The following is a 60,948-nucleotide window of genomic DNA, read 5'->3' as shown; positions in this document are numbered from 1 at the left end:
CAATTTGGGGGAAGGGGACGGAGAGAACAGTGCTTGGCCTGGGAGTGAGGGAAGATGATAGCCAATTGAATGAACCATCCATTCAGGGGCGGGGTCAAAGAGAGGCCAGCCCACTTCGCCCCGCCCCTCGACCCAAACTACACTTCCCGTTATGCCCCTTCCACTCCCAGCCGCGCTGCACGGCGGGAGTGTTGGACCTCGTGACCTCAGGGTATTTCGGAACTCGTAGTCTCGAATCCAGCCGAATAGGTCCTGAAAGTTATAAGGTATCACTAGTCTCTCTGTTTCCCAAGATAAACGTTTTATGTTCTCAGTTCTCTTATATTTATTCAAATACTAATTAATTATGGTTTAAAGATGTCGTAAATGAACTCGTAGCAAAGAAAGTAAGTAGTGTGTGTCATGGTAATCGGTCAGGACCTAGAAGCCGCTTCTTCCGCCAGGGCCTGGTCTCCGCAGAGGATCGGTTGCAGTCATGTCGGCTGCGATTGCATCTCTAGCTGCGTCCTATGGTTCGGGTTCAGGGTCCGAATCGGACTCGGACAGTGAGGGCGGAAGGTGTTCGCTGCCAGCTGCCGACTCCCTCATGCACTTGACTAAGTCAGCTTCGGCCAAGCGGTCTCTGGCAGTGGCGGTGGACTCGGCTCCGGAGGTGGCAGTTAAGGTAAGCTCTTCGGCCACTGATGCAGTGCGGGACTTGTCTGCTTCTGCTCCAAAATCCGACAGTCGCTTGTTAGGCTCTGGGTTACCTCTCCCTCAGTGCTGAGATATAAGTTGCTAATGCTCGGATCTCTTCTCCTTCCTACATGCATCTTCCTTGGGAGAAGCCGGGACTTGAAAATTCAGGACAGCGCTCTACTGCTCCCCGCTCTCTCCTCCCGCAATCAAGCAAGTGGGAAGGGCGAGGGGAGGTGGTGAAACTTTATTATGATTAAAATGTGGTTGGGGCGCCTGGGTGGCTTAGTTAGGCGTCCGACTTTCGCTTAGGTCATGATCTCACGGTTCGTGGGTTCCAGCCCCGCGTCGGGCTCTGTGCTGACTGCCAGCTCAGAGCCTGGAGCCTGTTTCAGAGTCTATGACTCCTTCTCTCTCTGACCCTCTCCTGCTCACGCTGTTTCTCTCTCTCTCTCCTAGAAATAAATAAAAAACATTGAAAAAAAAAAAAAAAGATGTGGCCTGGGTAGAGCAGAGGTAAATCAGAACTTCCCAAACCAGACTACGTACCCTTACTGGAAGAGAGAAGTGGCCTGGCCTTGTTTGGTTTTGAGGTCAGAACTAGATTCTGATCCCGACTCCACCCCTTCGTGAACTTGGGCAAGTTATACAACCTCCTGTGTTTCATCACCTGTGCAGTGGAGATCATTTCCAAAGTATATATCTATATGAGAGGGTTATGTAAAAATTAAGTGAAATGATACAAATGTAGCTTGTAGCACAGACCCTGGTATCTAATGAAAGTGCAAAGTTAGTTTAGCCCTTGTGATTATATATGTCAAGTCAGCGAGAAAAGATCTTGGTAAACAGTATGCTTGGTCCCAGTTGACTAAGGTGACAGAGGGAGAAAATGGGTTGAATGGTTCATTCAACAAATATTTACTGAAGACATGTTGTTTGCCAGAAACAATTCTAGGGGCTGAAGACACAGAGGCCAAGGAGCCAGACGTCTTTGCCATCATGATGCATACATGGTAGTGGAAGAGACAGTCAATGAAATGTGAGCAAATAAAACGGTTACAGATTCGATTGAGTACTATGAAGGAAAAAAAAATAGGGGTTTCACGATAGAGAATTAAGTAGGAGTATCACTCCCTTAGATTGGCAGGGAAGTCTTTTCTGAAAAAGCAGCTTTGAAGGGGAAGAAACCAGCCATGTGCAAGATAGGGCAAGAGTTTCCAGACAAAGGAAACTTTGCAAGAAAGTTAACAAAGCAAAGAAAACAAAGTAAGTTTTGAGGTGACAAGGAGCTTAGTGTGTTTGAAGATCTGAGGAAAGGTTAGTGTGTCTGTAGCCAGAGAAAAGCAGCCGCCAGTTGGTAGTAATAGACCCAGTAGAGCCTGATGGGGGTGGCCAGAAGCTCGAGATGTGCTGGTGGAAGGCAGTGTACAAAAATTACTTTGTATTTAAGATGTTTCCCATACAATGTCAAATCAATTCGTTGTATGCCAGAAAGTAATTTAACATTATATGCTAATTATATTTCAATAAAAAACAAAAACAAAAAAAGATGTTCCCAAGTCTAGTGTTATGACTTTAAGTCTTTTGCAAGTTTTTATGAATTTTACTTTTTATTATAGAGTGGTATGAAAGAATGCTTGGAATCCTTTCTTTATACAAACTCCCCCAAACTTGTATCAATCATTCCAGCAACCTCCTGAGTCCTCATTCTTTTCACAGCTTAACTTTTTCTGAGTTGTCACTTCATCTCATTTTCTCCTCAACCCAGTGCAACCTAGCCTTAGCCTCTTGGGAAACTACGTGTGCTCCCTGAGAAATGTGAGACCCTGTCAAGTTCTGCTGTCTGACTTGAATATCTGTATCAAGTGACACTCTTCTTGTTTCCTGGAACTTGCTTTCCCTTTGGCTTCCATAAGGCCATCCTCAGTTTTCTGATGCCCTGTTCTTCTGCCCTCCCTTGTATATTGGGGTTTCCTGGGACCTGGCCCTTAGTCCCAATTATACTCTCACGTGCCTTCAACTTCAGTCTGTGCTTCTGATGACTCACAGGTGAACACTGCAGACCATCAGGATTCAAATCCTGCCTCCAGTACTTACTCAGTGACCTTGGATAAGTACCTTCAAGTGCTCTCTCTCTGCCCTAAGGTTTTTCTTATCTGTAAAGTCGGGATAATACTAATACCTATTTCGTGGATAGACTTCTCACAAAGCACATTAAGTACTGATAATAGTGCCAGACACACTGGCCTTATTTCCAATTCCAAACTCTGCTGGTAGCTCCAGAACTGTTAAACTTCTCACTCAGCATGGTACTCAGGCACCTCCAATCCAATGCGCTGAAAAATTAACACTTTTTTCCCCACCCTCAAGGTCCGCATCACCTGTTTTTCCCATTTTGGTTAAGGATTCCACAACCCCCGTATTGGTCCAAGCCAAAAACAGAAGGGTCTTCCTTTTCCTTCTTCCTCTAGCTTCAGGGTCTTTCAGCTTGTTCTAATATGTCTGCTCCATTAATTTCTCTCAAATTAATTTCTTCCTCTCCGCTGTCCCTGATACAGCTTTCCTTCATATCTTCTTTACTTATCCCAGGAGTCTTTACTCTTCCAACCCCTACTTTTGGGTAGCAGGTCCTGTCATTGTGACACAATGATATTTATCAAATATTTTATTTCAGATCCTTATCATTTCTACGCAAGACAATTATAATCACCTTCTAACTGGTCTTTCTACTTTTTCCTTCTTGTTTCCTAGTTCCATAACCCATTCTTTCCTTCACAGTGCGCCCAGAGTCATCCTTCTAAATTCCAGGGTTGTATCACTTCCCTGCCCAAAGACACCATGTTGCTACTGTATAATTTCTAAGTTCCTGTGTAACATGAGGCCTGCCATTCTCCCATGCTGAACTCTCTGTAAAGCCCCAAAAGTCTTATTTTCTTTTTTCCCTCTCCAGAGTTTTGGCCATACAGTCTCTCTGCCTGGAAATCCCTTTCCTCATGCCTCACGCTCCACCCGCTCCCAAATTCTCTCCTTCCATCTCAGTGCATGTTTCCTCCTCTGTCTGTCCGGGCAGCCCCCTTTGTATCTCAGTTGTAGCACTTGCTGCATTGCTGTGACTTGTTAATTTTTTTCTTTATCCTGGACTATTGTCAGACCCTGGGGACCAGACATGGTTGTGTCTATTTTCATGTCTCCTGGGCCTAGTATACAAGATTAAGGGAAATATATTTGGTGAGAGAATGAATGAAAGAGTAAGTGAAAAAGAAAATCTTGAAAAAGCATGCACATTTGAGAATCAATGTGCAGTGATTGGGTGGGGGTGAGGGAATGGCTTTAGAACTCGCTTAGTTCAGTCACCTCAAGTGTAAAATAAAATAATCCAGGAAGAGAAGTTGCATAAGGTACGAGAAGTCCATTAGAAGCAGAGCACACAGCTAGGGCTATACCCCTAGTTGATGAAGGTTCTATGATGAGAGAGTAACAGACGTTAATTATCATTAGTTTGTGAACCAATACTTAAAATACAATACCAACAAACCCTTACAGAGAGTAAATGTAATGATAGAGAAATGACCAAGGAAGGAGATGTGAAGCCTGCCGATATGTTCCTCTGGTTCTTCTGTATCTGACTAACTATTGTGACGAATAGCAAGCATTTTGAGAAGATCATAAACGTACTCAGTGTTTTTAATACATTTCTCTGAATACTAATGAGATTGAACATCTTTTCATATATGTTATTGGTGATTAGATATTTTTTTTCTTTTTGAAGCGACTTGGGTTGTCTTTTGATTTGTAGGAAAGCTTTGTATATCTGGATAATATCCTTTGTCAGTTACATGTACCGCAAATATCTTCCAGCTTGAGGCTTGTCTCCTCAGTTGCATCACTGTCGTGATAAATAGTTGTTCACTTGTCTTATCAAGTTAGTCTTTTATGAAGTGTAGCTCCTGTTTCTTGTTTGAGAAATCGTTTCTTCTCCCAACGTCATAAGAGTTTTCTCCTATTTTGTTTTTTGAAAGCACTAAATTTTTGCTTTTTACATTTAAGTCCTAAATCCACAGGGATTTAATTTTTGTGTATGGTGTGAACGTTTTTAATAATATGGCTTGATCTTTGGTGGGGCTGTTCCTCTCACCCTTTTTTGTTGTAGTTACTCAATGTTGTGGCTATTCTCGGCCTCTGTAATTCTAAATACAGTTTAGAATTGACTTGTAAAGTTTTACCAACATCCAGGTGGGGTTTTGTTTGGTTACATTGAAACAGATCAATTTGAGACAATACTCTATTCATTTGTTTAGGTTTTCTTTAGATTTATAATTTCTCCCAAAGTTAATAATTTTCTCTATCAGGTGTGTCTTATTTTTATGCTAATGTGTTAATAAATAGCATTTTTTAATTTACTTGTTTTAATGATCTCACTAACATAGTCCTATGGTCCTATCAACTGCAAATACAACGGTATTTTTTTCTTCTTTGATTCTCTCTCTCTCTCTTTTTTTTTTTTTTTTTTTTTCTTTTTTTTTTTTTTTTTTTGCCATGCTTGCTAAGATTTCCAGAAAGATCAAAAGTAAGATGGAAAAAGCATATATCTAGCAAAGGGTCATCTGCGTGGCTCATCCGAATCTTGATCTCAGCTCAGGTCTTGCTTGATCTCAAGGTTGTGAGTTCAAGCCCCTTATTGGGCTTCATGCTGGGTGTGAATCCTACTTAAAAAAATATATATATACACACACACACACACACACACACACACGTGTGTATATGTGACCATGGACCAAAATAAAATATAATAATAATAGAAAATATTTTGAACTGAATAATAAGGAAAATACCAGAACTTGTGAGGTGCAGCCATAGCAATAATTTTTTTAAGTTTATTTATTTATTTTGAGAGAGACAGAGACAGGCAAGTAGGGGAGGGGCAGAGAGAGTGGGAGACAGAATCCCAAGCAGGCTCTGCGATCACAGTGCAAGCCCCATGCAGGGACCCATGTGATCATGACCTGAGCTGAAATCAAGAGTCAGACACTTAACTAACTGAGCCACCTAGATGACCCAGCAATAACTTTTTTTTTTTTTTAAGTATAGTCTTAAATACAGGTAATGGAAAAGAAAATAGAAAGTTAATTTGCTAGGCATCCATTCTTTCGGATTTTTTTTTTTTTTATCATTCCATTCTTTTCCTGTACCCATTTGTAAATTATGCCCTCAGTTTCTGCTCTTTGATTGCCCCTCAAAATTAAACCATCTGATTTAATCAATACTTTTGCCTTTTACTAAACAGTGCAAGAACTTTAGAACACTTCAGTTTTATTAACATTCCACAACCCCTACTTTAGCTATTATTGTCCTGTATTTTTTATATATATTTAAATTTCAGAAGATGGCAGTTAGCTATGCTGATTCTTGCATCTCACAGGCAAAGAGATGGCCTTCTTCCTGCCTATTGTGCATACTGGATGTCCTTCAGTGAGGGTTAGGTGGAGGCAGCTGCTTGCAGTTTTAGTTTGTCTTTAAAAATATTTTTATTTGAGCATCTTTCTCGAAGGATCTTTTCACTAGGTTTCCTTTACTTAGCTGGCAATTCTTTTCTCTCCGCATATTTAAAATACTCTACTTTCTGATTTTCACTGTTAGCAATAACAAGTCAGCTGTCGTCGTAGCTGTTCTCTTTTCTTCGGACTCTGCTTTTACAACCCTTACCCTCTGCCCCCATTTATTTGAGGTGTAGTTTCCAGTCTTTATATTCCTTATGGGATACCAGGTGTGGATATCTTTTTGTTTGTCCTGCTCAGAATTTGTAGAGTTTCCTTAATTGGGAATTAAATGGTTTGGAATACAGATCTTTCAGTGTTTCTGGAAAGATCTCAGTTCTTAGCTCCACATATAATTTCGGTCCTGTTCTTCTCTTATTCTAGAACTTCAGTTGGCCATATTTGTGTTCTCCAGTGTATGACAACAATTATTTCCTGGTTAAAAATGTATTTTACTGCAGCACTATCAGACTTCGCACTTTGGAAATCATGTAATGAACCCTGTTGGGTTGCAAAGTTGCTTGTTAATTGACTTAAATTAAAAAAATAAAGCAGACCTGGCATTCTCTCATTTCAGTCTATGACTGTGTTACTTTTCCCCAATGTATTACTTGCTTTGGCGTAGCCAACTCGAGTAAAATGAAAATTCTGATTTTGAGCATATATTAAAATGGGTGATCTTACTCATACTTGTGAGCTTCAAATCGATCACCTTTTCCCTCTGCATTTGTTAAGGGCCAAACCCAAAGGATATCTTTATGTGAATTTATCTTCTTTTATGTCATCCACTTAAACTTCCATCTTACAAAGTTTACTCATTTCTACTTTCTGGGGAAAAAAACCTATACTATATATTGATAAATAATCCATGATAATGATTAGTATTTATTTTCTGCTTTATAGTTTATAAAGTGCTTTCATGTCTATATTATTTGTACAACAGTAAAAAATGTGAAAAACTCTCAGAAGTATTATTTCATTTTATTCTCAAATTCCTTTGAATCAACAGAAGATAACGTGTTCAACTTATTTAACCCATAGGGTGCCCTTCACTCACTGTACTTCAATTTTTATGGATAATTAAAACTGAATAGAAATCCTTTGTAATTCTGTGGTAATCTCAATTGCATGCTTAATTATTATTGAACTCCTCATGGGTATTAAAACAAGGTTGTGGTATTGTCCAAGTTTTTCTAATTAAATATGTAATTACTAACTCTTCACTTTCTGGAGGGTTGTCCAATTTGTTCTATAATTTTAGCAGGAACTAGAGACGGAGACCTATTTATATTTTTTATTAGTTGCCACTGTTGTATGTATAAAGAGTAATTATTTTTAAGTTATACTTTGAATTTAAAATTTGGCATCTCATGTTACTTTGTCCAAAATAATTCAAATTTAAAATACCCTTAATCGAAAATGTGATGAACTATATTATAAAGTCGTTCTGGAGTCACCTGGGCGGCTCAATCAGTTAAGTGGGCAACTTTGGCTTAGGTCATGATCTTACGGTTTGTGGGTTTGAGCCCTGTATCAGGCTCTGCGCCGACAGCTCAGAGTCTAGAGCCTGCTTTGGATTTTGTGTCTCCCTATCTCTCTCTCCTCCCCTCCCTCTTTGTGCTCTCTCTCTCTCTGTCTCTCAAAATTAAATAAATAGACTTAAAAAAATTTGTTCTAGCAACTGTATTCTATAAAATCCATTGGGGACTCATGAATGTGGCTAAGCCTTGTTATTTTAAGCAGTTTATACTAGAATTAAATATTGAGAGAGAAACACAATTTAGTTTTTATGCAGTCGAAGCAATTTGTATATGGCTTTTTAATTTTATGGTACTGAGTTTTGCTATTCAACACTAGGCAGATACTATGTCAAATCAATGAAGATGCTAGTGTGCATTCTAGGGTAATGTATAGTTGACCCTTGAGTAAGGAGGGTGTTAGGGATACCAACCCCTCCCCGACACTGTCCAGTTGAAATTTTACATATTACTTTTGACTACCCAGAAACTTTACTAATGGCCTGCTGGTGACAGAAGCCTTACTGATAATATAAATAGCCAATTAACACATACTTTGTATGTCATATGTATTATATACTATATTCTTACAATGAAGTAAACTAGGGAAGAGAAAATGTTATTAAGAAAATCGTAAGGAAGTACTGACAGCTCAGAGCCTGGAGCCTGTTTCGGATTCTGTGTCTCCCTCTCTCTCTGCCCCTACCCCTCTGTGTGCGTGTGTGTGCTCACTCCCTCTCAAACATTAAAAAATAAACCATAAGGAAAAGAAAATACGTTGATAGGACTATACTGTGTTTATTGAAAAAAATTTAAATAAGTTCAATCCTGTATTGTTCAAGGGTCAACTATATACGTATCATACTTTAGATGGTCCGGTATTTGAATCCCCTTCCTTAAGAGTCTTAATGTGAGGAACGGCACTTGCTGCCTCAACCTTCAGAGACTGAAAGCCCGGATAGTCAGTCTCCTAATTCCATTTTATTTAAGGCTCAGGACAGTAACTTGGGCCCAGCAGACAAATGCACTCACTTAAATTTTAATCTAAAGCTAATCCACAAAGAACCAAGGAAAGAGAATATGTGCAGTGACCGTGGGGGCTACCATTTCATTTCTCGGGCCAGGAGTCTCAACAGCAGTGTCCCGTGGCAGCCAAAGCCATTTAGTAATGATGTTCAGTAATGGTGAACTCTTGTCCTCAGTGGACTGGTTCTGTGGTATAATTGATTTTCAATTGTGATTCCATCTGTATACACGCCCTTATTTATGCCCATTTCCCTAAACTGATTCTCCACCCTTCTTGGCAGTTCTAAGAGAAAGGATTCGGTACTCAAAAGAATTCAATATTGTTTAATCAGTCTGTGAGGGTTCCAGCTGCTTGTGGCTAAGAACCCCGATTGATAGCCTGCCAGTGATTTTTTTTGTTTGTTGCTAATTGGGTCTCTTTAACATCGCTCATTGTGGTTACTTGAAATTTTTCCCCTTCTCATTTATTCTATTAGTATCTTGGGGTAAGTGACTTAATGTTGCTAATACTTCACAGAAGTGTTGTAGGAATTATATGAGATAATGTGAGTCAGCACTAACATTGTTAAGCACTTTTTCATTGCATTTACCCTCTTCCAGCAAACTATGGATTTCATTTCATATATTGCTTATTGTCTAGAATATCAGCTCTACAAGGGCAGGGAGCGTTATCTGTTTCTACAGGCCTAGAACAATGTTTGGCACTTAGTAGGCACCCAATCAATATCTGTTGAATGAATAAATGAATTTGAAGTTACCATACTTGGTTTGTGAAGAGGCCTGTGCCCCCAACTGCACAAATAAAATCAGTTGTGAGTCCCACATCTCCCACCGGCTCCAAACATCTCTCTGTCACCCATTACCCATCCTTGTCTTTGTCACCTCTGTTTCATCTCAGAGGGGCCTCTCTTTTCAGAGGCTAATCTTCCATTTGTGTCCTCGATTCTTTTCCTTCCCACTTCTTCCAGGATAACCATACCATTGATTATTCCCTCATTCTTTAGTTTATTTATTTTGAGAGAAAAAGAATGTAAGTGGAGGAGGGGCAAGGCGGAGGAGAGAGAGAGAGAGAAAGAGAGAGAGAGAATCCCAAGCAGCTCCACACTGTCAGTTCAGAGCCCAAGGTTGGGCTCAAAACCATGAAATCATGACCTGAGCCAAAATCAAGAGTCTGACAGTTAACTGACTGAGCCACCCAGGCTCCCCTCCCTTATTTTTTTCCATGTATTTCTCCCTACTCTCTCCTATCCTGTAGCTCATAACTGACTAAATCTCAGCTTAGTCTCTTTTTAAGGAGGGAACTAACAAACTTAATTTTACCTTGAAAACCCTTCAATCTGGCAACCCATCTCTTCTTTTCTTTATTGCCAGATGTCTTGAGAAAGTTAGAAGCTATTACTGTCCTCTTTTTTTAGATCTTTAGTTATACCTTTGCCTCTTACAACTGCTTTCCTCCCTACTCCAGTACCAGAATCACTCTGGCAAAAGTTTGTTTGTGATGTAATTGCCAAATTTGGTAATCTTTATTCACCCTCTTTAATTTCTCTATGGATTTGACTTTTCTTTCTTCAATTTAACAAATATTTATTGAACATACACTGAATTCCCTGCATTCTAGGCAGTGAGGATATAAAATCGTCATAAAAGTCATATGCAACAAATAATGTAATATCACAATTGCTATAAGAAATTATGTACAACAATCCTTAGGACTATGGAAAAGCAGTTTTCCTGAGCCAAGAGGAGGAAAGGTATAAGAGAAAGTTAAGATGACATATTATCTGATAATAAAGGAATACACTGTAAGGAACAAAGAGTGTAACATTGCCAACAGCACAGAATAGATGAAAGTACTTGATATTTTTAAAAAATCGGTAATTTGTCTAACATGGCAAAAGTAGGAGTGCATTAAAACAGATAAGGAGGTATTATAACAGACAAGATATGATGGAGTCTGTGCTGGAATAGTGGGGACAGGGCTGTGGAGTGGGACTGTAGAAGTAGGGTTGCTGGAGAAATATTTCAGAAATAGAATCAGTTAGATTCTGTGCCTTATTTATTAGTGAGTAAAGGTAGAGTCATGGTGGAATGAGATCTGTTTTGGACACAGCAAAGTGTTTGATGCTATGGAACATCCATGTAGTGCAGTTCAGTAAGCAGTTACATATACGGATCCAGAGGCCAAGAGTGTGGCCAGTGTTGCAAATAAAAATTTAAGGTAAAGATTGAAGTCATGAGAAAGACAGGAGAAGGAAAGATACAGTTTTGAAACTAGAGAATATGGAAGTTTAAGGAAGTCCTACTTTAAGAACTCTATGAGAAGTAGAAAAAATTAAGTTGTCTGCTTTGGGTGAGGGTTGCTTTAGAAGTGGTAAAATTTTGGGGGCACCTGGGTGGCTCAGTCGGTTGAGTATCCAACTTCGGCTCAGGTCATGATCTCATGGTTCGTGAGTTCGAGCCCCACGTCAGGCTTTGTGCTGACAGCTAGCTCAGAGCCTGGAGCATGCTTCGGATTCTGTGTCTCCCTCTCTCTCTGACCCTCCTCTGCTCACGCTGCCTCTCTCTCTCTCTCTCAGAAATAAATAAAAACATTAAAAAAAAAAAAAAAGTAAAATTTTGGAACGATAATTGTGTGCCCACAGTGTTATTTTCTTGGTCAATTTTCTAGTCTTTTGTCATTAGTTGTTCTAAGTCTCCCAGGTCTTCATCTGTCAGTAGTATTGCTTCTTCTCCAGTGTCACTGTCAACTTTATGATATCCCACCTTAAGAAAAAAATTTCAGGGGTGCCTGGGTGACTCAGTCAATTAAGCGTCCAACTCTTGATTTTGGCTGTCATGATCTCATTGGGAATTGAGCCCTGTGGCAGGCTATGTGCTGACAGCGCAGAGCCTCCTTAGGATTCTCTTTCCCTCTGTCTGCCCGTTCCCTGTGTTCCCATGCACGCACGTGCTCTCTCTCAAAATAAACATTAAAATTTTTTTGATTATTACTTTGAATTGTGTTGTGCATTGTGTTGACAGAGGTATGTCACATCAGTAAAAGGCCAACAGAATAAAGATGGTGATGTGATGGGGATAATTCTAGGGGTTGAAGATACATATGTGCATTCAAAATCCAACTTGTGTAGCTTATAGCTTAGTAAGGGGTGGTAGACAATAAATATACATGACAGATGATGAAAAGTATAATGGAGAAAAATAAAGCAAAGTAAGAGGAAAGTAAAAAAATTGAGCAGGGGCGCCTGGGTGGCTTAGTCGGTTCAGCGTCTGACTTTCGCTTAGGTCATGATCTCGCGGTTTGTGGGTTCGAGGCCCGCGTCGGGCTCTGTGCTGACTGCCAGCTCAGAGCCTGGAGCCTATTTCAGAGTCTGTATCTCCCTCTCTCTCTGACCCTCCCCTGCTCACGCTGTCTCTCTCTCTCTCCTAGAAATAAATAAAAATATTTTTAAAAAAAATTGAGCAGAGACCTGATAAAAGAGAGAGAACAATCATGTGAATATCCAGGGAAAGAACATTCCAGGAAAAAGGAAAAAGGAACAGTACATGCAGAGACCCTGAGGCAGGATTGTCCTCTGGTGAATTCTAGAAAAAGCAATTGAGGCATAAGACTGGAGTTAATGAGCATCAGCATAGAACTAGAGGAATACAGAAATGTTTGGAGGCAAGTGGGGGTATAGATCATTCTGGGATCTCAGGGGGAGAATAATTCTCCAGTTAGATTAATACATCCTCATTTTGTAATAGTAATTTTGTAATTCCACTTTACTGAAATATAGTTCACAGATGTTATGTAACTTTCTTAAAAATTTTAAAATATAACTTGAGTACCCTAAGTAAAGGAAGGGTATTTATAACCTGTTTAATGTGTAAATTAAACATGTACGAACAACATGTTTTTAATGTGTAAATACTCAGGCAGGATGATACAGGAAGATAAAAATGCTTTGTGATGCTACCCTGGGGAACCATACTTTCTGAGAACAACTGGTAGTGAGCCTTTACGCCTTTGTTAGGCTCCACTCCGAGTGGAGAAGTGACCTGAGGATTTAGAGCAGGAGTAACATAATGTAATATTTTTTTTTTAAATCTCACAGCTCCTGCCTGGAGTGAGGCTGTGAGCGGACAGGGGTAGAAGCAGGGAGCCCCGTTAAGAGGCTGTTGCAATAATCCAGGGGTGAGTGGCTAAATTGGGCAGTGAGATGTCCATGAAAGAGGACTTGAGAAGTGTTTGAACTCTAGATGTGTATAGAAGATGGAGGATCTGCTGATGAATTGGAGACACAACGTGAAAGAAAGAGGAATCAAGGATAACTCTAGGAGTTTTCACGTGAGCAAATGTAAGGCTGGAAGAAGTCACTGGGAAGGGGTGACCTTTTGGATATATCCCTTTTGGATATATCAAGTTTCAGATGTCTGTTAGGCATCCTAGGAGAAAAGATGGTGAGTTACAGGTCAGATACACAAGTCTTTAGAGTTCAGAGGAGAGGTTCCGGTTAGAGATGCCAGTTTGGGAATAAGTGTTGGGGTTACACGAATATAGAGATCACCGGTGATTCTCTAGTGGACATGAGATGTTCGTGTTTGTGAAACTAGGCGATGAATTTAAGAAGGTTGAAACTTTAGCACAGACTGTGAGATTCAGATTTAGAATGTTAGGGTCCTGTCACTTCTGCAGTCCTGAACCATGTGCCTCTGGGCGTAGCTAATAAGGTTTGCTGAATAAAAAGAAGGACTTGTCCTGAATTTGGAACTGGAGGTTAGTTCTTTTGAGTTCCTAAAGAAGGAGGAGCCGGACTCTCTTAATTTAAGAATTTGAGTAGTTTATTAGCTTTTTGAGAAATTTTTCAATATGTTCAGATGACATAAAATCAGTGTTTTGAAAGGAAAAAAATTTTGTTATGCACCCTCACCTCTATACCTACGTACTTCTATTAGTCTTTGATTATTAGAATTAATCATATGGCACTCATGTAATAATCATAAAATTGGTGTTAAAATGGCTATGTGATCTTAATGTAGTTTCTAAAATAAAATCATTTGTCAGATGTTTAACGTTCATTTGGTTTTCTTTTAGGAAGATTTGGAGACTGGAGTTCACCTTGACCCTGCGGTCAAAGAGGTTCAGTATAATCCTACCTATGAGACCATGTTTGCTCCTGAGGTAAGAAAACATTATATTTAAGATTCTGCCTTTAAAAAAAAAAAAAAAAAGATTCTGCCTCTTGCTAACATATTTGAATTATACATAGGTAGATACACAGTGAGTTTTTCAGAATTTTCTCACAAGAATATACTATTTAAACTTTCAGAAAATATATCTTGTTATATGTCAGTTATATCTCAGTTTTTTAAAAAACGAAAAGAAAATATACTTTTAAAAATCTGCTAATGCTTACCTACCAACATACAACTATCTGATAGAATGGAACTCTGTCTTTTGAAAAAAAAGCATCTTAAAATACCTGATTCTTAGATGTGAGCGTAGTTAACATCTTCCTCAGTATTGTTAAGGGAGCATTATAAATTAACCATAAGGGAAAAAGAACTTGTTTTATTAGCATCATCAGTGCAGAGTGTATTATGAAACATCTGGTTACGAATGCTCCCGTGCTGAATGCTAAAAAGAAGTGGGGCGCTCATGTGTTCCCTGCTCAGAAGAAGAAGTAGTCACGGTGCGCATTGCCCGCTCTGCATGAGACATCTTATGATGATGGTGATGGTGGGTGATGATGATTAATGCTGATGGAAGCACAAAGAATATGAGGGGGGGATGGCAAAAAAACAAACAAACAAAAAAATCCCCAAACAGTGAAAACTGTCCATTTAGGAAAGTCTTTGTAGAAAAAATGAAACTTCTAGCTATTTTGTTTTCAAAAAGGGAAAGAATCCTTGATTAGAAAATGGAGATGCCGGAAAATGGTCATTCTAAAACAAAAAAAATAAGCCTTCCGTAGCAGGATCTTTAAGAAGCACTTTAAAAATGGGGGTGAGGAGCCATATTTCCATTGCAGCTGAGTGAATGAAGAGGTGCTTTTTAATACTTTTTGGTTTTGAGCATCTGCTTTTTTTGATTAAGCAGTCATAAAGCTGTTTTATATAATTGCCTTCTCAGGTGTCTGTCATCACTTAAAATTCGGCAAGTTTGGGGCACCTGGGTGGCTTAGTTGGTTAAGCGTCCGACTTTTGCTTAGGTCATGATCTCGAGGTTCGTGGGTTCGAGCCCCGCGTCAGGCTCTGTGCTGACTGCCAGCTCGGAGCCTGGAGCCTATTTCAGAGTCTGTATCTCCCTCTCTCTCTGACCCTCCCCTGCTCACGCTGTCTCTCTCTCTCTCTCTCTCTCTCCTAGAAATAAAAAAAAAAAAAAAAAAAAATTCGGCAAGTGAAAAATGTAGCACGGTCAATGTTGTGGGTGCCAGCATTTAGACATCGCTTTAGCAGTTCTCCGGCTGTCTAGTTAGCAGAAGTCCCAGGCTCATACTCTGAGACTGCAGCACATTTTAAATTTTATTCTATTATTTCTTAAATCCTTCTAGCCTATTGTACCTCTAGATGGTTTCATATCCCTTGGCACCCCTTTAGCTGGCATGGTGAAGAAGGATTATGTGTTAAATATATGCTTCATGGTTTTTTAAATGAAAAGTACTTCAATTAAATAGGGCCACTAAATTCAGAAAATGAGAACGTTTGGAAGTAGTGTGGTATGTGTGTGACCTTCCTATGTCTGTGCATGTTATATGAAGTCTCTTTCTCTTAAATGTTTAGGTCTTGTGCATAACTAATACATTGCTGTGTGATTATAGTTTTGAAAATTTAAAAGATAAAGTTGGTTTTTTTGGTGATATCGATGAGGCATTAGGCCTATCATTCTCTTTGTAAGATTACCAATCCTTTAGTAATGTGTTCTCTTTTTCTTTTCTTAGGAAACCTCACATTCAATATATAAATTAGCTTACGTTAGGAACACTGATGCTTGTCACCAATTTAAGAAGAGTGAGGAGAGGGAGAAGTGAAGAAAAATTACAATTTTTCCTGGTTGCCAAATGAATTGTCTGTTACATAATAGATTATTAACTTAGAATTTTATGAGTAGGATCTGTATAATTTGACAAAGTATGGAAAGGTGTTACCAGGAACTTTGCTGGATGAATTTCAAGTTCCCTTGTTTTGAGAATCTATTGCTAGAAACAAGATATAACCCCTCTCCTAAAGCTACTGTTTACCAGAGAGGATATGCTTAGTGTTATTTTTAAAAAGATAAAGACCAGACTCTTTCCTAGAATGCATAAAGTACTATTCAAGTTAAAGGAGAGATTGTGTCTGGTTGTAAAGATAAGAAAAAGTTTCACGGAGGAAATAGTATTTAAAATAAACAATAAATGGCTGGGGCACCTGGGTGGCTCAGTTGGTTAAGCCTCTGACTTCAGCTCAGCTCATGATCTCACGGTTCTGTGAGTTCAAGCCCCGCGTCAGGCTCTGTGCTGGCAGCTCAGAGCCTGGAGCCTGGTTCAGATTCTGTGTCTGCCTCTCTATCTGCCCCTCCCCTCCTTCCACTCTGTCTCTCTCTCTCTAAAATAAAAAAATAAAAAAAATTTTTTTAAATAAAATAAACAATAAATGGCAAGATTTCATTCTTTTTGATCACCAACTAGTATTCCATTTTATATACCATATCTTCTTTATCCATTCATCAGCCGATGGACGTTTGAGTGTTTTCCATAATTTGGCTATTGTTTAGAGTGCTGCTATAAACATTGGGGTGCATGTTCCTCTTCAAATCAGCATTTGCAACAAAGTGGATAGAACTAAAGTGTATTATGCTAAGCAAATAAGTCAGAGAAAGACACATATATGAATTCACTCATGTAGAATTAAAGAAACACAGCAGATGAACGTAGGGGAGGAGAAGGAAAAATAAGAGAAGAGAGAGCTAGGCAAACCACAGGAGACCCTTAAATACAGAGAACAAACTGAGGGTTGATGAGTGGGGGAATGGGCTAAATGGGTGCTGGGTATTAAGGAGGGCATTTGTTGGGATGAGCACTAGGTGTTATATGTAAGTGATGAATCACTAAATTCTACTCCTGAAACCAATACTAAACTGTATGTTAACTAACTTGAATTTAAATAAATAAATTTTTAAAAATAAACAGTAAAGTCCCAGTTAAGAACATGAGATTTGAGGTTAAATGCACTGCGTATTAGCTCTGGTGTGACTTTGGATTATCTTAGTTTTCTCAAAGGTAGAATGAAGATGATTTCTACTTTACTGAGTTATATGGATATACATAATAATGTCTGATAGGCTTAGGAAACTCTGGCATAGAGTAAGCATTTAATAAATAGCAGCCCTTATTGTTATTTATGTTACTACTACTGGCGCTGATGGCTAGAAAGGCTTTTATGAGGAAAGATTCCAGGCAGAAGAGAGTAGCATTAGAACAGGGAGGACTACTTTAGTCATTGTCAGTAGAGGAGAACAGAGAGGTAAGATTAGAATGATAGTTTGCATAGTGTTGCACAGGGTTCTGGCCAATGTAAGCAGTTTGGTCTCGATTTAATAAATGATACACAGATTTTTAAAGTTCTTATTAAAGTGGCATAATTAAAGCCGAATTTTTAGGAAGATTAATTTGGTAAGGGTTTGCATGATGGAAAAGAGTGGTCATAGAAACTAATGAAATAAAACTACCATTTATTACTGTATCCTAGGTACCCTATACTGAGGGATTTATATATTTGTATACCTTATCTCCTTTAGCCTTTACAATAACCCTGTGAAGTAAGTACTCTAATCCCTATTTTATAGCGAGGAAACCAAGTGTCAGGGTTTACTGCCAGCAGGTAACGTATTTGGGGATGTGAGTTCACATCATTCTTGACAATTGCTCTGTGGCTGGAAGACCTGTTTGTAGACCATTGCGGAGTTTGCACATTACACCCCATGTCTTTGACTTTACTAGTTGAGTAAATTAACTGAATTGACTACTTTATTGTATAAAATATTGTTTTTGCCTCCCAACCGAGGACTTTCCCTAAATGGTCTAACCTAGTATCCAGATAAGCTTACTCAAATTATAGACAGGACTTGAAGAGATAACAGCCATTGCTTTAGTCTACTCACTTTCTTTATTTCACTCAATCCTTTTTGGATATGCTTAGAGAAAAATGTATTTGTTACCTTTTCTAGACTCATGTAAAACCTATAATCCTCAGGGAGATTTTCAGATTTAAAAGAATAATACTTTTAGTAATAGAAAAAAACATTAAAGTTAAAAGGAAATAAATCCTAGTTTCTATTAGATATCTGGCCATAACGGCTACTATAAATATTAATGTTAGAATGAACTTTAGAAAACAGGTCAGCCCTTTTATTTCATAGATGAGGAAACTGAGGCCCAAAGCCATAGAACCCACACTAATAAAAAATTCTTATTTTAATAATATTTAAACTGTGCTTATGTCTTACATGATTGTGATATTCTGCCAATAAAACTGAATTGTGGTGATCTTTTCCCAATTTGTGGGAAATAATTAAGTTAATCAATAGGCTCTTCTCACCTTAAAGTTTGTTTCTAAATGTTTAACCATTGATGGCTACAGTAAACATTAATGAAAAACTTATCAGAAATCTAAGTATAATATGATTATTATTAGTTCAGTAACTTGGGGGGGCATTCTATATGTGAATTTATGATTATGATTTCACAATAGTCAGTTTTTGCTAGTGTAAATTTTCTTAATACCTGTGACATTGTGCTATACTGCTAAGACACTGACCCTCAAGTACTCCACCTCCTGAAGACTTTGGAGAGCCACTGCCTTACGATACACAGATTTCTGAGATTTATCCACCAGTGTCTTAACGAATTAAAAATGCTTTTCTCCTACTTTATAAATAAATCACTACTTCACTCAGGTGGAAGATAATAAGCATACTTAGGAACATCCTGAGATGCAGTGATCTGAATTATGAATTAATACCTAAATGTGTCTATTTTATATGGGAGATTAAGATTATAATTGACCGTGGTGTACTTCAGTATGGTCTTAGCTTAAAACTGTTAAATACTCATGCCTAACTTAAATATGTATTTTTAAAATCCCTTGAATACAAATTTACTCTTGAACATAGTTAATTACCAAAAGTTAAAAAGAATATTTGGAAGTCAGTTTTGTGTGTTTTTTACATGCTTTGTATTTTAATTTTTTATTTTTTAAAAGATATTTTTATTTTAAGTATTCTCTGCAACCAACGTGAGGCTTGAACTCACAATCGCAAGATCAAGGATCACTTGCTCCACCAACTGAGCCAGGCGTTCCTATGCTTTGTTTTGTTTTTTAATGGTTAGTTCAGAGTTAATAGAAATGCATATTCACAGAGACCAGGAGCATCTGGGACACATAGTTTTTTTGTTTGTTTGTTTGTTTTTAAATAGTTTATTGTCAAGTTGGTTTCCATATAACACCCAGTGCTCATCCCCACAAATGCCCTCCTCCATGCCCATCACCCCCCCTTCCCCTACCCTCCATACCCATCAGTCCTCAGTTTGTTCTCAGCATTCAAGAGTTTCTCATGATTTGCCCCCCCCCCCCCCCCCCGCTTCCCTTCTTCTCCCCCACGGTCCAAACATATGGTAGCTGTCCTTCTCTGCCTGACTTATTTTGCTCAGCATAACACCCTCAAGTTCCATCCATGTTGCTACACATGGCCAGATTTCATTCTTTCTCATTGCCATGGACACACAGTTTTTAAGGAATTGGGAAGTGCTGACTTTTGCTGAATAACATTTCTCTTCTTTTCTTTGTGGGCATTTATTTAGCCTTTAAGGTCCCTTCCAATAGCTGCTGTTACAGGTAGTTGAGGTGGGCCAGAGGTAGATAGATCCTCCCCCAACCCAGCTTCCTATAGCATTAGATGTTTTTGTGTTGTCTCCAGCTTAAATATCTATAAAACATAGCAGATTTAAATTTTTAGACTGCTTTGGAAATGGCACCAATATAACATATACTAGCTCTAATATGTGGCTCTGTATTCATATAGAAATCAAAGTTCCTTAATGCTGAGAATTTTCCTTTAAAAGAGCTGATTTGATATGTATGACAAATAGAAGAATTGTTCTTTTTTTTTTGTAAAATCTTAATAAGACTATGGAAATCGTATTTTCCTTTTTCAAATGGAAATTATAAATGTAATGATTAACTTATTATATGAGTAACAGTCAGAGCAATGAAGATATTTATCATTTTAGATTTTCCCCCTAGAAGTATCAGATACTGCTTTGTGGAGGATAGCTTACCATATTATATTAGGTAGAACATCTAGGAAACTTAAACCACTTTCTTATCCTTAGTATTCTGGATGTTCCTTGTTTTTGTAATGAATTTCATGACAAAGAAGTTCCTATAACTACCAGCATTCAGCAGTCTAGATTTTTTTTCTCCCTTACGTTTCCACCCATTAGTAAGGAGGAACTAATATAGGCTGTAAAATCTTGTACTATCCTTTATTATAAATTCAGAATGAATAGTAATAAAAGTTTTGTATGTAAATCAGGTATTTTAAAATTGAATCACTTTAAACATAGAAATGGAAGCTGTCAATATAAAAGAATATTGTAGTAATGCATTTTCTTCTGAAGCAGAAAAAAACCATAAGGCAAATGTAACATTTAAATTCAGATTTTTGTGCATAGTATAATATTGGTATCTAGCGAAGGCAGCATTGTCCTTAAGAGAAGACCGATAACTTGTATTTATGGTTCTGGAAATATATCATAGGAATGGTGGTTTCTTATGGTAGTGACCTAAGATGTTCTGAAGTTGAAATACTTTATCGCGAAGACCTTCCAGACTTGAGAATATCCTGTATGATCCCACTATTTCCAAAGTGGGAAGTTCATTTTCATTCTTTATTTAGAAACAAAAGAAAGGGCCCCCTGGGTAACTCAGTTGGTTAAGCTTTTGACTTTGGCTCAGATCATGATCTTATGGTTCATGAGTTTGAGCCCCGCGTCAGGCTATGTGCTGACAGCTCAGAGCCTAAAGCCTGCTTCAGATTCTGTGTCTCTCTCTCTCTGTCTCGCTAAGATTAATAAACATTACAAAAATTAAAAACAAAAAAGAAAATACAGAGCTGTATTTTTCCATTAGTATTAAATAAATATCATTAAATTAATAGTGCTTGTCATAATCTGGTACCCTTTTTTACCCGTTATTTTTAAAGTCAGTATGATTGTACATTTAAGAAATGTTACACAATAGAATCCTCGACTACAGTTTGTTCTAACCTTGGTTCTACCAATTAATAATAATAAGACTATGGACTCTAGGGCAGATAAAATATATCACCTTTGGCCTTTTTTCTTATTTCTAACACGAGAAGGAGAATACCTCTCTAACTTTCCAGGATTTTTGTACAGATCAAACTAAATAACATTTGAAAACCATATGGAAACTCAAAGCATTATAAACAGATAATAATGTACTATTTTGTGTAAGACTTTCATAGTGTGACTTCTCAGAGTAATTTTATTTCATTTGTAATATCTTTAGGGATTTCTTCAAGCATTTTACTTTTATTGTCTATTTCCTAGTCTCTGACCCCAGAGGGGTTCTGATTAATCTTTCACTTCATTAGTGCTTTCTATATGTGCATGATGGTAAGTATTGAGGATTTTAAGTCTCTGCCTTTGAAGAACTCATGATCTAGTAGAAAAGAAACTGTATTTTTAAAATTACATCATGGTACCATTATTGATATAAAAGTTACCAAAAATCATCTTTATAAATTAAAAAAAGTCACCAAAAATCCCCCAAATCATGGACAAAAAATAATAGTAACTCAATTATCAAGAGCAGCATTGTCAATAGAACTTCCTGCAGTAAAGGAAATGTGGTAGCCAATAACCACATGTGACTGTTGAGCTCATGATGTGTGGCTAGTGTGACCTAGGAACTGAGTATTTTATTTTAAGTAATTTAAATTTAAATACCTACACAGAGACTTGGGTGAGCAGGGTTCCTCTCCTTCTGCCCTAGGCGCTGGGCTAACAAACAGTGCTCATCAGCCGTTGCCCAGCCGCGCTGAACCTTGTGTGGGGAACATGTTCCCAAGTAGGTTACTTAGCCACTCTTGATTTAGAGTTGAAAATATATTGTACAATAATTCTAGTATTCTAACTTTATGTAATTACAATTTAAGTCTGTTTTTTTTTTTGGTTTTTTTTCTTATAACATTGCAGTTTGGACCAGAAAATCCCTTCAGGACACAGCAAATGGCTGCCCCTAGAAATATGCTTTCCGGATATGCTGAACCAGCTCATATCAATGACTTTATGTTTGAACAGCAAAGAAGAACGTTTGCCACCTATGGTAAGGTGATAAGTTTCCAGTTTGACACATTTTTGTATGTGTGACAATCTGTTTTATCTTCTTGCATTTTAAATTTAATAATCTAGTTTCCTTTTTCAAAAGGTACATTTTCTTAAACACATCTATAAATATTTATACAAATGTGACAATGAACTATTATTTTTAGCTGTCATTCTAAATCTGTGATTTCTGAGTGCTAGAAATACTCTGTGGTCTTAAAAATAGAATGTGCTCTGATGTACTTGATAATGAACACTTGTTATTGGATGTCCGTTATTTGCAGATTGCTGCTGAAGTTGGTAAATGACCAGATAGTGTTGAGTTTACTTTTATTTTTAATTCCAGTATAACTAACATACATTGTTATATTAGTTTTAGATGTACCATATAGTGATTCAGCATTTCTATATGTTGTTCAGTGCTCATCATGATAAGTGTACTCTTAATCTCCTTCACCTATTTCACCCATCCCCCCACCCACCTCCCTTCCAGTAACCATCAGTTTGTTCTCTGTAGTTAAGAGTCTGTTTTTTGCTTTGTCTCTTTTTCTTTGTTCATTTGTTTTATTTCTTAAATTGCACATATGACTGATCATACAGTCTTTGTCTTTCTCTGACTGAGCTATTTGACTGTATACCTTCTGGATCCATCCATATTGATGCACATGGTAAAATTTCATTCTTTTTTGTGGCTGAGTAATATTCCATTGTATATATATCAGATTCAACCATTGATGGACCCTTGGTTGCTTCTATAACTTGCCTATTGTAAATAATGCTACAGTAAACATAGGGCTACATAAATACTCTTGAATTAGTGTTTTCATATTCATTGGGTAAATATCCAGTAGTAGAATTACTGGATCATATGATACTTCTATTTTTAAATTTTTTGAGGAACCTCCATACTGTTTTCCACAGTGGCTGTATCAGTTTGCATTCCCACCAATATGCACGAGGGTTCCTTTTTTACCACATCCTCACCAACAACACTTGTTGTTTCTTGTGTTTTTTATTTTAGCTGTTCTAATAGGTGTGAAGTGATGTCTTATTTTGGTTTTGATTTACATTTCCCTATGATCAATGATGTTGAGCATGTCTTCAAGTGTCCGTTGGCCATCTGGATGTCTTCTTTGGAGAAATGTCTATTCATATCTTTTGCCCACTTTTCATCAGAGTATTTGAGTTTTTTTTGGTACGTTCATTATATCTTATCATTAACCGATTGACTTCATTTTGGTTCTCACATCTTATCTCTGAAATGTTTTCTCTTATTTATTGAAGGACATCAGGATATAGAGTGGCCACAGAGTCATTGTGTAAAATAATTATATCTAATCTATCAGTAGATAGATTTAAGAAAGTTAACATGCGTACAAGGTTGGGAATCTCCTAAAAGAAGATGGTCTGTATAATATCCTTGTTGATAGTTCCGTAGATCATAGTTCCTGGTCACTTATATCAGATTTGCTAGTATTTGGTGGTCCCTCTCCTTCCTCTTTCTATAATCCTCATCTGTGTCTTTATGCTGTTGTAGTTATGATCTTCTTTATGAATTAGTTATTTGTGCTAATGTTCTTTTCCCAAAAAAGTAATTGAAAAAGAAAGCTTTGAATTTTACAACAAATTTAATCATCACATCTTTAGACATCAGCAAATTGTCTCTTTTTTTCTTTAGTTTTCTTTGCAGTTAGAATTCTAATTCCTACTTTTATTTCTTTTTGGGGGGGGGATTCTTTTTTTTTTTTTTTTACAAATAGTTTATTGTCAAGTTGGTTTCCATATAACACCCAGTGCTCATCCCCACAAGTGCCCTCCTCCATGCCCACCTCCCCCCTACCCCCCCCACACCCATCAGTCCTCAGTTTGTTCTCAGTATTCACGAGTCTTTCATGCTTTGCCTCCCTCTCCCCCACTATTTCCCCCCTTCTTCTCCCCCTTGGTCCTCCTTTTATTTCTAACAGATTTTTTTTTATGTTCTGAACAAATTTTTATATTCTATCTACCATTAACTTCCATTACTATAAGATAGGATTAAAAAAGGTTAAGGGGCACCTGGGTGGCTCAGTCAGTTAAGCATCTGATTCTTGATTTCGGCTTAGGTCATGATCTCACAGTTCATGGGTTCAAGCCCTCTATCAGGCTCTGTGCTGACAGTGTGGAGCCTGTTTGGGATTCTCTCTCTCCCTCTCAAAATGAATAAACTTAAATAAAACTTAAAAAAAACATTTTTAAAGGTTAAAAAGACAGTAGCCTATGAAATATTATGTATTCAGTGATGCTTTTTAATAAAAATTATCTTCATAAAAAAGAATATAAACAAATTTTAAACTTTTAGGAATGAGAGAAGAAAAAGGTTACCTATAATCCCTCTATACTAAAGTATCTACTTTTAGCATTATGATCTTTATCCCTCCAGGTTACTCTATACTATAATCATTCTATACTGAAAAATTTGCATCTCACCTTTTTATCCAGTGTTCTGTCATAAGCATTTTCCAGTGTTAATTTATAATCTCAGTTTGTCATTAAGAACTATATAGTATCTGTTAATGGGCTATGTCATAATTTATGTAATTATTCTAATGGAAAGTTTTACTTTTTTCTGATTTTTAGGGAGTGATGCAAACTGATTCACTGTGTATTAGTTGAGAGTTTTAGTAAAGATAGTATTTATCACAGTATATTCTCAGAAACTGGCTTTAAAAAGATTGTCATGTGTTAGATCATATTTGACCATGACAAAGTTATAATTAAGTGTTCAAAAACTAAGACTGTATACTTCTGAAATCAACTAGAAGAGTTTGACGCCTCCAGTCCAATAAAGTGGTTATAAATGCATTGTACCCATTACTTTTATAAAGGATCCCATGTGAATATGAAGTATATATATATATGAATATATATATGCAGCACATAATTTTATTGCATCATGAATTTATAATCTGGCCTGTATGAAACAGACTTTTAAAGACTTTGCTTATTTTCTTTAGAAAGGACTTAAGCAATAATTTGGATAGCTAAAACTTCTTTAAAACAAAACAGAAAAGAAAATGTCCAATTAAGCATACTCTGATACCTGTTTTCCTTCTTAAATTTTCCTATGGTAAGAATATTTATTTATTTGTTTGTTTGCTTATTTTTATGTTTATTTTTGAGAGAGAGAGACAGGGTGCGAACAGGGGACAGGCAGCGAAAGGGAGACACAGAATCTGAAGCAGGCTTTGGGGCTCTGAGCTGTCAGCACAGAGCCCAGTGCGGGGCTTGAACCCACAAACTGTGAGATCATGACCTGAGCTGAAGTCGGATGCTTAACCAACTGAGCCACCCAGGCGCCCCCCGCCCCCACCCATAGTAAGAACATTTAAAACTAAGTTGGCTTAGAGCTGTGTTCCAAAATAGACGTCTTTTTTTTTTTTTTTTTAATAGTCAGTGGTTTTTGTCTTTCCTGCTAAGGAGGTGGTGAGCTAAGAAACAGGTTGATCTATTTAGTGAGCTGAAGACATAAAAAACGAATGTGGGGCTATCCTGTGTTAGACAGCATGGAGTAAAGGAAGTAACCAGTTGCAAAACTAAGAAAATTATGGTCTGTCTCCTTTGTGATAATCTTAGAACCAAGAACAGTTTGTTTGAACTTAAATTAATAAACAAGTTAAACAACCTCAGGTTTAGCAATCTCTTTTTTCGTTACCCCTAAGTACTCAGCAAGTATAGCTTCTATTAACTTAATAGTCTTATTATCTTCTCATCAAAAGGTCTTGTCTAACTTCAGATAGTGATTCCTATCTGTTTTCTCTCAGCCTTACACATGGAACTTAAGGCTATGAGACCTTCTGTTACCTTCCCTCATTTGCAAAGAACCAGGGAACAGACCTTCCTCATACCTTGTACTAGTGTGATCTCTGAGACGTAAAGGGGATGGTACATGACTTCAGTTTTATGTGTCTCAGATATATCACTGTACAATGTGCTAGGACAGAGAGCAAACACTGATCCTACTTCTCTTCCCATTTTTAAATTGTTGTAGCAATGTTATGATCTGAGTGTACTCTTTCTGGAAGATTTATATTGTACTATACATTTCATTTATCACAAGGCCTGCCTGTAGAGTCCGTATCAGTGAAGACAGGCTGTTACTTCAGCATCCCATTTACTTATTCTGTAATTTCAGCTGCCGTTTATGGTATTTCTCCTGATTTCATCTCTCAGTGGTTCGTCTGAATTCTTTTGTCTTATTTTACTCCCTTTTTCCTTCTGGGTTCTTGGCCTGCTCTCTGGCTAGTCTCACTTGGGGCTTCTCAATGAGGTTTCTTCCTTTGGTTCTCCCTTTACCCAGGATTTCCCCCACATCAATCTATGGAAGTGGAAAATAGAATTTAAAATAAACACCTTTAGGTTTACCATAGTCATTGTTTTTTTAAACTTTTTTTTTTTAATTTTAATGTTTGTTTATTTTTGAGAGAGAGAGAAAGAGAGAGTGCAAGCAGAGGAGGGGCAGAGAGGGAGACACAGAATCAGAAGTAGGCTCCAGGCTCTGATCTGTCAGCACAGAGCCTGATGCGGGGCTTGAACTCATGAACTATGAGATCATTACCTAAGCTGAAGTCAGATGCTTAACCAAATCAGCCACCCGGCCCCCCCTATCATAGGCATGAACTGAGCTTTCATTTTAGTATTAGAAGCTCTTTACTATCCTTTTGAAATGATTTTATAAAATACTCTGCTGAAGATGTTATACTTTATATAAACATTCCTTGTATCATTCAGATTTAAATTGGTTCTAACTTTTACTATTACAAATGTGATATAAAAATGTAGTGATATATATATTAAATAAACTGCAGTAAAATGCTTTTTAAAATGTGGTGGTAAATATCTTTGTGCGTAAAACTTTATGGGTTTGTTTTTTTTTCATTTTCTGAAAATGAACTCCTAGAGGTAGTTCTAAGAATAGAAATGGTTTTTTTTTTTAATTTTTTTTCAGTGACACTTTCCCTTGCTTTAATATTTTTTTCTTTTTTCTGCTTTTGAAATAGGCTCTTAATTACATGATATGAAACTACACTCACAAATACCAGGCATTGGCACACCAGGGAGAAGCTCACAAGTAGGGACAGATAGCTGTGGCAGGAGGTGGGAAGTGACTGAGCAGTGGTTACAGATGGTCACAGGAAGCTGACCCTGTCCAGCAGGCTGTGCTCTGATGTTAGCACAAGTTAGAGGAGACACCGCCATGGTGGGCGGGTGGCCTTGGTGTGTTTGGGTTCAGATTCTACATGGTAATACAGTGTCTTCCAGTTAAAAGCTCTTGGCCTGCACCAATCACAGGGTGGCCGGAGGGGACCAGACCAGCCCATCTGGTTTTCAGCACACTGTCATAGACCTGATAGATGTAGAGACTTCAGCAGCTCTACACTTCAGCGACAGTGTACCATTATGGTGTCCTGGCTGGATATGTAGCTCAGCCAAAACCCAGATGCCATTAGTGAGCTTCAGGGATTGGGACAGCACATCCAGCCCTTCCACATTCCTCTTGGCAATAATATAAAAATTGTTGTTTTGCGGTTTGCTGGAAACAGTGTCAGCATTTAAATGACATTCCTTAAAGTTCATTGAACCGAAGTTCATTTTCATTGGGGATCTCCTTCCATGTCACAAGGAAGACCTGGCACTCCGTTTTGCCATCTTCTAGAAAAATCACATTGAGTAGAATGAGGCAGCTGAAGTAGAAGACATCCGTGTTGTGTTTCACAGCCACTTGCAGGTTATTCTGAGGTTCCGTCTTCATGACCGGGCCCAAGGCATGGAGAGGCAGGGAGACGTCAGTGCTCTGGTTTGGCATCAGTGGTGTATGGATAGCCAGATGTGTGCTGAGGGTGACACCAAAGCTATTCTTGTTAAACTGGATCACAAAGTCTGCCACGTGTTGCAGAGCTTTGTTGGTGAAGTTCATTTCCATATAGATATGTTCTTGGCAGTGGGAATAAATGTTCCAGATGTCTCCAAGCCTTTAGCTTTTACTGTAGGCAGCCAGACAGGCTTAGAAGCCACCCATCCAGCAGGTGCCATGCCTGTCCCCATGGAGGGTTCAAACAGGTCATTCATACCACTGTTGACCAAGACAGGAATAGGAGAAGCAGCAAAGGTTGCAGGCGCTGATGAAGGGATGGAGGCTTGTCCCACTAGACTATCTAGTCTTCCTCCTAAGGTAAATACTCCCATCTGCCTGGAGGACACCTGTGGTACACTGACTGAGGAACCAAGGTCAAGGTTTAAGGTTTAAAAGATCTCCTAGAAGGTTACCTTGAGAGGGGCACCTGGATGGCTCAGTTGGTTAAGCATCTGACTTCAGCTCAGGTCATGACCTTGCAGTTGGGGAGTTCTGATCCCACATCAGGTGAGCTCGAGTCTCGCTTTGGGTGAGCCTTGCCTCTCTCTCTCTCTCTCTCTGCCCCTTGTTCTCTTGCGCCCCCCCACCCCTCGCTCACTTACACCCCTCCCTCACAAAAGTAAATAGACAAATAGATAAATAAAAATTTAAAAAGAAGGTCATCTTGAGAGAGGATAACCTGAGTCTGTTCCACGTTGGTGGCAATGGCTCAGTAAGCTCAGTCTCCTCAGCAGTGGCTTCTCAGACAAGACTACTTCTTTGGCTGTAACAGGGTCCGTTGAGAGAAGGTACTAATAAATATAGCCTGGTCTCAAAGGTCAGGATTATCAGAATCCTGTGTTGCCAAACTCAAGACTTGCTGTATCAGCCCCTGTGTTTCTGATGGTTTCTTGAGAAACAGCTTCCCTATGGCATTAGGCAGAGTGAACTGCACCTGGGTGGTTTCCATAGTGAAAACTCTCCAGGAAGCTCTCCAGTACCTCTTTCGCATTGTCAGTTCTCTCTGCATATTCTCCCACGATCCATACTGTGCTGCCTCAGCAACTGGTTCATCCAGCGAGTCTGAAGTTCTCGCACAGAGTGCTGATGATACTTTCATATGTGTTGGAGTATTTGTGGAACATGTCCCTGCTAACAACAGTCACTTCTAGGACCACACGATTTACTTTGGTCCGGATGAGATCAGGCAGTGTGCTTACACAGCACTCGGCAGACTTCTCCACTTTGATGGCACACCCTGACTGGCCCACACAGCTCTGTGAACAGAGCTAACATCCCCCGCTTTGGCATATCCCTTGAATTCTGCCAGAATTCTGCCAAGCAGTGTTGGCTTGGGATGCCAGACGAATCCCCATGTTCAGTTTCTCTGGCTCAACATAGATAGGATCATTGTCCTTCAGAAAGAAGACTTCAGTTTCCTGCTCCAAGACTTCAGGCCTTTTCTGACAGTTAGACTGATATTCCTTAGGGCGACCTACTACACCTCTGGCTCCCCAGACAGCAAAGTGACAAGCGGAGGGACCAACATCTTCAGCCTTTTGTGGTAGTCAGAGTCCTTAGGCAACAACCCAAAAAGCTTCATTAGGACTCTTACCACTGAAAGCACCACTGCTGAGTTGGCATGAGATGTCTGGAGAGTTAACATACTCACAGAGATGCTCTGAGCCTCCCAGTCATCTTTAGGGTTGTAAGTAGCCGATAAGTCCAAGATGAAAATCTGGCCCCATTCAGTGCACTCATTCAGCACTGTCAGCAGTTTATTCATGTCCTGTGGGTTCAGATCAAGTAGGTTGCTGTTTAGGTGAGATTCATTGATTTCTGATAATGCTGCTATAGCATTAGCCACCACCATTGGGAGTGAATCTGCTCTTTGAATCTGCTATGCGGTCCCAAAGAGAATCCAGAAGTCCCTGATCTTCCACCATCTGAGCATTGATATCGTGGCGTTCTGCCACACAGACTGCTGCTGTTTTCCAAACACGGGGATCTTCATCCTTCAGGCAGTCATGGAGGTCTCACAGAGATATTCTGTAATCTTATCCACCCAGATGCACCCCATGATCTTGACTGTGAAAGCCCGAATTAAGAGGATTGGAATCTTCACAGTCCTTCATGAAGCTGTGGACAGCCGTGATGGCCATGTTTGGCTGACTCTTGGTGTAGTTCATCAAATAGAGATACACAAGTTTCTTTAATTCCAGATTGTCTCTTTGCATATAGTTCACTACATCTGGAAAGAGAGAGCTAATGTCCTGGCGCCCCCCACCCCCCTCCCCACCGTCATGGCAGCAGTCACTTTCTTCATAGCCCCCTTCCTCTTTTCTTTTTTATTGTTGACTTTGGCCTTCAACTCAAAGATTTCTCCTCTTTTATTGGTTGTGAAGTACTTGGAGTCAGTGAAGGTGTTGGAACTTTAATGTGCCCTGGAGGCAAGAGTGGGGTGGGGGTGGCTAGAGAGCAGGTCTGAGCAGTGTCCTAATGGTTTCCTGCGCATCACCAAATGTTAAGTGTCTCTAAAGGTTTTGTTATATGTTGTCAAATTGCTGTCCTAAAGAATTCTAACTCCTACTGCTACCACCACATGTAAAAGTCTATTTCTCTGTACCCAAGATCTGTATGATTGTTTTTCCTTTATTTATTTGATAATAAAAATATATCTCTTTCTTATAATTTTTTCTTTTGGACTGCCAGTGAGGTTGAAGGTTTTTCCACATATTTATGATGATTCTTTTGCAGATGGTTTATATTTTCTTATTTACACATTGGGATATTAGCATTAATAATCTTAAGGATCTAATAATAAAGTTGGTATTGCTTTCCAGGCAGACTACAGAGGAAGAAAGTAGATATTAACTGTATTAAAAATATAAAAAGGAAAACAAACTTTAGAAAGATAGATGATGAGAATAACTCAGAACTAAAATACAGACATTCAAACTTACTTGAGACATAGGATAATAGAAATCTAATGAGACTAAAATTCTGTAGTGTTAGAACTATATCTTGTTCTGTCACTGGTTGACATATAGCTACATATTTAACTTCTCTTATTTGTAAAGGGAAAATATTTTTGTCCCTTAATTACCTGGGCTGGGAAGCAGTAGTGGTAATGGTGATAATGGCAGTAAAGATTTATTTTACCATAGATGATGTAGAAAAGGAAGAGAGCATGAATTCCTGTCCCAGAAACCAGACTATGGCCAAATGAAATGGGGATTGGTGTTTTCACAGATATCATGAGAATGACCAGGGATCTTCCTTTCTTCTCTGCCTCCCACTCCATCCCTCCAAACACATAATACTATGTCATTTGTATAGATATAACTCTCTGACAAGATAGAATTACATTCTAGATAAATTTTTATGATTAAGATAGGGATTTTTAACATCAGATATGTTGGTATAAATTTTATATGAGCCTTATAAAGTCTCATTTAAAAAATCCTTTACAGAACACTGTTCTGCATGTCAAAGAGACAAAAGATAAAATAACTCATGAGATTTGAACCTGTGATTTCAGAGATTCTACTCCATAACTGCTTTTCTATCACCAAGCTTTTGCCTCTGCCTAAGAACATATTTTAATACTGAAAAACCAATGCAAATGAGCTAATAGTCAAATGGTTGTTTCTAGTCTAGCATATCATTACGATGAGTTGAACACCTGTATCCTTTGTTTGTTTGAAAGTACGTTTAATGACGAATCTTCTTTTGTTCCCAGAAGTTCTCTTTAATCTTTAGCTAGAAAATTAAAGTGTCAACTTTATCCACTAGGATGTACCCCTTAAAAAATTGACTAATACTTTATATATTTTATTACTATTCATGCAAGTTATAGGCCATAAACTGATTAATGATCTAGTTCTCTTTTATAAATTTGCTAGATTATTACTAAAACTAATTTCATCAAACATTTATCATGCTATAGGACCCTCACTTAAGGAAAAATTGATTTGAGTTCATATAGATAGATTTTCTTTCCTTAAGTTCCCAAAGACCACTAAAGACATTTATATATATATGTACATATATATGTATGTATGTACGTATATATGTATGTATATATATATAGTAGCTACATACTTTCATCACTTNGGGAGAGAGACAGAGAGAGAGAGAGGGAGAGAGAATCTCAAGTTGGCTCCGTGTTCATTACAGAGCTTAGTATGGGCCGAGATCATGACCTGAGCTGAAATCGAGAGTCAGATACTCAACCAACTGGTCAGACACCTAGGCGCTTTACTTTATCACTTTTGAAGCAGTGTATTCACATGCTTGTAGATATTCTTACTTACTTCTCTTACCAAGGAAACATATATAGTGATTTATGAAGTAGAAATGCATTATTTTAAAATTGAGAGACAAGGCTATCTTTCCTGAGAATAGCATTTTCAAAATAATAGCTAGATTTTATAGAATTCTTCTTAGTCTGTTCTTTTTTAAATTATTTAATAGTTTATATAATTTGATACACTAAAGCTATGTATTATATATTACCAAAAACAAAAAGGAAACAGTTTCCAAACTTCCGAACTTGTGATATACATATATTTTTAAGATCTTAGAATTTAAGACTAAAGTTTGATATCCTGGCCAGAGAGACTATTAATAATGTAATAACAACATGCTACATTCATCCTATAAGAATACTTTTTACTCGACTGAAGTCATCCATGGTCCACCCTGAGATTTGGGTTAATTGTTCAAAAAGAAACGTACCTCAGGAAAGAAGGATTTGGTCCTAACTTAAAGAGACCATTTCAACATCTGGGAAGGAAAATGTGAGATGATTGTATTTGTAGAGTAATAAAATGAACTATAAATGTCAAAAATGGAGTCAGTAATATGTATTTTTTTTTTTCCTTTCAGGTTATGCACTAGACCCTTCGTTAGATAATCACCAAGTGTCTACTAAATATATTGGTTCTGTAGAAGAAGCTGAAAAAAATCAAGGTAATTTATTTAAATTTCTTTGAAATATTTAATATCAGGTATATATGTATGTGTCTTTATCTGTGTATACATACATACAGATACTTATGATTACTGTCTTGCAGATTGACTTCAGGCAGTAAGAAAAAACTAGTGTTTTATATTAGGTTGGTTTTATTTTAAGCTGAGACAATACAGTAATATATTTTAGAGCAGCCTAATTTAGAACTATTATAGTGTAAAGCTTGTTTTTGCCACTTAACTAGGTGTGGAATGTTATAGGGAAGATGCTGGTACCTATTATTCTGGCTTGTTGTGACCTCTTGGCATAGTGCCAACCATGTAGAAATCATTCAATAAATTATGATTAATGTGTAGCTAATCTTGGCAATTTATTTTTCAACACTAATGTCAAGCTACATTTTTACAGAGCAGAACAAGTTTTATTATACATTGTCTGTGAGGATTGTCTTTAAAGGGTTGAACACTGAGTTTGAATATGTGTTTTAGAATATATGTTTGTGCACATAATCATTTTGTACTTATAAGACAGAGCATCGTATTCTAAGTGCTAACTTGTCACAAGCTCATCATTGGAATCTTACCCATAAAATATGCTCATTAGAAAAAGAAAACACTGGTTGGATGAGGACTTCTTGTTAGTAGCTACAGACCCTGTATCATATAATCCAGCTACCTTCGGTGTATGAGCTACGTTATTATTAGAACAGAATTTTAACAAGCTTTTGTTGTAACATACAACCTCAAGGAAACTGATTTGAATTAATATAGGTAAGCTTTTTTAAGTTAGACCTCTACAAGCCATATCTTTTACATAGTTAGGTTGTGACTGTGACCCATAAACTTTTCTTTTTCCAATTTCGTGACTGCACACAGAGTGCTACCTCCTACTGTTCAAATCAGAACATCAACCAGAAATATCCTCTTTCCTCCTTTTTAATCCTAAGATTTTATGATTTAGACGTCAAGTTTAGATTGAGACCACTTGGAAGAATACCAGTTCTTGTGAAACTTTGTTTAATTAATACTGAATTACAAGTGAATCAAAATTATTACTTAATGTAATTTAATCTAATTCAGTTTTTAAATGATAAATTTTAATTTATTCTTGCTTTTAAAATTAGCTTTATCATTATTTAGCAATATTGAATTGCTGGATTTTTTTCAAAATGTGATAAAATCCACTGATCTAGGTCCATGATTCATTAAAAGGATCGTGTATCATTATAGGATTGCGTAGCTGGGTCTTTTCTTTAAATAGATTAGGATTTGCAAAATATTTGCAATAGTGGGAAGCTTCTCTTCCCAGAAGGTTGAGTCTTTTTGTATATCAGGAGTTGGTCTATCTGGAAGATTCATATAGATTTTATTTTGTGTTATTAAGTCAATCTTTGGTCACTTGAACACTCACTTTCCTTTAACCATACAAAGTAAAAATACATATTTTATATATATATATTTATATCAATGCTACTGTTTCTTTAGAAAATACCCATATTTGTAACCTCTCTATTTTTTTTAAATGTAGGTTTAACTGTGTTTGAAACTGGTCAGAAAAAAATAGAAAAGAGGAAAAAGTTCAAAGAAAATGATGCATCTAACATTGATGGTTTCTTGGGACCGTGGGCAAAATACGTGGATGAAAAAGATGTAGCCAAACCCTCAGAAGTAAGCTTTGATGTTTTTCATTGCCAATTCAGGTAGATGCTGTGTGTCTGTAAAGGATATCTATATTAATAAACCTGAGGTTTCCTCAGAGAACCAAATGATGACTCACTCATTAGTATTTCCCTGCCATGGTTGATTAAGAAAATACAGTAAGATTTTTACATTTTTCTTGGGAATATTTTTTTATGTTTATTTATTTATTTTGATGGGGGAGAGAGAGAGAGAGAGCACGTGTAGGCAAGTGGCAGAGAGGGAGGGAGAGAGAATCCCAAGCAGGCTGTGCACTAGCAGTTCAAAACCTGACCATGGAGCTCGATTCCACAAACCCCAAGATCATGGTCTGACATGGATGGATCAGACACTCAACCCACTGAACCATCTAGGTGCCCTGGGAATACTTTTATTTACCCTTTTTCTGATTTATTTTCTTCCATATTTTTTTTTATTAAAATACAATATTGAACATTTTTTAATAAAAATTAAAATTCGACAAAAATTGATAATGCTGTGAAGCTACTGTAGTGGTTGCTCTTCCGATACTAGATACTCAGTAACTACCAAATCAGCCTTCTGTGACTTTAGAATTGATGATGGGTTTTATTTATTAATATATTTAAAATTTTTTAATATATAATAATCTATATTTTAAAATAATAATACCATGAAGTTTATAAAGTAAAACTATAGAACCCTATCTGCCCCTTTCCCCTCCTAATCCTACGGACTCTGAAGCAGTGACTATTGTAGGTGTTAGGGATATAGCAGTGGACAAGATCAAGATAATCCTGTCCTCATGAAGCTTATGTTCTAGCTGTATCTTTCATCTGTGTATGTCAGTCATATGCATATGCTGCTTTTTATTTACATTAGACATCATCTGTTGAATTTTTCGTTATTATAGATAGGGACTTACTACTACCCCACCTTCCTTCCACTGCTCCTCGCATAAAAGTTGTGTCACACAGGTCTGTAGTCAGTGCTTATATGCTTACAGCTTAGTAAAAGCTGTAGTTACTGGAGAACCACATTGTGTCCTAATGTTGAGTTTCCTTTCCAGTAGTAGATGTTCTAGTTGCTTTGTCTTTTTACTTACATAATTAGTGTAATACATTAAATTTGTTTCTGGGTGTTCCAGAAGGAAACCTGAGTTTTGGATAAAATGAGTTTAAAAGTATTAACGAGTACCCATTTTGTGTTTCTGTCATTTTGTAGCCTGTCAAAGAGTTGAGATTGTTTTCGGAGAGACATACTTACAGCTATTGCTTCACCAAAAAGTGGACCTCATTGTAAAGCATTTATGACCAGTTTGGGGCACAGTGGGGTTCTAAAACATCCATTCTAAAGTTCACTTCTTAATTTCCTTAGGAAGAACAAAAAGAATTAGATGAAATCACAGCTAAGAGGCAGAAAAAGGGCAAACAGGAAGAAGAGAAACCTGGGGAGGAGAAGACAATCTTACATGGTAGTATATTTTTTATGCTTCTTCATTTTTATGATAAACTTTCAGATAGTTACTCTGTTCATATAACATCAGTTGCCCTTATTAGTCAGCTGCTCTACTTCACTGTATTAAGAATTGTATTGACTATTTGCATCTCAGAGAAATAATAGCAGACTCTTCTGTGTTCTGATAAAAGAGAAAATAGAATGATTAATGATCGCCACAGATGATTCTTTGAAGTGCTAGTGAATTTTTTAAAATGGTAGATAAAGAACAGATCTGAATTGTTCACAGTCTGTTCTTTCCTAAGGACAGGCTCTTGCCCCAGTCATTAAAAAAAAAATTTTTTTTAATGTTTTATTTATTTCTGAGAGAGAGAGAGAGAGAGAGAGAGAACATGAGCAAGGGAGGATCAGAGAGAGAGGAAGATACAGAATCTGAAACAGGCTCCAGGCTCTGAGCTGGCTTTCAGCACAGAGCCCGATGTGGGGCTCAAACCCACAAACTGTGAGATTATGACCTGAGCCGAAGTTGGACACTTAACCAACTGAGTCACCCAGGCGCCTCTGCCCCAGTCATTTTAACTATTTGTTTTTAACCCAAGCCAAATATTCTCCAGATATCCTCCTAATTTATAATCTTTACTAAATTATACCTTAAAAGAAAACCTTTTATTTTTTCATGTGAATAGACTGGAGATTAAAATTCTCATACTAATTTTGATATGTGGAAGGAAATGCACATTTCCTTTACTACATCAGGAAAAATAGTCCAAAATAAGTTATAAATATTCTCGAATGTACCTGGTTCCTTAATAGTTATTTTTTTGAAAATTATGTAGTGATTAGCAAATTGTAAAGAATATTTTAGTATTGATGTATTGATTATTCTAATGTTAGATCACATATCAGATATTGAGGTTTGACAAGGCCATATTTGATTTCTCAAACTCCAATTTTCTGGAGTTTTCTCTCCAAGGAGTGTGTTTAATACTGTGTGTGGTGGTGCTTGCAGCCATCAAAAAAACAACAGCCCACATTATTGAGGACCACCACTTTGTGGCAGACATGCCGCTAAATGTTTTGTATACACTATGCCATTTAAGTCCCACCAGTGACTTCACTCTGTGTTAAAAGTGGACAAGAGAATGGAATAGGAACCTAGAAGGGCATGAAAGAGGAAAGCAGGGAAAAAGGATAGTTGATGTTTTTGTTTTAACTTCTTTTTTTATCCTGTTTTGCTTCTCAGTCTTTGCCAGTGACTCACAAGGCCCAAGTATTATCTTTCTTCCCTCGCTGTAATTATGCTGCAAGGAAGTCTTTTTTATGTATCATTAAAATGTATAACTAAGTAAAAGAAGTATAGATCTCATTTAAAGGTCTGATAGTCTCTGGGTATTTAGAAATTCCAAAGTATTACCTCTCATTGTAAATAATAGCAGTTATTACCATTAGCTCAATTTTAGCTGACACTTGCTCTTAACTTCATCCGAGTGTTAGCACCTAAACCTTCCTAGGGAACAATATCCCTGTGAATAAAATGTTTTCATTTAAGGATATAGATTTTATGACTGTAGCTTGTATTTGTTCACTGCTTTCCTTTCTCTTCTTATTTCAGTTAAAGAAATGTATGACTACCAAGGCAGATCCTATCTTCACATACCTCAGGATGTTGGGGTTAATCTACGGTCTACTGTGCCCCCTGAGAAGTGTTATCTTCCCAAGAAACAGATTCATGTGTGGTCTGGACATACAAAGGTAAGCAAAGTGGTCATGTGGATTGGCTGTGACATAACACTCATAATTCAGTGTTCTGTCCCCTTATGGGTAGCCCAAGCCTTTCCCTACATATTCCTACCACAATCTACTTTTTTCTGGGACTATGTCAGTCAATAATGGGTTGGTAGTAGCACCAAGATCTCAGTAATGTTGCCTTAGCTCTTGGGATCATCATGCTTAAGATTAGATAGTTTCTGGTGTATAAACTATGATAATATTTAAACTAATGCAGAGACAAGGTACTTGAAACTTTTGATGTTGATATTCTTTGTCATCTGTTCTATTCCAACTGGTAATTTTCCAGCTCTTAGCAAAGAGCAAAGGAACTGAGTAAAAGAAGGAAGAGGAGTGAGAGCATTAGCAACTTGATTGACTAAGAATTCCCTTGGGTGAGAAAGTCAGTATTAAAGGTCAAAAAACAAATCTTCAAAAGCTCAGTGTCAATAAGGCTGCTCTTGGACTACTTAACAAAGGTCATTCTGGGGCATGATTTTTGGAATTAAGAAAAACAGTAAATTAGGTTGCTTAAAACCTTTCTGTATGTTTCATTTTAGCTGACATTAGACTCCTTCTGACTGATAACTGTTAATACCTCTTTATAGGGCGTCAGTGCTGTCAGATTGTTTCCTCTCTCTGGCCATTTATTGCTGTCTTGTTCCATGGACTGTAAAATTAAGGTGAGTTTTCAGTAACAGAGTAGGAGTGCTGCAAAGCTAGTTCTTTGGTTACATCTGTTTGGTTAATTATAAATGAATTTGGGTTTGTTAGGCAATTAGAGGCTAATTATTTTCTCTTAGGCCCCGTTAATGCAGCCTTTTATGAATTGCTTCCAAACATGTTGATTCAAATATGGCTCTGTGGTCCAACTGGCTAGGCTCTTTTGTAACCTTAGATAACTGATTAGGATGTAATCAATCACTTTGCCTTTGGTTATATAAATATTTAATCACTAATAATGCATTTTTATAGAGGCTTTGGATATGTAACAGATATGAGTTCATCTGTTCCTCAGAATCTTATGAGGTAGAGAGGACCCATGATAGAAATCCCATTTTAAAAAGTAGGTAACATAATTCATCTTTTTTTCTTATAAATATAAGTAGACAACAATTAGCGGAAATGCTCCCAGCCTCTTCTCTCAGGGTTTAGTCTTGGGAAGCTCCACCTTAAGGTAAGTTTCAGCTATAGAGTATGAGGGAAAAAAGCTCAGTTGCCAGTGCGTATCAGCTTGAACATGGGAAAAGCCTTTTAAAAGGATCTAAAATCTAAAAGAATAGTTCTCTTTTTTTGTGTCTTCTGTGTCTGCATTGTTATAATGGTCAAGACATACCAACCCTATTGTACTCTTGAGGCTTGGAAAGTTGAATCATTAAAGTTTTACTCTCTGTAAACAACTCATAGATATTAATGATACATGAAGGTAGCTTTTCTTGATGAGGGCAATCATTTAGGCATTTGTCTCTACTCAGTAGCTTAAAATTACAGGCTAACAGTTTGGAGTAAAGACCCTGGTTTCCTTTAACTTTCACTTATATAAACTGTATTCATTAAGATTAAGGTCTTTTTGATCAATTGAAAAAGCATAGAGTTCAATTTAGTTCACTTCCTAAGCATTTATTAGGTACCTAATATGTGCAACAGGCCGAGACTAAATATTTATTAAGACCCTGTCCCTGCCCTTAGGGTGATCATTTCTTCATGATGTAAATGATGCTTATAGAGACAGGCCTAAGGTGTTCTGTTTTCAAGGAGGAAGCATACTTCAGTAGGAAGAATTAAGTAAAGGGGATTCCAGGGGTAGGGAGTGGAGGGAATGGAGTAGGTCCGAAAAGAGTAAATAGGATGGATAGGCGTGGCACGTGCTGAACACTCCAAGTTTGTGGTTGCTGGAGTCCCAAATCTGAGAGATACAGAATGGCGACAGTCGTGGGCAAGGACCTGGTACTAGAAGTCCTTTGCCTGGTACGCTGCGGGAACTGAGACTGGATGCTGTTAGCACTGGGTTGCCAGGAAGGGCTCTCTATTTTAGAACACTGGTAACATTATCAATGATTTGATTGGAGGTAGGCAAGAATAAAGGTAGTTTTGAAGCTATTGTATTGATTCACTTCAGATGTGATAAGAATTATTAACCTATTACATTTTAGTCTAGATATCATTTTCATATAGCTTCTATAATATTTTGTTACTTCAGTAAGTTAAAAAAAATCAAATACACTTGGTAAGTACCAAGATGTTATAAACACGGCAGGTTTTAATAGCATTTAGTTCTACCAGTAGTAGCTCATAATATTACACAAGTAAAAACTTTCATCCTAGAAAATATATCAAATACAGAAAAGAACAAGAAGTGAAAATCACTTGTATTATCTCCATCTAAATTCTTTTGGTATTTTGGTGTATCTTTCCATGTCAGATTTCAAATTCGTGTGTGTGTGTGTGTCCCCCAAATGTTGCAACATAGACTAACAGCTCTAAGCAGCATGTTCACTAATATGTAATGCCTTTGGTTAAATCCCCTGTATATGCAGATATGCACACACATAGCCAGCATACGACTGTTGTATTGATTGAAACTTGTCACTTTATCAAAGCCTTGTATTAAATTTAATATTTCTCTGTGTTTTTTCCCCCCAGCTATGGGAGGTTTATGGAGATAGGCGCTGTCTACGAACATTTATTGGTAATACTTCTTTTCTCTTTGGCTATAAATCTATTTGGAAAGACTTTTTCTTTTTTAATGTTTATTTATTTTTGAGAGAGAGAGAGAGAGACAGCACAAGTAGAGGAGGGACAGGAGACACAGAATCAGAAGCAGGATCCAGGCTCTGGACCGTCAGCACAGAGCCCAGTGCGGGGCTCACACCTACGAACCACGAGATCATGACCTGAGCCAAAGTCGAACCCTTAACCGACAGCCACCCCGGCGCCCCTGTTTGGAAAGACTTTTTAAACTAAGATAACATCATTGACAGTAATTTTACTATACCAATAATGAAGGAAAGTCTTCAAAAACTTGAGCTGAGTCTTGAAGAGGGAGTAAGTCCTTCCACATAGACAAAAGTGGCTTGAGAAAGCATGCTGCTTTGGGGCAGGCAGGTGGATATCAGAGGTACCAGGGTATGGGAAATGGTGAGAGATGACAAGCAGAACAAGCAGTATAACCAGAGGCAGAGCACGGAGGACCTTACATGCCGTTAGTAGGGAGTGCAGATTCGGTGCCTTGGTGGCTCAGTTACTTAAGCATCCGACTTTGGCTCAGGTCATGATCTCAGGGTTTATGAGTTCAAGCCCCTCATTGGGCTCTGTGCTGACAGCTCAGAGCCTGGAGCCTGCTTCAGATTCTGTGTCTCCCTCTATTCAGAGGGCCTCAGAAAGCCACTCATTAAACAGCTTTTGTAGGAAATTAACTTGGTCAGATTTGAAGTTTACAGAGATCACAGTGGCAGTATGGAAGATGTTTTGGTGGGGCAGGCCTGCTGGCAAGGAGATGAATTACAGGGTTATTTCATTGGTCTGGATTAGAGATGAAAAGACTAACGCAGCGCACAGGGAGGGAAAACAATCAGGAGTTAAACGTCAGGAGGACTCAGTTCTGGATGTAAGCGAGGAGGGTGCAGCAGGAATCTAGGGTGCCTCCCGGCTGGCTGGGTGCATGGTGGTGCCACTTGCCAGGAGCAGAAACAAGAGGATGATGAGGTATCACTTGTTAAATTTGAGCTGCCTTTGGGACATGGAGATGAAAATGTCCAGTAAGCAATTAGATAGCCTGATGTTGGGCTCTGAAGAGAAGTTAGGAATTGACAGCTGAAACATACGAAAGGATAAGATTGACTGAACTCCTCGAAGGTGAAAATAAGGCCAAAAAGAGAATGGCTTTGTGGCAAAGCTTTCTGGTAGAGAATTGTTTACAGTTTTTGTCAGATTTCATATGAAGGCTGGTTATGTTTCCAGATTTAACTGTACATCGTTAAAACACTATTTGTGTAAATCGTAGTGGCTCTCTTTTTAGATTCAAGTGGGAGTCCATGCTGCAGGCTTTGTTATGATTTTAGGGCCTCACCACACAAATAAATACTGTCCAAGGTGCTGTAGCAGCTTGTAGGGGGACTTGTGGGAAGGCTCTCAGCAGTGCACGGGGGAACAAAAATACCTCCTGTACATTTAGTGGCTTTGGTCCCCATCTGTCTCCCCTGCACTGGCAGACAGTTTTTTAGTGGAAAACTGAAAATCACCTTTCGGAAGATGCGATTCTTGCCATAGGAAAGAATGCCTAATTACTGTAGCACATAGCCTGACTAGTTCACTGGTGGTGGTGGTTCAGGGCTGCTGTGCATCGTTGACAACTTGTGCAGTGCATATTTTGCACAACTGTACTTGTCACTCTTGGTCATGATGGGGTGGTAAAAAATAGGAAAATTTCTGCTTTCATTTAGCCTCATTGTATTTTTCCTTGTAACTTTCACAAGAGTTGACTGGTCTGGCAGGATTGATTTCCAAGCAAAGCACCTTAAAATTAATTTACTATCAAAATTCTATCTTAAAACAAAATAGAAGTTGATATTTGTTTCAAAAAGGTTTATTAGTCTCTGAGATTCTGTATTCACTTCTATGAAACTTGGTAATGTGATCACAGAAATCTACAGCTATTGAAGAAGAGCTGTGATTCCATAAACTTGAGGGTTAGGTCACTTTGTTTCACTTAGTAAGTAATCTGGAGAGTGAACCTCCCACATGTCACTAGTCCCTTCTTTTTCGTTGGCAATAATTGGCCTGTTATGTTTCCTTAAAGTCTTGACTGCTTAGTCATCAGTTATGTGTATTACATATTAAAAGATTGCTATGACCAACTTTAAAAAAAAAAAAATGTTAGCGCTTTTCTCTTGGTTCTTATCTAAATGTTATGTATCAGAAACACTTAGGGAGCTTTTTGAAGGGGGAATAAAAAACCACCTACATTCCCAAGCCCACACCTAACTCAGTCTGAGTCAGTAAGTCAGGGGATAGGATTCCAGAGATTTTGACTCAAAGGGTGGCTTGAAAATGCTATTTCTCTTATGGTGTTTGTATTTTAAAAGAAGATATTTCAACTCGCCTCCATTTGTATTGTCTCTACCTTTAGGTCACAGTAAAGCTGTTAGGGACATCTGCTTTAATACTGCAGGAACACAGTTCCTCAGCGCAGCCTATGATAGGTATCTTAAGCTCTGGGACACTGAGACAGGTAAGACCCACTTGTACTAATACTAATACTTATTTAACTTCTACATTAGCATTGATAAATGAAACAGTGTGAGCAGTCTTCTGTGGCAAATGGTGCCATCTAGAACTGCTGATTCTCATACTACTATTAGCTAATCCCACAAAATGTAGAGGTGAAACTCAACTACATAAGTTGCTTTTGTACTGTGAAGTTTTGTTTCCACCAAATACAATTTATAAAGCAAACACGCTGATAGACAAGCTAATTTGAAATCTTCCATAGACTATTTAATTGATCTTCTTGTTCCCTTCCATCACCTAGCACAGGGCATTGCACATACTTGAAGCACAATAAATGTCTGAAGAACATTAAATTTAATTGCCCACATTGATTAAAATGTAAGTCAGTTTACAGGCCCACAGGCCAGTTGGTTTTATATATTCATAAACATTAAATTGCATCAGTACATTGTGGCCGCTATGATTTTGTATAACCATCTTTCATCTTACTGAATTTTAAGGGTAATAATAATAGCTAATATTTATTGAAACTTACTGTTTACCAGGCATTGTGCTGTGCACTTATATCCAGTATTGCATTCAATTCTTAAAATATCCCTATAATTATTCTTATCATTATAATAGATGAAGAAATTGAAGATTAACGAGGTAACTTTTCCAGAGTCACACAGCTAGTAAATGAACTGATTTAAACCAAGGTCTAATGCCAAAGCCCATACTCTTAACCCACAGGGGCTCTTATCTCTGGCTCCACGTCATAATCGTTTTACCTATTCTGCAATTGATGATTTACTTTTGAAAAATTATTTTTAGTCATTAAGAACCTGTGAAAAAGAATAACGCAGTTTATACTAAAGAACAAGCAGGCTGTCCTTCCCCAAAATTTATTAAGCAGATGACCTCTAGTTTTTAATCCCAGAGTTTATTTTACCTACCCTAACTTGAGTCTTTGGTTTTAGGACAGTGCATATCACGATTTACAAATCGAAAAGTGCCCTATTGTGTCAAATTCAATCCTGATGAAGATAAGCAAAATCTCTTTGTAGCTGGTATGTCTGATAAAAAGATTGTGCAGGTAAGTCTTCTCACAGTATTTTAGTAAGATTTGTACAGTTTATGTTGTATTAGGGGATGGAATAAAGAATAGTAACATGTTTAACTTTTGCTGCTCTTAGGGATTGCTGCTTTTAGTAGAAAATAGTCAGTTGTAAAAAATGTTATGTTAGAGATCTTTTTCTCCTTCACTTTCCATAGTTCTGATCTTTCTTTATTTTCATCAATCTGCTCCACTTCTGTGTTTACCTCTTGTCTGATGTACAGTGGGACATTCGAAGTGGAGAAATTGTTCAGGAGTACGATCGGCATTTGGGAGCTGTCAACACCATTGTTTTCGTGGATGAGAATAGGAGATTTGTGAGCACATCTGACGACAAGAGCCTCAGAGTTTGGGAATGGTGAGTTTCTGTCAGAAAATCTGATTCATATATAAAGAGCAAGCAATTTAAAACTTTGTAGCCAAAGAAAGACCAGCCCTCATAATCTGCAACCATTTGAAGATTTTCACAACTGTGATCTCTGGCTTGCCAACCGAACTCTTTTAAATATTTAAGTATCCAGAATATGGAAGTAAAAATTTAGACATGCTACCTTTAGTAGTCTTGGGACAGTCTATCCATAGGTTATGTGTTTTGAGTTATTTTTCCTACATTGCCAACAAATTTATATTGTGTTGACTTACATTGTTTATTAGGTGCTTTGTAAAATGAGTGAGGACACATAGGGCCCACAGATTTTTAGACTATATTGTTCATGGCTAGCATTGAGTGTTAGATCCTGGCCTTAGAGCCAAAGAAAATATCTTAAAATATCTTAATTTTTTAAACGTCTACATTATGATTATTTAGTACTGAAAATTGCCTTGTGTCATCACCCATTGTGGTAGCCCATAATGGTAGAAAAACAAATGTTTTATTTGTAGACTGTATTGGTTAATGTTGCTTTCCCAGAGAGGAAAACAAAAAACCAAAATATTTTTCTAAAGCCAAGAAATACTAAAGCTAGTTTCACTCCGCGTCGTAGGTCATGTTTTATAATTTCTTTACAAAGAATTGCATAATAATCCTTTTGTTAAAATGAATGTTTGGATGGAGCCTAGGTTGTTTCTATAGTCAGGAAGCATAGCTGAACCGTGGTTATAGCCTTACAGGGACTAGAAAATGTGACTTCTCTGGGGCACCTGGGAGCTCATTCAGTTGTGCGTCCAACTTCGGCTCATGTCATGATCTCACAGCTCGTGGGTTTGAGCCCTGCATCGGGCTCTGTGCTGACAGCCAGCTCAGAGCCTGGAGCCTGCTTCAGATTCTGTGTGTGTGTCTCTCTCTCTGACCCTTCCCTGCTCACGCTGTCTCTCTCTCTCAGAAATAAATAAAACATTAAAAAATTTAAAAAAAAAAAAAGAAGAAAGAAAATGTGACTTCTTACCGTAGAAGTTGCTCTGCTTTAGGAAATGGGAAGCCCTGAACTACAGCCAGTAGTTTCCTCCTGAAACTGAAAACTGAGTCCCTTTGGGGAGCTGAGCAGGTCCCTAACCATTGTCAGGGAACTTTGAGTAATTGAAGGTTTCATGTAATTTCACTGCAATTTCTCCCACACTCAGCACCAGTACACCCCTACAAATTACTCCAGTTCATGAGGAGCTGACTTTCTCCTTTATGTATAGTTTTTATGTCATCCTTCAAGTCCATGCTTTGAGACTGTCTTATAACTAAGATCTCTCTTACTTCAGAAATGTTGTTACATGCACAGAATCTGATATGGACCCAAGGTTTATATGAGCTGCTTTAGACTACTTGCACAGTACTCCGAAGCATAAACATATACATGTACTTGTTTTGTTTATATGCTTTAACAGTTTGATTATACTTAAGCTTTCAGATGTTTCTATCTTCAGACAGTATTTCAGCTCTGTTTTAAAATGTGGAACGGTTTAAAAGAAATTGGTAAAGATTTAAATGATGCACCGGTTGCATGGCTCCAAGAACACTTGTGTGTCTTTTCTAAGTGAGAGCATTGGTCAGCAAAATATTTTGATTAAATTGAGGGGTGATGTCAGCATGTGTCTTGTTTTCCCTTCTCAGAGCTGAAGAAATACTCCTAAGAGTCATACTGTTTGACTATAAATGATGACATCCTTTAGACAAACTCAGTTTAATCCCCGTTTGCTACTGGAGCCTTCCTCACCAATCCTCACATAAGGATAGGCGTCTCCTGTCTGTGATCCCACACAGCATCTTCCCAGTGCTTTCCAGTGCTTGCATATTTGTTCCTCTTTCCTGAAAATGTGTCAGCCATGCTTGCAGTGTGTCCCCAGCGCCAGCACAGTGCCTGGCACTCCATATGCACTGAGTATCTAAAGGGAGTCGTTAATGATGCTGTATCTGTTGAGTCCTTTCTGTGTGCCAAGCATCCTAAGCATGTTTTGTGAACTCTTTCATTTCATGTGCAAAGTAGTCTTCTGAGATAGATATATTTGCTATCCCTGTTTCATAGATGAGGAAACTAGTTAATAGGTTAAGCAATTTGCCTCAGGTTTCATGATACATGAAAGGCCAGAATTCAAACTTGTATTAAGCTGATTACAAAGCTTAAGGGTTTCTTTCCAGCTCTATTAAGGTATAACTGACAAATAAATTTGTAAGATATTTAAAGTTTATAACATAATAATTTAATATATGTATCCACTGTGAAAGGATTCCTACCAAGTTAGCTCATCTTCTACTTTACAGTATTTCAATATTTACCTTTTTTGTTTGGTAAGAACACTTAGATTCTGTCTGCTTTCTTAGCAAATTTTAATTATACAATACAGTCTTATAAGTACAGTCACCATGTTATACATTAGATCCTCAGACCTATTCATCTTACAACTAAGTTTGTACCCTTTTACCATGTATTTCCCTACCCCGATCGAAGCCTCTGGCAGCCACCAGCCTACTTAGTTTCTATGAGTTTGACTTTTTTTTTCTTTTAAGATTGCACATATAAGTGATAAGATGTAGTACTTGTCTTTCTCTTTCTGGCCTATTTCACTTAGCATAACGCCATCCAGGTTCATCCATGTTGTTGCAAATGACAGCATTCCCCTTTTTATAGGCTGAATGTCATACATGTAAATACCACATTTTTCTTATCCATTCTTTCACACTTAGGTTGTTTCCATACCTTGGCTATTGTGAATAATGCTGCATTGAACATGAGCGTACAAATAATCTCTTCAGGATAGTGATTTCATTTCCTTTGGATATATACCCAGAAGTAGGACTGATGGATCATTTTAAATTTCTTGAGGAATCTCCATACTGTTTCCCATAGTAGCTATATGTACCAGTTGACATTTCCACCAACAGTGTACAAGGGTTCCCTTTTCTCCACACCCTCAACAGCATTTGTTGTTTCTTGTCTTTTTGCCAATAGCCATCCTAACGTGTAAGGTGATGTCTCATTATGGCTTTGATTTGCATTTCCCTGATGATGAGTGCTGTCGAGCACTTTCCTGTATCTGTTGGCCATTTGTATGTCTTCTGTGGGAAAGTGTCTCTTCAGGTCCTTTGCCCAGTTTTTAACTGGGTTATTTGGATTTTTGATAATAGTTGTACAAGTTCCTTATATATTTTGGATGTTGCCCGTAATTGGATATATGCTTTGCAGATATTTTCTGCCCACTCCTTACATTGCCTTTGCATTTTGTTGACGGTTTTCTTTACCGTACAGAAGCTTTTCACTTTGAGGTTGTCCCACCTGTTTATTTTTGTTTTTGTTGCCTGGCTTAAGGTGTCTAATCCAGAAAATATTTGCAAAGACCAATATGCAGGAGCTTATCTCCTATGTTTCCTTCCAGGAGTTTCAGGTCTTATGTTCAAGTCTCCAATCCATGTTGACTTGATTTTTATGTGCAGTGTAAGACAGGGGTCCTGTTTCATTTTTATGCATGTCAATATCAGGTTTTCCCAGCACCGTTTATTGAAGAGACTATACTTACTCCATTGTATACTTTATGCTCCTCTGTCAAAAATTAGTTGTTTATATATGCATGAATTTAGTTCTGGGCTCTCTGTTTGGTCCCATTTGCTATGTGTGTCTGTTTTTACACCAATACCATTTCTGTTTTGATTACTATAGCTTTGTATTATAGTTAAAATCAGGAAGTTTGATGCCTCCAGCTTTATTCTTTCTCAGGACTTCTTTAGAGTCTTTCGTGGTTCCATACAGTTTAAGGATTGTTGTTCTAATTCTGTCAAAAATGTCATTGGAATTTTGGTAGATATGGAATCAGATCTATAGACTGATTTGGGTATTGTGGACATTTTAACAATGTTAATCCGGGGCGCCTGGGTGGCTTAGTCGGTTAAGCGTCCGACTTTCGCTTAGGTCATGATCTCGCGGTTCGTGGGTTTGAGCCCCGCGTTGGGCTCTGTGCTGACTGCCAGCTCGGAGCCTGGAGCCTGTTTCAGTCTGTGACTCCCTCTCTCTCTGACCCTCCCCTGCTCATGCTGTCTCTCTCTCTCCTAGAAATAAATAAAACATTAAAAAAAAATAAATAAATAACAGTGTTAATCCTTCAGATCCATGAACGTGCAATATCTTTCCACTTATCTATGTCATCTTCAGTTTCTTTCATCAAAGTTTTATATTTTTCAATGTACAGATCTTTTACCTTCTTGGTTAACTTTATTCCTAAGTATTTTCTTGTTTTTTGATGCTACTATAAATGGGATTGTTTTTCTCAATTTATTTTTCCAGTAGCTCATTGTTATTGCCTAGAAATGCAACTGGTTTTTGAATATCAAGTTTGTATCTTGCAACTTCACTGAGTCATGTATTAGTTCTAACAGTGGTTTTTGTGAAGTCATTAGATTTTCTATATATAATATCATGCCATTTGCAGAGACATTTTACTTCTTTTTGACTTGGATGCCTTTTTCTTCTTGCCTGACTGCTCTGACTAGGATTCCTAATACTATCATGTTGAATAGAAGTGGTTAGAGGAGACACCCTTCCTGATCTTAGAGGAAAAGCTTTCAGCCTTTTACAGTTAAGTGTGATGTTAGCTGTGGTCTTGCCACACATGGGTATCTTTCATATATACCCAGTTTATTGTGACTTTCTATTATGAAAGGATGTTGCATTTTGAAATTTTTTTGCATTTATTGAGATTATATAATTTTTAGCCTTCATTTTTGTATCTCATTTATTGATTTGCATATGTTGATTATCGTTGCATCTCAAGAATAAATGCCACTTGATCATGTCGTATGATTTCCTTAATGTACTGTTGAATTCAGTCTGCTAAAACTTATTGAGTATTTTTGCATCTATATTTATCAGGGATGTTGGCCTCTAATTTTCTTTTCTTGTAGTGTTCTTGTCTGGCTTTGGTATCAGGGTAATATTGGCCTTATAAAATCAATTTTGAAGAATTCTCCTCTATTTTTTGAAAGAGTTTGAAAAGGATTAATATTAATTCTTCTTTAAATGTTTGGTGTAACTCACCAGTGAAGCCATCTGGTCCTGAACTTTTGTTGTTGTTGGGTGATTATTGATTACTGCTTCAATATCCTTATAGTCATGTTCAGATTTTCTATTTCTTCATGATTCAGTCTTGGTAAATTGCATGTTCCTAGGAATTTATCCATTTCTTCTAGGTTTTCTAATTTGTTGGTATATAATTGTTCATAGTAGTTTCTCATGATCCTTAGTGTTTCTCTATTATCAGCTGTAATGTCTCTTTCATTTCTGTTTTTGAGTTTTTCTCTTTTTTTTCTTAGCTTAGCTAAATGGCGATTTTCTTTTTCAAAAACACAGCTCTTAGTTTCATTGATCTTTTCTGTTATCTTTTTAGTCTCTATTTCATGTACTTCCTCTCTGATCTTTGTTATTTTCTTCTTTCTGCTAACTTGGACATAGGTTGTTCTTTTCCCAGTTCCTTCAAGTGTAAAGTTTAATTGTTTATTTGAGATTCTTCTTGCTTAATGTAGGTGTTTTTCAATATAAACTTCCCTCTGGCTTTTGCCATATCCCATAAGTTTTGGTATGTTGTTTTTCTATTTTCATTTGTCTCAGGATAGTTTTGATTTCCCTTTTGATTACATCTTTGACTTGTGTTTTGTTTAGTAGCATGTTGTTAATCTCCACATACTTGTACATGTTCCAGTTTTCTTGTAATTGATTTCCAGCTTCATACCATAGTGGTTAGAAAAGATGCATGATAGGGGTACCTGGGTGGCTCAGTCAGTTAAGCAACTGACTTCGGCTCAGGTCATGATCTCGCAGTTTGTGGGTTCGAGCCCCGCATCGGGCTCAGTGCTGACAGCTAGCTCAGAGCCTGGAGCCTGCTTCTGATTCTATGTCTCCCTCTCTCTCTGTCCCTCCCCTGCTCGTGCTTTGTCTCTGTCTCTCAAAAAATGAATAAACATTAAAATTTAAAAAAAAAAAAGAAAAGAAAAGATGCATGATACAGTTTCGGTCTTCTTAAAGATATTACGACTCTTTTGTGGACTAACAGATGATCTTTCCTGGAGAGTATTTCACGTGCACTTGAGAAGAATGTATATTCTGTTGCTGTTGGGTGCATTGTTCTGTATAAGTCAATTGAGTCTGTCTGGTCTAATATGTCATTTAAGTGCAATGTTTCCATATTGACTTTCTGTCTGGATGATCTATCTATTGTTGACAGTGAGGTACTGAAGTCCCCTGCTATTACCGTATTGCTATCTATTTTCCCCTTCAGATCTGTTAATGTTTGCTTTATATATTTAGGTGCTCTGATGTAGGGAATATATGTATTTATATTTGTTACATCTTCTTGAGGAATTGACCCCTTTATTATTATATAATGACCTTTCTACTACTTCAGCTTTTGGCTTAAAGTCTATTTTGTTTCGTACAAGTAGAGCAGCTACCCCTGCTTTCTTTTGATTTCCATTTGCATGGAATATATTTTCCATCCTTTCACTCTCCATCTGTTTTGTCCTTACATACAATGTAGAGTTGGGTCTTGTTTTTTCCTTTGTTTTGTTTTATCCATTCAGCTAAGTTTAGCTGAATATATCTCTTGTATCTATTTACATTTAAAGTAATTATTGATAGGTATGGACTTACCAGTACCATTTTGTTCATTGTTTTCTGGCTGTTTATAGTTCCTTAATTCCTTTCTCTCTTCCTCTCTTCCTTTGTGATTTGATGATTTTATATAGTAGTATGCTTTGATTTCTTTCTCTTTCTCTTTTGTGTATCTGTTAGAGGCTTTTTCCCTTGTGGATGCCCTGAGGCTTACATAAAACACCCAGAACCTGAATTAATTATATGGCTGGATAGTTAGATGAAAGAAGATCTGGTGGGTAGAGAAGAAGATAACTTGCATCCAGTTTGATTAGTTGGAAAGAAATGAAAGTGAGGATCAGTCTTGCTATAAACACAAGGAGGAAGCAAAACCACCTCAGGATCCCTGGAAATATCCTTCACCCCATACAACTGTCCCTGAAAGGCAGTTACTAGTGTAATTGGCAACTTGCTTGGGAGAGGAAGGGAGGTCCTGACCACCTCAAAGTGAGAACTAATCCCACCAGTAGGAAAATTACTGCTACTAGGGCTCTCAGACAGGTGTTGTTTGCTAAACTTGTTACACCCTAAACCTGCCAAGAGTAGCACCTTGATAGAAGCAAACAAACTAAAGGAAACTTGGTTTTCTTAAACAATACTGTATTAGTAAGACTAGTACACAGTTTTAAAGGAGAATAAGAGATTATAATTACATATTGAGCAGCCTGTGGTATGCTAATTGATAAATGGATGAGGTGTCAGAGACATGTTTTCTCCCAAAGGTATTTATTTTGTTAAAATATTTTTAGAAGAAAATTTGACAGAGGTTGATCCAACTGTTTATCTTTAAAAATTTTATAGGATTTTGTTAAGGGCTTTTCAATGATATCATTTCCAGACTGAAGATTATTTGTAAGATGTAAGTTACTAGCTTATTACACTGAATTACAGTTTCTAATTAGAAAATAGGGTTGTGTTTATCAAATATAACTATGCCTAGCAGGCATTTTTACTAGCAATAATGAAGTCCACAGAGCATGGAGACTCCTTTTTTATTCTACAGCTCATTGTACCAAGACTCCTTGAAAGAAGGAAGCTACATACATTTTTTTGGTTTACTTTTAGTAAAACATTGATTGATCTGAACCTAGACTATGGTTAATTTAATTTAGAAATGCTCTTACATTTTAATCTATGTTACTGATGATTTTTGGCTAATAATTTTATATGAGGACGGTCAGATGGTTGAGCTTTTTAAAAAATTTTTTTCAATGTTGATTTATTTTTGAGAGAGAGAGTGAGCGGGGCAGGGGCAGAGAGAGAGAGGGAGACACAGATACCGAAGCAGGTTCCAGGTTCTGAGCTGCCAGCACAGAGTCTGATCCAGGGCTCATACTCACGAACCGCAAGATCAAGACACATGGTTGAGCCTTTTTCAGACCGAGGTTCTTTTTAAATACATTTGGGTTATTTTAAAATGTCACTTCTTATTGGTAGAAAGCATTAGAAATTTGATATATGATATTATTCCTCAGGTTACACCTAAAAATGTTTTCTTTTAATCAAGACCCTCCTAGAAGTTTTTTCTTTTAAGTTTTTTTTTTTTTTTTTTGAGAGACAGAGCAAGGTGGGGAGGGGCAGAGAGAAAAGGAGCAAGAGAATCCCAAGCAGGCTCCGCATTGTCAGCACAGAGCCCAGTGTAGGACTCGAACTCACAAACCTTTAGATCATGACCTGAGCCAAAACCAATAGTCAGACACTTAACCGACTGAGCCACCCAGGCATCTCCCCCCTCCATAGAGATTTTTTTCTAATCGTTTGCTTCTTCTGGATGGGTAGATAGATGGGTAATGAAAATCCTTACATAAAAGGAAATTATTCTTACAGTTATTATTATTTTCCAGTTAAAGTTTTGGAACTTGAACCATAGTTAAAAATTGATATTGCTGCTTTAGATTCTGTGTTATTCTTCAGACTACATTTTCCACACATTATTCTGTAAAAAAACATTTCTGGTCACTCATGAAAAGCAACGAGACCAAAATCCTTCACTATTACTAAAGAATTTCTTATCAGGGAGAATATTAAAAACAAAAAGGCATATGGAAATTGTCAGGATTCTAGATCTGGGTGACTAGTTTGGGATTTTTGTTGTTCTTGTTTTATCCTTCGTATCACTCACATAAGAATTTACTTAATGCATTTTCCCCCTGCACCATACACATCTAGAATCCTTCACATGTAAACTGAATAGAAGATGTCCAGATACCAAACCCTGATCTCCCTTACCCATGCCGAAATCTCATTACTTCTAGATGGGCTCCGCCTGCTCGCAGATCCCCACACAGCTTCGCCTAACAGCCACATGCATCGCTCAAGGCTCTTTCACACTCTCACCTGCCTGCCAAGTAGCAAGTCCAGGCCTGACTGGCAGGTTGAATAAGGATGCCTCCCTGTAGGTTGGCCTCAGGCATTTTGCCTCTGCCTAGTATGGTGCATTTTGAGATGAACTCCTTGTTAAAGAACTTTAGTCACAGATTTTTTTCTAACATAAAGCTCAAAGTTTAAGTCAAATAGAATTGGAAAACCACCAACACCGTTATAATTCTCATGGAAAGGCACGTGTGAAGTGAAAGATCTGTAATAAGCAACAGGATGCCACTTTGTGATTTTCCTTCCACCCAGGAAGTTTCACGAAAGGTTTTATTAAATATATAATTTCAAGAATATCTCTTTAGTTTCAAGGACAATTCTTCTAAAGGTACTTTTTAAAAATGATTTATTCTGATCAGCTGTTTTTCGATTTTAGGGATATCCCTGTGGATTTCAAGTACATAGCAGAGCCCAGTATGCACTCGATGCCCGCAGTGACTTTGTCTCCAAATGGTGAGTTAGTGGGTAGAATGTGTTTTTAAATGAGCCTGTAAGACAAAGTGTGATTTCCATATTCAAAGACTTTGGCCATTCCCTCCTAGGGCAAGTCTGTCACAGTGCCATACTTGTATAAGGAAACCTTTTCAAAATTAGAAATAATCACTGGTTTTCATAAGTGAGTCACCTCACCCATTCTCTTGTTTTTAAAAAAAAATAAACAAACTGAATTGCATCTAACATTGAACAATCCAAGTATTTCCATCTGAGGATCAGGTTGTTTGTTTTTTTTTTAAATAATTCTCCTTCCGACAGAATCATGTTCATTTAGTGATTTATTTTGAGTTCTTTCTCTTTCAGGGGATAGAAAATTTTGATCTGGTTTCCCCATAATAAAAACACTTTAGCAATTTACCATAAAAGATTTTCTCAGGCAAAATTAAAAAAAGATAACTCCATCTAATACTGTTTTCTATGCAATAATGCATTGCCTTGTAAGTGCAGGGTAATTTGTACTACAGATACACTGTGACAGTTTACTGATATAATTATAGCTTTACATGAGGGTATTAAAGTAGAGGGTCTGATGTTGGGGCAACACTGTCATCACATCACCGCTAACTCACATAGCACCTGTGAGTGAGGAACAAGAAAAAGGAAAGAGGCAAGAAATAGTTCATGGTTCCATCAAGGATTCTGCCACCAGCAAATCAGTGATCCTTTTTGTCAAATGCCCTATAATTTTTAGAAGAAGGGCAACCTGAGTTCTATCTATTTTGATAATCATCATACTGTATACTTCATCACATTTGTCCCTTTGTATCTGCATCTTATGTCGTGTGTTTTTAAACTACCCATTGCAAACATTGTGCCCAGAACGAGGCTGTTTACTCTCTCAGACTGAATACTGTTAGGAGCACTTCCTCAGTTAATAATGTCTGCAAGTACCATAGGATGCAAAAAGATCCCACAGTTTAGGCTCTCGAGGCTTTGGTGAATCTTGGGTAGATAAATGCAATTTGGCCTTTCAATACAGTTACTGTGGTTTTTTGGTGCTATATCTTTTTTGAATAGTTTTATTTAATAATCCTAGGTTTTCTCACCTAGAGGTAATCTTTGCTTTTTCCATAATTAACATAGATAATTCTTTTTTCCCTCATGGTTCTGTTGTACTTCAAATTAATTTAATTTCATAAAATTTTACTTGAGTCCTGTTCATGCTAAACTCAGAACTTCTGTATATCCTTACGTAAGCAAAAAGAGCTCTTATATGGAGAGTGCTTAATGATACGGGATTATATGCACAAAATCCATTACTTTATATATAAATCCCTCTTGTCAGCAACACATTTATAATACTCTATAGATAGTATAGTAAATTCATTTTCCTATTATTGTAAAGTAGTTGGTAACAAGAGAATATTAATGTCTGAAGATATTTAAAGTCTTTTTAGAATTTTTGGTCTTGCTCTAAAATGTCCCATTTCTTGAATTTACAGGGAAATGGCTAGCATGCCAATCAATGGACAACCAAATCTTAATTTTTGGAGCACAGAACAGATTTAGACTAAATAAGAAAAAAATTTTTAAGGGCCATATGGTAGCAGGTTATGCTTGTCAGGTGGACTTTTCACCAGACATGAGGTAAGTTGAAATCTCCCGTGTTCTCATATTCAAATATGATGATATAAACTACTGTCGTACAAGTAATAACACTTTAAAAATCCCTCTTGCCTATGTAATTGTATGAGAATGGTGCAGTCTGTCACAGTGCCTGCTGGAAAGGCAGGAACACGTTACGAAAACTACATTTGGCTTTTTTAAGTTCTGCAGTGTGTCTCCTTCTACCGCTTGGTCCTGTGCCCTTTAACCACATCATAAGTTCCTGTTTACACAGGCAATGCCGTATTTTCTCTCTGCTCTTCTAACAAGGCAAGGCAGACTGTAATGGCTCTACTGCTGTGATTGAACACCAGCAGAATTCTGTATCACAGTGTTGACACGAACAACTTCACTGCAGCTTTTGTGTTGAAACCTGAAATCCGGCCCTTGACTATTTCTAGGCCGCACTGGATTTGTGGAGCCCAGATAGAGCCTCTCTCTGAGTGAAACTCTGCATCCATTCCCCTATTCTCAGCTAAAATATATAGATATAAGTAATTCAGAAATCTCTGTAACCTTGTAGGTTTAGGCTGGGAATTGTACCTTAGATTCCTACCTCTGAGTCAGTCTTAGACATTTTCAAAAGATGTTGGAGCCAGAAAATAACTATGAAGGTGGTTGAGTCTGACTATGGTAGAAGGGGTGTTTGCTGGCTCTTTGTGAAGCTGGTTCCCCTCACTGTTGCTGACTGTCTAGAGAGTGATTTAATACTGCATTTATTGTGGCCCTTGGGTTTCCCAGTCTTCCAAGTTAATAAATTTTTATTCATAGGTTGATAGCTCAATGGGGAGATTCTTTTAGTAGAAGTTTAAATTCTAGACTGTTTATTCCCTACCTTGTTATTCTCACTGAGTATTGTATATTCATATTGACTTTTTTTAAGGTTACAGGGAAAAGGATAAACACTTTCTCTGTTCCTTATCCACTTTAAGGTCTTTGAATAATTTGAATTTCTTTTCCTTCCTATTCTAGCTATGTGATTTCAGGAGATGGAAATGGAAAATTGAATATCTGGGACTGGAAGACCACAAAACTCTACAGTCGATTTAAAGCTCATGATAAAGTGTGCATCGGGGCAGTGTGGCACCCTCATGAAACCTCTAAAGTCATCACATGTGGTTGGGATGGTCTCATTAAATTGTGGGATTAATGAGATGAATCCTTATTGAGGGTCATTTTTGATCCAATGTCATATTTAACTATATTTAAATATTAAATGTGTTGGATGACAACTTGATTTACAAATTATGATTTCCTTACATGGCCTTATGAAGTTGACCCATTGTTTTAAAAAACAATTTTTTTTGTAAACTTGTCTCATATACTTTCACTGGCAATTTCATTTTGTTCTTTGTAGATGTTATTTATATATACAGAGAATGACCATTGACTTTCCATTTGGTGAGTGGTAATTGTTGGCAGGCAGTCGGGGTTTACCCCCTTGATATACTGAAAAGATCTCTTTGGAATTGAGGAAGAGTCCTTGGTGGATTTGGAGTTTTTAAAGGAGATAATATAATTAACGACAAATAATTCTGAAAAGCACCGTATGTTTGCCTCTTCAACAAAAAGGGAAGTAAGGAACAGGAATGATGTAATTTAATGTGAATCTGAAAGAAGGATAAAACCACCCACAATTACTGGTTCCATTATTTTTGGTGGGTCATGTTCAAATCTTTTGGATTCAGGAGTTCTGCTATTTTTTATGGCATATATCGTACGTTTACTTGTAAGCCAGCAATCTTCTCTGACTGCAGATATTCCTCTAATTATTAAACAGTGGAAAATAAACCAGAGTTTTTTCCTTGGCTTTCTTCCTGATCAGTACAGACAGGACTATATATAATCAGAGAATTATGTTATTTTTGAAGGTGAAACTCAAGAGGATGAGTGAAGACTTTGAATTTTATTTGTATTTACTCTCTGTAAGGATCTGGCTACACTTTCATAAATCAGGGTCTTCTAGGTCATTGATTCATAGATGTTACTACTGAAATACTCCTCATAGGAGATAGGGTATGAGGGCATCGTCGAAAAATGTCACCTTGTCATTTCTTTGAAGTTGTATGTTTTATCTTTAAAATTATTCTGATTTTGCTCGTGGATATATTCAACAACTTTTTAAGACTGGAAAAATGTTTTCCAAATGGAAAGAAGTTAAATTGATACTTTGAGTAAAAGTGATACTCCAGGAAGATGGCTAGGGTTCCCTACTTTGAGAAGCAATCACTGTGGTTAGTTTAAAAAAAAAAACAACTTTCAGATTGTGGCATCAAGATAGCCTCTTGAATACAGTAGCTAATAGTGCTTTGGGTGACAAGCCATTTCTTCTGGTTTATTAAGAAGTATCTGTAAGATATTTGAATGTGCTTTGAAATATTTCAGTACCATGCTTAAAAAGATTGGTTCATAGTGGCTCGGACTGCTGACTTGGAGACCAAAATCATGTTGAATGTTGATATCCTAAGGGCATTAGCTCTGAGTCCTGTGCTATCAATAGCCATTCATGCTCCTTGTGCTTAGAACTTCCATTTTTAAAAAGGCCTGGAATTGATGACCTGGCACTAGAGCCAGACATAAATAAATCCCAAAGAAGAAAATGGAAAAAGAGAATAAAAATGGGAGACTTGTTATTTTGGGATGCACAGACACTCAAAGAAATAAGATTACACTGCCTGGCCGCTGCCTTTCTGTATCTGCCAGGAAGGGTGGCCACCGTTCCCTGAAGAGGAAGGAATTCACGCGAGACCTTTTCTTTAGTCCCAAGCCACTGGTTTTAACAAATGTGAATTACTGAAATGTGATGGGACAAAAAGCTTAATCATACATTTAAACTTTGATCTCACCCAGCGTCCGTATTGTATATGTTACAAATCATAATTTCTAAATCTGGGTTTATTTTATTGTGTTTTTGACTGTTCCTAAACTAAGTAACTGTATATAAAAGTTGTCTCTTTTTTTAAAAAGATCGTATTTTTAAATAAAGCATTTTTGTAGAAAGTGTTATCAAAATTTTCATTCTCAGTTTTAAGTCTCAACTCTGTTGAGGGACAACAGATTAAACCATTTGGAGATTTTAATGGGTCATTTTTATTTTATGGGGAGACATGACGCGTTAGAGGTGGGGATGGTATTTTAATATGGAATATTAACAAGTTCATTATAGTTACCTAACAAAAATACAGGGCGGTGCGCTGAGAGCACATAGATTAAGTGTAACGCATTCCATATTTACGCATCTAAGTGGTCACACTGAGTCCTGGCTGCATCTGTTTCAGAGTACACAGATGAGTGGGTCTCTTGTCCAGCTTCAAAAAGCCTAAGACCACGTGGTTACTGAAATTAGGCGCTTACCTTCTGGCCCCTTTTCCTCACTGCAACCTTTTTATCAGACCCAGGACAGATTTCCTTCCTAAAGGTTAGAATAAAAGTGCTGCTTTACTGAAAGTTTTAATCAAATGAACATTTAAATACTGAAGCACAAGCTGGGAACGTTTTGCCCTAACTAAGGAGACACTCTGAAGATAAAGTATGGGGAACAGCATCAAACCGGCGCTTCTAAAAAAACTGTAGTGATTCTTGATGATGCGCTGTGAGGCTGCCTGATGTCCTTAGCATGTTTATAAATTATGGGGAGGAAAACAGTAACGGTGAAATCTTAAACCCTCAGACGACAGCCATAAGGACTGCAACACCAGCATTGATTACAGAGGCTCTCCTTGATAAAAAGTGATTCTCAGAGTGGACTGAGAACCAGCTGTAGCAGAATCACGAGATGGTGGTGCTCACTGAGATGCAGAGGAGAAGAAAATGGAGGTTAGTTGGAGGAGCCAGTGAACATATATACATATATGTTCATTCACATACTCATATTTTTGTATCCTCATAGTATATATCCTTCACTGGATCAAACTCCACTTGTGGCAAGGTCCCTGGTTGATAGGCAGGTACACTGAGGATGAGAACCACCGATATAAAGTCTGAGTTTATCTTGAGTATTTCAGAAACAAGGTAAACTCAAGAGGAATTTTGCTAACCAAAAACAAAGACGTGTGTGTGAATATATGTATGTATATACATTTTCTATATTTCTTTGTATACTGTCCATGCTCATAATCACTTTAATAATTGTAGAAACCACTTTCTCAATCTAAACACCACAATTTTATCTGGAACCTAAGGGAAAAGAAGTCACAACTTGCAGCCAGAGTCCTTAGAGTGGCTTTATTTTTTAGTGACAAAGAGAATTCCTTTGCTGGTACAGTCTCCTGTAACTGCAGTCACAAGCTTCAGATGAATTTTTTTTTTTAGCTCTCCACATCCTACTCTCCACCCTTCAGCATTTGAGGTCTGAGGGACTAACTCAAATCTCAAGCATTTTTTACGTACATGTCCCAGTACTGTGCTGTTGAACAGAAAAATGTAGGCCGTGTAATCTTTTTCATGTGTGTAATTTTTAACTTTCTATGGCCACATTAAAAAAAAACCAGGAGATATTAATTTTAATAATATTTTACTTAATGTAATATATCCAAGATATTATTTCAACATTTGATTATTTTTTTAAATAAATATTTACTTTTCTCATACTAAGTCTTTGAAATCTGGTGTATATTTTATACTTCACAGCCCATCTCCATTCAGACCCTAAATATTCATGAAATATTTTACCCATTTTATATCAAGTTGATTTACCAGCCCAAGCTGTTGCCAATAGAGTCTTCTAATAATCAAATCAGGTATAAGTTTTTAAATATAAGTTAATTAATTAAAAGTAAATACAATTTAAGATGCAGTTCCTCAGTCACATTGGCCACATTCTAAGGGCTCACAGCAACACTGGCTGATGGCTGCCCATGCTACACATACAAAGCTAACACCACTTTTTACGTGGTTCAAAAATTCAACTTTACTGCTTCATCTTCTAAGGTTCAAACTACTCAAAAAATGTTAGGAACGTACATGTTCTCTGTGCTACATTTTGGGCAGTTTCCTCCAGTTCACTCTGTAGTCTCTTCACCTGTGTCTGATCTGCCCCTTAACCCCTTAAAGGTATTCCAATGACTTACCCTTTATGGAAGGCCTTTTTTTTATAGTCTTTCATGCCTTTCATCACTTCAAACAATTTAAATTTTCTTTAAGATTTGTTATTATGTCGAGTTCTTAGGCTGAACATCCCAGTGTTTATGTGTCTGTCAAGTCTACCTCATGGTGGGCCATTTCCTTGTCACTTATAACTTTGT

General features: G+C 37.4%; 1 protein-coding gene and 1 pseudogene across 1 annotated transcript; one reads left to right on the top strand and one right to left on the bottom strand.

The window, feature by feature from the left end:
* The first annotated feature begins 450 nt into the window (after positions 1-450).
* Positions 451-57,958, top strand: CDC40 (cell division cycle 40). Its single transcript, XM_039223967.1, has 15 exons — positions 451-664; positions 13,827-13,913; positions 21,994-22,123; positions 32,882-32,965; positions 34,494-34,633; positions 35,999-36,095; positions 37,692-37,831; positions 38,455-38,529; positions 40,490-40,535; positions 42,975-43,076; positions 44,035-44,150; positions 44,396-44,529; positions 53,982-54,058; positions 55,543-55,687; positions 56,678-57,958. Exons 1-15 carry the CDS (start codon positions 476-478, stop codon positions 56,853-56,855), a joined length of 1,740 nt encoding a protein of 579 aa, XP_039079898.1. The 5' UTR covers positions 451-475; the 3' UTR covers positions 56,856-57,958.
* LOC120225784 lies at positions 27,395-30,404 on the bottom strand (annotated as a pseudogene).
* Positions 57,959-60,948: the final 2,990 nt, after the last annotated feature.

Source organism: Hyaena hyaena, unplaced genomic scaffold, assembly GCF_003009895.1.
Source record: "Hyaena hyaena isolate Hyena2069 unplaced genomic scaffold, ASM300989v1 scaffold_1513, whole genome shotgun sequence".
NCBI lineage: Eukaryota > Metazoa > Chordata > Mammalia > Carnivora > Hyaenidae > Hyaena > Hyaena hyaena.
The sequence above is the reverse complement of the archived record's forward strand: the minus strand, read 5'-3'. Positions and strand labels throughout refer to the sequence as shown.

Bases quoted from the DNA above. Each gene is read 5' to 3' on its own strand.
- CDC40 (XM_039223967.1), top strand. From the start codon at position 476: ATGTCGGCTGCGATTGCATCTCTAGCTGCGTCCTATGGTTCGGGTTCA. The intron at 22,124-32,881 runs GTAAGGTGATAA...TTTTCCTTTCAG, and splicing joins AAGAACGTTTGCCACCTATG to GTTATGCACTAGACCCTTCG. The intron at 34,634-35,998 runs GTAAGCTTTGAT...TAATTTCCTTAG, and splicing joins ATGTAGCCAAACCCTCAGAA to GAAGAACAAAAAGAATTAGA.